The sequence below is a fragment of the Eublepharis macularius genome, chromosome 4 (genome assembly GCF_028583425.1).
Source record: "Eublepharis macularius isolate TG4126 chromosome 4, MPM_Emac_v1.0, whole genome shotgun sequence".
Taxonomy (NCBI): domain Eukaryota; kingdom Metazoa; phylum Chordata; class Lepidosauria; order Squamata; family Eublepharidae; genus Eublepharis; species Eublepharis macularius.
Window position 1 is genome coordinate 13,200,032 of NC_072793.1, and position 63,682 is coordinate 13,263,713.

The 63,682-nt window shown below is 45.4% G+C and overlaps 2 protein-coding genes and 1 non-coding gene across 4 annotated transcripts; 2 read left to right on the forward strand and 1 right to left on the reverse strand.

The window, feature by feature from the left end:
- Window positions 1–483: 483 nt before the first annotated feature.
- KPNA2 (karyopherin subunit alpha 2) lies at window positions 484–12,238 on the reverse strand. Of its 2 annotated transcripts, none has more exons than XM_054976249.1 (11): window positions 12,154–12,238; window positions 11,218–11,325; window positions 10,995–11,132; window positions 10,475–10,563; window positions 6,567–6,835; window positions 6,149–6,243; window positions 5,789–6,052; window positions 3,712–3,945; window positions 1,979–2,161; window positions 1,430–1,579; window positions 484–1,037 (listed from the first exon to the last, which is right to left on the reverse strand). In XM_054976249.1, the coding sequence occupies exons 2-11, from the start codon at window positions 11,293–11,295 to the stop codon at window positions 948–950; spliced, it is 1,590 nt and encodes a 529-aa protein (XP_054832224.1). In that variant the 5' UTR covers window positions 11,296–11,325; window positions 12,154–12,238; the 3' UTR covers window positions 484–947. The 2 variants fall into 2 exon arrangements, with proteins under 2 accessions (XP_054832224.1, XP_054832222.1); XM_054976247.1 differs by lacking the exon at window positions 12,154–12,238 and adding an exon at window positions 11,750–11,818.
- Window positions 12,239–19,906: 7,668 nt separating this feature from the next.
- Window positions 19,907–19,979, forward strand: TRNAR-CCG (transfer RNA arginine (anticodon CCG)). The gene has a single exon. It is a non-coding gene; the product is annotated as a tRNA-Arg (tRNA).
- Window positions 19,980–30,482: 10,503 nt separating this feature from the next.
- C4H17orf58 (chromosome 4 C17orf58 homolog) lies at window positions 30,483–58,704 on the forward strand. The gene is made up of 5 exons (XM_054978390.1): window positions 30,483–30,554; window positions 44,548–45,174; window positions 54,400–54,480; window positions 56,503–56,694; window positions 58,077–58,704. Exons 1-5 carry the CDS (start codon window positions 30,491–30,493, stop codon window positions 58,262–58,264), a joined length of 1,152 nt encoding a protein of 383 aa, XP_054834365.1. The 5' UTR covers window positions 30,483–30,490; the 3' UTR covers window positions 58,265–58,704.
- Window positions 58,705–63,682: the final 4,978 nt, after the last annotated feature.

Below are 63,682 nucleotides of genomic sequence, written 5' to 3' on the forward strand. Positions count from 1 at the left end.
AGTCTTTTAATTGTTAATAAGGATTTTTGTAATCCAATCTTTGCCGCTCAAACAACTTAATACTTGACCAGTAACAACCATACACCACAGTTCAAATCTGTGTGCAAACCCAGTGACGAAAGCACTTCAATCTCATTGCTCTCATTAGGACACGCGTTTCCTACTGAAAATGATAAGAGTGGATCATCCCAAACTTCTTGAATCATTGGGGACATGGCAAAAATGGAAATATGAGAAGATTCCAAATTAGTTTTAAAAACTCAATGAGTTTTGTTTGAGTAAAGTATTACACAGAACTGTCCTTCCAAAAAATTACTTCTTGAAATAACAAAGTTACAGAAACCTGTAGGCCCACAGGTAACCCCAAACCCAGCCTCTGAACAGGACAGACCTCCTTGCTAGGAACCAGTTGGGAAGAGGGAAGTTCATTTCTGTGTGAAGTTTCATCTCAACCACAGGCGCAAGGGAAAGTTTTGACAAGGGTAGAGTCATATGCCGTTTTATTCAAATCTGGACAAATACTTTTTAAAAACAGGCTGCAGGGCCCTCTCCAAAGCAGTCCAAGGTTTCAGTCTAAGCTTTGCAGTGATCATTTTGCTACGACTGCTTCAAATCTGCAAGCCACGTAAAGGGCTGAGCAGGCAGCCCTCCTCCATTAGGAGCGCAAGGCTTGCACGCTGTTCCAGTCTCCCAAATGTTACATGAAGAACGTAAGAAAATCCTTCATCGTTGACATGCAAATCAGAAAAAACTACAGAATAGACATTTATATAAAGGACAAACAGTTGGTAAAGGAAGACAGCCAGCTCACAGGGGACGAATCCTTACAGTGAACTGTTCAAGTAGTTTCAGTCGTAACAAAGTGCTACTTCACATTTAAAAAGGCAGTATAGAAGACTAGTGGAAGAAAAGATACAGTGGAGGTTGGTTGTTGTGTCGTAGACCATCTAGAAATTGAAAGTGTCAGCACCATCTTGAATCTGGAAAGTATAGGCATCAGAACTAGACTCCGGTACAACGGTCCCATCTTCTTCATCCTGCAAAGAGAAGAGAAACTTTTAAAGTCCCACCACCGTGCCACAGTTGTACAGCCACTGTAGCAATCAGGGCACCGGGAATAAACCTTCAGTGACAAGTCCATTCCGACTGAACTTTGTTAGCTGCTCTCTCATGAAAACCACAGGCACTTTAAAGAAGAATAATCATGCCCTCTTTGCTGATCAACAGCTTTCTGCGCATTTAAGAGGCAGTCAAGCAACACAGTAGCATTGGCAACACGTTGCTGTATGTACACTCATGCAGCAGCACAAGAGTAGAAGTCACCAGCATGACCTTTCTTGCTAGCTCAGTGACACAGAGCAGACGATCAAGCTCCCACCCACTGCACATGGCATCCACGTGTGTACCGTTTTAGTATCTGTTCACTTACTTCCGACGAGAAATACTTCTCAATCAGATTTGCAGCAACTTTGTATACGTCTTCATTTTCATGGGACTGTAGAGCTTCGATTTTGTCGAGGCCGCCACACTCCTCAATCATGATGCAAAGCTTTTCAGTTTCGTTGATTTTCTCCGATGCCTGTGGTGAAAGTATTCGCAGGAGTAATGTTACGGTTGGGGAGGTGTGTCAAGAAATGCATACAGACATAAACAGTAGCTCAAGGCTATGTTCTTTCTCCATTACTGGTGCTTGCTCGCAAGAGGCTGCATTAAGCATGCATCAAGTGGAAGCATGAGAGGGCCTCAGGCTTTATAATTTTGACAGGTGTAGAATTCTAAGACGAGAAGTGTATCTAAGTTGTTCACCTTTGATGCCAAATGTTCCTATGTTTACAGTGGAGTTCCAAGTTTTCTTGCTACCCAGAAACTATAATCTGATACAGATACAATAGTCATAATAAAAGTACATGCTGAGTAGACATTTACTACTGGTCATTTTGAATTGGAACGCGTATAGCCTGTCGTCCTGCGGACTTACCATAAAGATGTTAGTAATGGCATCGAGAATAACCAGTACAGTTTTGCCATCTTTAACCACCAGAAGGTTCAACAATGGTTCTAACACGCCAGCCTGAACAAGGTATATGATCTGGCCAATTGTTCCGCCACTTGTGTAGTTGGTCACAGCCCATACAGCTTCTTTCTGTGATTTGAAGTCTCCCTATCGGGACACACGAAGAGGATTATGGAGATGGTGTGGAAAAATTTAGAAACGTATGGATGTGCTTATGAACTTCAATGGAACTATTCATGTTAAACGCATTGCTATATTACTATTGGCTCCTCAGAATGCTATAATTACCACATAAGAGCCCCGCTGGATCAGACCGATGGTCTATCTGGGGGTTTATTATCGCTTGGATGTCCCATCCTGTCGACTTTACCGACTTACTCTGCGTAAGAAAGGTGGACTATAAATAACGGAAGAAGATCCTTGCTGGAACAGACCAGTGATTCCATCTGACTTGGCACCCTGCCTTGCATTAGTGGCCAGGTCAACAACAGGCCATACAGGCCGAGGCCTTCCCCTCATGTGGTCTTCTAGCACTGGCATTCAAGAGGTTTACAGCCTATGAACAGGGAGATTCCCCTTTAGTCACCGTGGCTAATAGCCACTGAGAGACCACGAATCTGCCCAATCCCCTTTTAAAGTTGTCTATGCTGGTGGCTGTCATCCTCTGGCCATAGATACTTTTTAGAATAACAATTAAAAATATGGTATTTCCTTTTGTCCAATCTCAATCTATTGCCCATTAATTTCACCGGATGCCCTTTTCCGGTGTTTTGAGAGAGGGAGAATAAGTTCTGTCCACTGCCACATCCCTTCCCCTTAGCCATTCCTAAACGGAGAAGCCCCAGATTGTTTAGCCTTTCCTCATACAGAAGGTGCTCCAGCCTCTTAATCATCTTGGTTGCCAACTTTCTGTACTTCTTCCAGCTCTGGAACCTCTTTTTGAAAATACAGCGCCCAGAACTGCAGTGCACAGTATTCCAAACGAGGCTGCACCACGGATCTACGCAGCGGCATTATAATGCTGGCTGTTTTATTTTCAGTCCCTTTCCTAATAATCCACAGCACAGTTTGCCTTTTTCGCTGCTTTTCACAGCACATGGGGCTGACACTTTCATTTGAACTATCCACTACAACCCAATGGTTTCTCTCCCTCAGTCTCAGCAAGTTCAGACCCCCATTAGCATATACCTGAAGTAAAGATAACGAGCGCCGTTTCATATGCACATTTAATGTATACAGGTTTCAGTTTTATTAGAAGCAGTGCCATTTTATGTTTCAGTATTACACTTTTCCCCAAAACTTAGTCTCCCACAGGCTAAAAGTTGCTTGGAACCTGTGGCAGATCTCTGCAAAATTACAACCACCCTCATCAATGGAACGGGACATGCCTTCCTGTAGCTCCACACGTCCTCCAAAATGCTACTTCCACCCATCCCTAAATCTCACACACCCCTTGCATTGGAAGGAACTGACTGCAGAATCCAAGCCAGTGTCTGGAAGTGCTCCCTTCTCTAGGCGCGCAATAAAATTTTATTGCACTAGGTTTTACAGACATTCAACAAGGGTTTTTTTAAAGTTACATCTCAAATGCCCATAAACTAGAGGAAAAAAAATACTAACAATAGGCCAGGACCCTTGCGTCCACAACCAAGGCTGAAAGAAGGTAGTAGCATGGAAGAACGAGAGATGGTTTGTACCTTTTTCAATATATTAATGAGGTACGGGACAAGCCCATGGTCCACAACCATCTGGATTTGGTTCTGCCGGCCAGCTGTGATATTAGACATGGTCCATGCCGCTTCTTTCTGGATGTTGTTCTTGTGATGAGTAAGCAGGCCAGGGAAAGCAGCAAGAGCACCAGAATCTATGACAACCTGAGTTTGTTCATCAGTGCCAGTTACAATGTTCCCGATTGCCCTTAAAGAAGGCGTCTGGAAGAGAGTTTAAGACAGACAGGCTATTTGGCACAAAGCTATCACAAGAACATTCATTTTATTTAACACACTAGCATTTAATTAAGCCCTTGCACAGGGCTTTTTTTTCCTGGGAAAAGAGGTGGTGGAACTCAGTGGGTTGCCCTCGGAGAAAATGGTCACATGGCTGGTGGCCCCGCCCTCTGATCTCCAGACAGAGGGGAGTTGAGATTGCCCTCCGCGCCGCTGAGCGGCGCGGAGGGCAATCTAAACTCCCCTCTGTCTGGAGATCAGGAGGCGGGGCCACCAGCCATGTGACCATTTTCAAGAGGTTCCAGAACTCTGTTCCACCACATTCCCGCTGAAAAAAAAAGCTCTGCCCTTGCAGCATCTTTGTAGGCGCACACATTGTGAACTTAGTAGCAGTGAAGAATTCCTTTGCAACTGTCGCCCTACCCAGTTACTTATGGCACAGTATCCAGACGACCAAATCCCAACAACAAACCATAAATCGCTCACATGTTGGCAACAAGTTTAAACTGGTGCCCTATTGCGGGACTTAAAATGGGACTGACATAACCTAAAGAAGAAAAAACGGGTTGTTTCAGTCATGGCCCTTAGCCTATTGTTTGCCTCTAAACTCTTTGGCCTGTCTTAAGGCAGCTGCGAACTAGCAACGTCAGGACAAGCCAAATCACGCAGCGAGTACAACGAGCAGCTTCACGGACACACCACCAGAGGCTTTTTGCCCCCCCCCACCCCAAATCCTCTTTCATAGACCTTGGAAAGCAAGCTGCTGGGATTTTAAACTCGCTCTCCTCCCATCTACTTTCCCTGTAGCTAGGATGAGGGTCAATACAATTTAACCGACTTGAGCTCTTGGGCGATACTACATCATGCAAAGCACTGTTCAAGGCGTTGACTTATGGACCCAGGGGAGACAGACTGATGTTTTTATATTAAGAAGAGAATTTTCCCTATCCATGATGGATCCTGTCATTTGAGCTGTATTTACAAAAGCCAACTGCAAACTGCTGCCCTAGTAAGGATGCTACTATCCAGATGAAGATGGTGACCTTTCAATAAAGGTCAAGAGTTCGAAGTGCAACAGCTCTCACGAACCATTAACGTAGTGATTTCTGTTTATAACTGTTACGACCCTTTCTTCCTCTTGGGGTAGATTTTGCCTTTACTCTTTCTCTTATACCCTCTGAGTAGATTGCTGCCACCAGGAATATTATATTCCAAGGTATTTTATTTAAATTTCCCTTTTGGTAACGTGGCCTAAGGGTCGGGCTTTTTGTGGTACTATGTGGCCCTGAGGAAAGGAATGGGATATAGTATATAAAAAAAAACAAGGTAAACTTGTTTCACGTATCGCTTTCATATTTCTTAAGCTTGATGGTTTCAAAGAGCAGTTCTCAATTCTTAAAGTTATTTTACTTAAACTCAGTCACACCGATCTTCTCTCAGGCGCACAAAGTTTGCCTGCTTTCTCCTGACTGAATGTTCTTTCACAAACACACAGTTCAGGTTTCCTTGTAGGTTATATTTCTCTCAGGACTGCTCAAAAATAATAAGGCTGCACACAGCTTGCCTCTCTTGCTCTAACTGAATTTTTCTCCCAGAAATGCTTAAACATGCTCAGGCTGCACACAGCTTGCCTCTCTTGCCCTGACTGAATCTTTTCTCTCCACTCAGTAACTAAAAACTGCATTCACTCCGCCCACATTCTCAGTCATCAACCAAGCATATCACTCCTTCATCCCTCTCTTTCATCCCCACTCTTCATCTATACCACACCAAGCATTTAAAGTCACACACACACACACACTTAAAATCATTACAATAACCATCTTACCATTATTGGAATCTCTCCACCTCCCAGGAGTTTCACCAGCTGTGGGACCAGCCCTGTTTTCACCACCATTTCAATCCTGTCATTGGAACCATCGGTCAAGTAAGAAACAGCCCAGCACGTGTCTGCCAGGACTTCCGGGTCATGGTGATGCAGCAGGCGAACCAACGTCGGAAGGATCTGCTCAACAGCGTCGAGCGGTGGTGCCGGGTTCTTGTTACGACAGAGGTTTGATATGGTCCAGGTCACGTTGCGCAAGTAGCCAAGCTGAAAGGGATTGTGAAATTGATTTGGGAATTAGGCCAGAGCTTAAGACACAGAGGTCTGCGGCCCAAGTTGCTGCAGAAATGCTCGAACTCTTACCGCTATAGAAGAGAGATCGGGTACAGCAAGCAGAGCCAGCAGTGGGTCCAGCGCACCGTATTTAATAACCAAGTCTCGGTAGGCAGAACCGTCACCTGCAAAATTAAATATTCTGGTAAGATCGCCAATCTGTTAAATCCTTTCCATTTCACAATAGGGCTGGCTACAGAACTTAAGCTCAATTCAAGCACTGTGAGAACTGGGCAATTCCCAGTGAAAAGCCCCCTCCATACCAAAAGTTTTTAACCAAACTGATGTCTGCTTTGCCTCCAGTGAAAGTCAGCAAGCAAGGTGGCAAATATTCATGACAGTTCGAGCAGATGAGAGTGGCCATCTGAGAGGCGGCAGCCCACTTCAGAAACAGCATTACTTTATTTCCTCCGTCTGCAGTAAGAGTGGCTCACTTGCACCCGCTTACCTGCAATATTTCCCAGAGCCCACACTGCTTGTTCACGGATATGAGTATGGGAAGAAGCCAGCAGGGAAACAAAGGCAGGTATTGCTCCACCATCTACAACAGCTTTGGTCTGATCAGATGTGCCAGAGGCAATGTTGGTCAGAGCCCACGCAGATTCAAACTGAATAGGGCTGCAATCCACTCTCCCCAAAAAAGACACAAGCTTCGGAATCAAGCCAGCTTGGATTATCTGGTCAATAGGAGGCTGCTTCTCTCTGGACAGCAATTTCCTACAAGCAAGAAGAAAACCAAGTTAACTGCGCCGACTTACCTTTTACAGGATCGCAGTAAAATGGAATTGTTCAAGAGGGCATTTTTAATGGGAGCAAGATTGCAGTTTTGATGCCTGAACATTTCAAGCTGATCGTACGGCACTGTTTATTGCATTAGCGTTTTATTATTATTATTTTTAAATATAAACTGCCTAGAGTTTCAGTGAGAAAGGCAGACTAGAACTAAAGACAATTTGTGGACAGAGCCTTCAAATCTGTATATGAAAAAATGGATGGTACAGACAGACCCATATTGGGGGGAAGTCTTTAACGGCGGTTCTTCCTCCTGCAAGATGCCCAAGAAGCAATGAAAAAGATTAACTGACTGTCATGGCTTAGTTGCTTACAGAGGGGCTCAGGTGGTCACCAGCCCACTCTATTAATACGTAAGCAGTATGGAAAGAACCTGGTCTTCCTTGGTTTTTTAAGTAATAAAACGGCGTATCTCGTCTACAGATAATATGTTCTTATTCAGGAAGTAATCTAGTTTTACCTGTAGATAAAACAATGAAAATGTTTTATTGCTCCATTCATGTTTTTTCCTAAAGCCTTAGTCATCGTGGTCAGTTGTTCAAGAAGTAAACTAGTCCTTTTGCTACAGTATTTCCCCTCTCCTGTAGCGCTTCCCGGTTAAAAGTGTCCCATAGGATTGACAGGGCTCAAAACAGCAATGACCCTAAATAGAGTTGGAGCTATAACACACACACACACACACACACACACACAAATTGTCTGCACCTATCATGGCTTAGGATCAGTTTCAAGTACACTTTAGCACCACATTTCAAATGAGATTTTGCTTTCTAGCATTAGCCCACCTAGAATCCATGGTTCTAGGTGTAAGCTGTGTGGACACAATCATGTTGCATGCACATGAATGGGAAAATCAGCCACAGGCAACCAACCCTGCATAAATTAAGATTTACTGTGCAGTTTTTCTTAAGTGACCCTGTGGTAAGGCCACAGCGGCTCCGAGATCTCACCTGGATTACAAGGGTACTCTGCTGGTGAGGGCCACAGCTAAGATTCTTACGCCTGTGCGGAAAATGTTTTTCTTTCCAAACAATCGTTCATAGTTCTCTTGGGTGTCAGATTCTTGGCCAAAGTGCTTTATTTGAGCAAACCGACTCTTGAAGAGGCGGGGGGAAAATGCTCCGCATACGATCTATCAAAATTATTCCTGCCCAAGGCCCGTATGAACTGATTCCCCACTTTGTGAGACAGACGAACTCCTGCAGATTTAAGCCTTGCATATAGAACAACTCTACATGCATTGGCCCCGATTAACTGTAGGCAACGTTAAATGTCATTTTTCAGCCACTGGACATGAAGTTAAGAATTTAATTACCGTATGAATGCTAAAATGAGGAGCTTTATCTGGACTGAAGTTTTCCAGTGCTTCAGTGATGTGCCCGAGTAGGTATTTGACTTGATATCCTAGATTCAAAAGTTTTAACACTCAGAGCCAAGCTACAAGTGACAATTGACACTTGCCTGGCAAGAGAACAGACGGACGTGCATTCCTCCCTGTTCACTTGCCATTCACTTGCTCTCCACTTGATCAAGTGGAGCGCAAGTCTATGGCAAGTGAACAGGGAGGAATACACGTGAGTCTGTTCACTTGCCTGGCAAGTGTCATTCGTCACTTGTAGCTTGGCTCTAAGATTTGGAGGCATTCCCTCATTCTCTTTGTACTACCTGTCTGGTTCACATTTGTTTATATGTCAAGCCAGACTACAGAAGCCTCGTATGCTTGCCTGAAACAGTCCTCTAATTCAGGGCATCTTCATTTATGTAATTTATAGTCTACTTTTCTCACTGACACTCAAGGCAGATTACAGCGTAAGTCGATACAATCAACAACTGAGACATTCAACGAACAATAAAATAAGGTATGGATTGCAGAACAACTTGAAAGCAAGAAAAAATCCACATGAGTAATCCGACACGACGTATTAAATGACACTGAAATGCCCAGGAGGAGTATATCTACACTGACAGGGGTACATCTGCAATCCCCGTCCCTTTTCCAGAGCTCACGGAGCCATTTCTTACCGCACAACCCTATTAGTGAAAAAGCCCTCCCGAGTAGTTCAGATCTGCATAGTTTGTGGAAAACCAAAAGAGCAGGAGCTTTCCTGACTTTTAATTTAATTTATTCAATTTATAGTCCGCCCTCCCCACACCAGTGGGCTCAGGGTGGATCACAACAAAGCTTAAAAACACCCTACACAATTAATCAACATTACCATTAAAAACAAATAGTACATATTCATTTAAAAATATACTACATCTATATAAGTATAAAAACAGCATAGCAGCACCATCTATAGAGCATTTTTCAGCAAAATATGTGAGAGATGGGGGGTGAGTGACATTGAACTGGGGGCATATAGTTTAACCCTCCACTGTGGGTGGGGGGGCACCACCTAGCATCAACCATATGCCTGGCAGAACAGCTCCGTCTTGCAGGCCCGGCGAAATGCTAAGAGGTCCTGCCAGGCCCTGGTCTTGTAAGACAGAGTATTCCACCAGGCTGGGGCCAGGGCCAAAAAAGCCCTGGCCCTGGTTGACACCAGGTGGGCCTCCCTAGGGCCAGGGATCTTTAATAGATGTTTATCACTCGAGCAAAGGGTCTTCTGGGGCTCATATGGGGAGAGGCGGTCCCGCAGATATGACGGTCACAGTTCACATAGGGCTTTATAGGTTAATACCAAAACCTTGAACCTGATTCGGTACTCTACCGAATCTGGCAAGCCATTCCATAAGGCGAGACCACCACAGAGAATACAGGTCGGCGGGCAGCAGCCAATTTTGCCCATCTGCAAAAGGCCCTGTTCAGAAGAGCGAAGCTGCTACGGGAGAAGAATAGCGGATGTGGTCCTGCATGTGTGAGGGGCCAAGGTCATGCAGGGCTTTGTGATAACCAAGACCATGAATTGAGTCCAGTAGCCAATGGAATGACTGCAGAAGGGCAACAATCTGCATGCCCCGCCCAGCTCCTGATAATAATCCAGCTGTGCTGTTCTGTACCAGCTGGAGTCTCCAAGTTGCCTCTGAAGGAAGATACACTTAGTTCCATCTTGTCTGGGTTCAGTTTCAATTTGCTTTCAGCCGTTTGACCACAGCGGTCAAGGCAGCAACTCAGGACCTCAACTGCATCACTAGAGGATTTGGATATGAGATATAGAGCTGGGTATCACATCCTAAAAGTTATACATGGCCTAGTACCATTACATATTTTAAAGTTTTTATTGTGACCCACGCTGGAGAGCCAGTAAGTTCACGTTTAGACAGTAATCCTTCAAAATAAGTTTACACCAGGGCTTCAGTTACATTTTAGGTGCCACGATGCACCAAGCTGCATAGCTTTTCAGACAAGACCTGGCAAGTGGCCAGGATAACAGATTGAGCATGTCAGGAAAAAGAAATAACGTAAATTCTCTTTTCCGACCTGCAGTAACAGAATTTAGTGATAATGTGTAACAAGCTTTAGTCAATGAAGCCTCAAATATAATCACTGTCTAAGCTCTTGACCTCAGCTACCAGCTTGTCACATTGGAATAATAAGGAACAGTCCTTGCCGTACATCATTACCTGGCAGCTTGTGTAGCCTGCAGCTGAATTTCGGTATTATTACCGTAAATGCCTTTGACAATCTCTTCAACAGACCAGTGGGCAGTGACCTGCAAGAGAATCAGAGCTGGCTGCATCAAGATTTAATAATTACTCAGGCTCAAAAGAGTCAATGAGCTACAAAAAACACAATCATAACACAGTGGGATAAGCAATCCTTGGAATTGTGACCCTCCTCATGGCAAACGAATTAGAATTACTTCCAGACACTTCAGAAGTTTCCCAATACAGAGAATGCTCAACCCTACCATCGTTTCTTCCTTAACGGGAAATTTAGGCCAGAGTTTTGCTACTCCTGTCCAGACACTGAACAGGAGTGGCAACCACTCCACAGGGGCATCCAGTATCAATGCTTTCTGAGTTAGAGTTCACTTAATCAGATGCACGGAGTACCCAACTGTTGCATTATTAGGGGAGGTTCCCAGCTACAGACAAATGTCCGAGGGGCAGAAGAGAAGCCGCTACCAAACTTGTCTGCTACCTGATTGCTCCGGTTTTCCTGCAGAGGTGAAGTGGCTTCATCGTGGAAAGTGCTAACATTCCTTCTTTTAAGCAGCTGGTCGTCTTTTTTGGCTTTCCTCAGCTCCACATTGACTTCCATCCTCCGCCGCCTCATTTCCTGAGGAAGACAAAAGCATATTAAACCTGAACTTCCAAGTACAAGGAGAAGCGGCGGGTTGTAGTCAGCCGGCCAAGTTACTCACAGTGGAGTCCTTTCCCTTATTCTTGAATCGGCTCAAACGGGCAGCCGCTGTTCCATGGGCATTCTCGTTGGCGGACATTGTGGTCTTGATTACAGAATATTTCCAGATCTACAAACGGTTACAACAACATTAAGACTTCTGAAAATTTTAAATCTGTGCATTATTTAATGAGGGTGCCAGTCTTTGAGGAGGATATAATTAAAAGACAGGTCAAAGCTTAGCAGGAACCAAGATGGCTTTTCAAGACATTTTAAGGACACTGAGAATACATTTCATTATATCAAGAGTTCATTCCGTTCCTGTCTAGCAATATCCACTTTGCCTGGAGTATAGCTCAAGAAAACTTTAATTCTGTTCTTTAATGTGATTACTAAACGCTGCTGCATCACAGGCACTTGATAGTCTTTCCCCCAGTGGCCAGCAGTTTCATAGGCTGCCTTTTTAAACCAGAGAGGAAAGCAGCGACCGGTAAAGCGCGTCTCTACCACTTCAACAGCAGAACGAACCGAGTCCACCGAATTCCTTTGCTTACAGTTTGAGAAGTCTCAGCAGTCCACATCGATCTAAACACAAAGCAGCCCCCGCTACAGCTCCGCTTCCCGGCATTTATCCCTCTCCCGCGAACCGGGAAGGCTTCCTGGGCGTTTCTCCCCAAAGTCAGGAAGCAGAGAAAGAAACCAAGCGCCTGGCCCAATGCTCCAGCGGCTGCTTCTGGAAAGCCCAACTTTGGGCACCACTCAAAACCTCTCCACCCAAGTCGCCTCCCCAGTGTCCAGAAACCATAAAATGCGTTTTAAAAAAAGAACAGCCGCGTCTTATTAAAAAGGGAACCTCATTCGAGTTACACCCCCCCCCCTTTTTTTCTGGCTGCAGCTCCCCCCAGCCCTTTCCTCGGCTCGCCTTTATCCCCCCAGCCCGCTTTCAGCGATGGCCCACCTGGCACAGCAAGGACCGCTTCCTCCCCGCAGCCGCACAGGACTAACCACGCGCCGCTCCAGCGCAGCCCAGCGCTCCCCCTCCAGCCCCCCCTCCTCCGCGAGGGGCGATTTAAATTTCCAGCGCCTTCGCTCGCTCATTGGTGGATTCGAGTCAAAGCAAAACCTCCATTGGCCAGTTTGAAAAAAAGTAGGCAGCGGCAGCCTCGCGCTCTCGGCGGAGGGGCGGCGCTCGGCGTAACGCCCAGGCGCGCCCTGCGCCTCCCCGCGCACAATGTGCCCCTGGCGGCGGCTGATGTCACAAGACGTCCTTGGAGAGTTTTAAATAGAGGCGGCGTTTGGACTTTTTTTTTAAAACGCACACACACACTGTAGTGTGTGACATGTACCACTCTTCTGGACAGATTAGTGCCCCAGTCAGAGCGGTGAACAATAGCAGTGTGTTATTATTATCCCTACAATACTGAGAGCGGTGAACAATAGCAGTGTGTTATTATTATCCCTACAATACTGAGATTAGTTGTTGCCTGAGTCAGGAGAAAGATGGCCTGGATAGTCTGTGTTTCTCCAGTTGGGATAGAGTCTGGTAGTAATGTACAGTGTGGACGTTACTAATTTGCACAGTAATTTGACTGTGCAATCCCAAGTAGTGGCCGTGTTAGTTTGTCTGTAGTAGTAGAAAAGAGCAAGAGTCCAGTCGCACCTATAAGACTAACAAAATTTGAGGTAGGGTATAGATCCGGAGGAGTTAGCCATGTTAGTCTGTAGTAGCAAAACAGAAAAGAGTCCAGTAGCACCTTTAAGACTAGCCAACTTTATTGTAGCATAAGCTTTCAAGTGCCACAGCTCTCTTCGTCAGATGCATGCAGATCTCTGACGAAGAGATGCATCTGACGAAGAGAACTGTGATTCTCGAAAGCTTATGCTACAGTAAAGTTGGATAGTCTTAAAGGTGCTACTGGTCTCTTTTCTATTGAGGCGGGGTAGGAGCTTTGGTGAATGACAGCTTGCTTCATCAGATGCATGCAGATCTCTGACAAAGAGATGCATCTGACAAAGAGAACTGTGATTCTCGAAAGCTTAGGCTATAGTAAAGTTGGTTAGTCTTAAAGGTGCTACTGGACTCTTTTCTACTGAGGTAGGGTAGGAGCTTTCGTGAGCCACAGCTCGCTTCTTCAGAAAGCTCATACCCTACCACAAATTTTGTTAGTCTTACAGGCACTACTGGACTCTTCCTCTTTTCTACTGATCTTAAACAGAGTTACTACGGTCTAAGCCCTTTGGTTTCAATGGGGTTAGACTAGAGTAACTCTGTTTAGGATTGCACTGAGAGTCAGGTAGCTATGTTTAGGATGGCACTTTCAATTTATTAATGTTCCTTCTTGGGGGGGGCGGGTTAAGCAGACAATGGGAGGGGCCGCTTTTTGACCAGTATTCTAAGCAAACCATACCAGTGTCCTTTCACCGCCACCCCTTTTTTTTAAAGCCAGGCAGGCTGCAAAAGGAAAGGTTTATCAAACCCCTAGGCTTTGTAGGCTGCATGTTATAGTTTATTTTAACAAGTAGGTGGATACACTGCGTGCAGTTTTTGTGTAAATTTACCATACTGGAAGCTAGCTTGTTTCTTAAAAATCACCAGATGAGCAAAGATACAAATGTAGACCAGGGGTCCCCAACCTCATTGAACTTCTGGACTACTGTAACTCACTCTATGCAGGGCTTCCCTTTGGTCTGGTCCAGAATATGGCTGTGTGCATCCTTATGGAGATGCCATATAGGGCACATATAACTGCTGTCAGCTGCACTGGTTCCCAGTGGAGTTCCCAATTAAGTTCAGGGTTTGGGTGTTAACCTATAAAGACCTTAGCCGACTGGGACCAGTGTATCTGCAGGACCGCCTCTCACCATATGTTCCCCAGGGGGCACTTTGGTAGGCCGATAAATAACTACTGGTGGTCCCAGGCCACAAGGATGCTTGCCTCGCCTCAACCAGGGCCAGGGCCTTTTCGGTCCTGGCACCAGCCTGGGAACTGTCTGTGGAAACTAGGGCCTGGCAGGATTTGTTATCCCTCTGCTGAGCCTGTAAGACAGATATGGTTGAGGTCGAGGCGTGGGTAAGCTCCTGTGCTGGCCTCCTGTTGAGGGGGGATCGTAACCCCCCCCCCCACACACACACACTCAACACACTTGTTTCAGGGGAGGCGGCTTCCAGCAGTCCATGTGGGGCCCCGTTCAGACTCCCTCAGCTGGGCTTCCCCTTGGGCAGAGGAGAAAGCATGGCTGCGGTTCAGGGTGACTGGGTGCAAGGTTCCTAACTCCCATGCGATGGCAGGCACACAAATCCCATGACTGTCTCCCTGGCAGGATCAGAGCTCCAAGCAGCCACGCAGCAAAGGAACATCCAGAGGCAGGTGGGCAGCACTTTCTTGCCGGAGGGGCATCCATCGTCTGGTTCCTGGCAGCACCTGTGGCAATGGAGCCACCACAATGCAGCGGCACCATGCCGCTGGCCCCCACACGTGCCTTTGTGTGCCTCTGTGCCTTTTGTGTGGCTCTACTGCCAAAAGGAGCAGGTGTCCAGTGGCACCTTGGAGGCTTCAGCCCCATCCAGCTTCCCTCCTCCCTTCCCCCCTCAAATTCACGGCAGGCAGCGGGGTGGGACTTGGGGTTCTGCCTGTGTGTGCCTGGCAGGGGGGGGGCGCCATGGAGGACTCGCATTTTCTGACAGCACTGCTGGCATTTGATAAGCCAGGCAGAAGACTGCTGCATGTGGGGTGAGGTTGATGTCAGGATGTGGAGGGGAGGACCGATGTCCTCAGAACTCTGGGGCTCCTCCCCCGCATGGCCGGACCACTCTCCTTTTTGCTGTTTGAGGAGGCAGGGATGGACTTCGGGAATCTTGTGCTGGGGATGGGATGACAGCCCCTGGTAGAGTTTCTCTGGTCCTGGAGGCCCTCATTCCCCTCTGGGGAGTGTCATCTCGGCATCAGAGCCCAGCTCCCCACATTCTCCTTGTATCTTTTTGATGTAGCGATGTATTTCAATGAAGCCGCTGCAAGTCGAGGGGCATTGGAGGCTCCCATCACATCCAATGGGCCTCCCGACTTCTCCTGTGGTTTCTAATGTGCGTTCTCGCCATTTAGTTCAGAACCTGCTCTAAGGAGCTGCCTCTCCAAAACTTGGGAGGCTGATCCTGAGTGTGGGGGCTGTAGGTGCAACCCTCACCGGGTTCCACCGTCTTTCTGGTCCTACTTTTCAAGGAGACGGTTCTCAGAGTGGTGGCAGTAGCGTGGAAGGAGTTTGCAAGCAAGCGGTACTTCAGCTGCTAGCCTGGCCCTTGTCAGAAATGGGGGTTGGGTAAGCAACCTTTAGTCTAGCTCTCCCTCACAGGGCAGGGCTCCTCTTGAGGCAGGCGCCTCTGTTGGGGTGCAGCAAGTCCGACCACGGGGGTCTTTTTGCCTTGTGCACTGGCTCTCTGCAGGGGAGGGGGAGTAGCATTGACATCGGGCAATGGCAAATGTGGCCCGGCTTGGGGACTGGCTATACCTTTCCCTGCTGCTCATGGCACTGTCAACTGCAGCCGCCTTGTAATTAATGGAGTCTGCTGGCGTTGCCAGGACAACTAGGGAGCATTCTCTCCTGGCCGCACCTTACCAGGCTTGGACACCGGCATGACTCTCCCGTGAAAGTCCTTAGGGAGTGGGCAAGCAGTGCTGTCAGTATACTGGCGTGTGGGCACCAGCGGCATGGTGGACCTCAGGACTGCACTCTCAGAAACCCACTTTATCTCATCTTTCTACACCTGATACCACAAATAAGGCAGGACCTGATTTCATCCCTCTTAGTAGCAGCTAAGACAGCCATAGCATCAAGATGGAAATCCTAACATCCACCTAGTCTAACCACCTAGTTTATAAAGGTGTGAGAACACCTGATAATGGAGAAGATATCAGACAAACTTCAACAGGCAGAAAATTATCCCAAACTGTCCAATTTCTTAGAAAAGTGGCACCCATTTATAGAATATCTTTCTAATAATGACTCGCAAACATTAAAAAACACTGTATCAAACATTCATAAACACAGAATTAATTATAAATAAAATATACCAGATTCAATATTTAACTCTCTCCTAATCTCAACCTGATCTTTAAATTACAATGTTATCTGACCTGATTCCTTATCTACATATAAGTTAGCAGCGTTTAAAATATTTAATTTTTATATGTCAATCGTGTTACACAAGACTTAGCTTATTTTCTATATCCAGTATATCAGACTACCTTGAATTGCATGTATGTTCAATTGTGCTTTGTATGCTGTTTAGAATTAAATGAAGTTCATAACGTTAAAAAAAAAAGGCCACATCATGAAACTGAAAGGCGAAAACGTAGCTCAGAGAAAGAGATAGAGAAAGAAACCCACTTTATGAATGCCTTCAGGGGGGTGGGACATGGAAAGTAAGCTAGAGCAGATCTACACAGAATTAATTCCCATATTATTCACGGGGCTTACTCCCACATATGTGTCCTTAGGATGGCAATCGGCCATACAGACACAGAAAAATCCATTTACAAATTCAGCCATGCACCCCCACCCACTTTCTACAAAACAGCCCAATATAAAGAAAATTAAATCCCCAGAATTGATAACTATCTAGTAATGCTCCAGTGGGGTGTAAACACCTATTCACTGTTCTCCCTAAGTGATTGAAAATATTTCATGGTCATTCCCAGAGACATATTTTACCTTGATTTCTTCTATAGGCATTAACTCCCATTGCAAAGTCTAATTTGTGAAATAGTCCCAGACAGAACAGTCAGAAGAGAGCTTGTATCTGCTTCCAACAGGCAGGCAGGCTAGCTCTGCTGGAACAACTGAAAGATAAGGTGAGGCAAACGCAAGACCATTATCCGTCAAAGTGCTGCCTTACATACCCCTCGTCTGCCATTTCCTGAATTCTGTATCATTTTCTGTGAACCAGCCAGCCGGCCTGAGCATTAGGTATCTTAGTGATTGCGATGATAGTATATCTTTAAATATCTTAAGAACACTGGGAGTTCCAAATAAGAATATCTAGTCTGTTTTCAGTTGGGCCAGAGCAGTTAATATTGCCTAGGAGATATACAAGGAACATTGTGTGTGCAGCTTACATCATTCTCCTTGCCTCCATTTTCCCACACAACAACCCCATGAGGTAGGTTAGGCTGAGAATGTGTGACTGGAGGGATGTGCTAAAACGAATGACTGGATTCCCATTGAAAATAATGGGAGAGGCTTGGATGCCCATTGGAAATAGTGGGAGAGGCTTGGATGCCCATTGGAAATAATGGGAACCTGGAATGCCCATTGACTTGCATGGGCTCCATTGAAACACATTAGAGCAAAAAAAAAAGGTGCAAAGAAAACATGGAATGGATTTTGAAGGAAAGTCTCTGGCCCCAGATAGACTGTTCTGGGACTGGAATGACAGGCCCCTGGATGTGACAGAAGGGCTCAGGGACTGGAATGACATGGCCTTGAGTGGAATTATGGTCTCTTGCCTGTCATTCCAGTCTCACGGAGACTCAAGGTGGATTACACAGTATTAGGTTAATACAATCAGTATAAAGTAAGTACATTTCAACACAATACCAAAAGGCTAACATATACATGTTTAAAGACATAGCATTAGCAAGGATCCAAGACATAGTCTTGTACTGCCAGGGGCTGTCATTCCATGTAGGGGCCTGTCATTCCAGTCGCAGACCCCTTTTGTCACACCCAGCGGCCGTCATTCCAATCAGGGGCCTGTCATTCCAGTCCCCGACCCCTTCTGTCACATCCAGGGGCCGTCATTCCAATCAGGGGCCTGTCATTCCAGTCCCAGAGCCCTTCTGATATACCCAGAGGCCATCATTCCAGTTGGAGGCCTGTCATTCCAGTCCCAGAACAGTCTATCTGGGGCCAGAGACTTTCCTTCAAAATCCATTCCATGTTTTCTTTGCATCTTTTTTTTGCTCCAGTGTGTTTCACTGGCGCCCATGCAAGTCAATGGGCATTCCAGGTTCCCATTATTTCCAATGGGCTTTCAAGCCTCTCCCATTATTTTCAATGGGCAATCCTGTCATTTGTTTTAGTACATCCCGTGATGGGGATCAAGGTCACCTAGCAAGATTCCATGGCAAAACTGGGAATCAAACACGCATATGTTGCAATGTTTTCTATATAAATCTTCGTTGAGGAAGCCCCTATTCTCATACTGTATAAAAGATAATAATACATTACCCCAATTGTTTTAATTTAGATTTGCACTCAGAAATATTTCATGTTGCTAACATACAGAGGTATGTTAAATACCCATTGTATCATTTCATGTCTGAAAGTTTGTTTTTGAAAATTACCAAAAGCTAAACCCAAAATACTCCCAAGGACGACCTAAAACTTCATTAAATAGAATTTCTGTTTGGAAAAAAAACCCAGAGAAAATTATGGTAAATACAGAAGATAGTTTTCATTAATAAATTATTGTGCTATTTGTATGACTTGTTATTTAATTTAGTTGGTTTAGATACTTAGGGGGAATCTATAAATAATGAAAATTGTTATTTATTAATTTGCTATACATAGAGTCTGCCTTTCTTACTAAGCTCTAAAATGCTTGAACGTAGATCACACGGTGTAAATCAATGTAATCGATATGATTAGACATCTAATAAGCAACACACTAGAATGAGGATTACAAAAACACCCCCCCCCCCAATACATCTTATATGCATTGACCATCCATCATAGAACTATAACTTATATATTAAGCAGAAGTAAAACTAGATACATGAAGTACAGAAAAGAAGCCCTGGATATTTATTACAGGAATACTTAATGCATTTTGAGCAGGATCCAGTAATTGCCTATGAAGAAATGGGCTCTACTCCCCGAAATCTTATCCTGAAATAAAATGTTATTAGTCTTTAAGATGTCACAAGATTATTTCTGCTGCAACAAACAAACACGTCTAAGCACCGTGGAGTTAAATATATTCCTAACAGAGCCGGAGCTACATGCATAAGGAAGAGGCAAAACATGCCCCCACCCCCATCACTATTTATTAAATGTATAGACTTACATTTTCTCATATGGAGGCACTTGGAGGTTTACTTCTGCTTAGCATTAGTATCAGAGAAAAGAATACATTAACTCCATAGCGGTTAGACCTCGTTTGCCTTTCTCAGCAGAAACAGTCTGTGACACTTTAAAGACCCATCCGATTTTATTCCCAGGGAAGATTTTGCGGAGCAGAGGCCATTTGCATTTTAAATGTCTTTTCTGGAAACTGTCTGCAAGCCGGAAAATGAAAATAAAATTAAAAAGCCGGGCGAGAGCCCCCCCGGAAGCCACCAGCCGCCCAGTAGCTCTTTAAAACGCGACCTGGGAATTAGGGCGGGCTTTGCAGAGCTTGCTGCTTGACAGGCAGGTCACATGACGCAAAGGCGCCCTCGCCGCACTTCATCGTCCCATAGGGGAGCGAAGTTAACTGGACATGCGCAGTTCAGTCTGTATATTTAGGGGCGGAGTTAGAATACAGCCGGCGTTCAAGCCGCTTGCGAGAGGAGGTGGCTGGTGGAGTGTGCGGCGAACAGGACTCAAGGGGCGGAGTTTATTTGGAAAGGGTCTGAAGAGGGATTCGGGCGAATGGAGGCTCACGCGGTGTGGGCGGGGCCATGTATTGTCGGGCGGGGCCTTTAGAACGCGGCGCTCACCACTTTTTGCTGGGTGACCCAGTGGCCTAATGGATAAGGCATCAGCCTCCGGAGCTGGGGATTGTGGGTTCGAGTCCCATCTGGGTCGTTCCGTGATATTATTTTGTAGCGAGGCGAAAAATTAAATATCGCTTTCTGCAGCTGTAGGAAGATTTCTCAGCAGAGTCTCCCGTCGTGTTTTTAAATTATGCAAATCTTCGCTACCTCTAACATGTAGTGAGGACTTGTGCCTATGCAAGAACGCGCGGCGTCTCTTTTAGCCGGGGGCGATTTAGCACCGGGAATTTACGCGTTCAGGAATTAGGGTGTAGCCCAAGCACAATATTGCGCGCCTCTAGGCTGCAGCTGCTGAGCCCTCGTTAAATAATATTAGTGCGTAAAACCACAAAGCGTTTCTTTCCGAAAAAACGATTCCCTTGCAAGAGGCGGCTTGCTCGGGGCAATATTGTTAAAAGGGGAGACCAAAGGCTTTTGCAATGACGCCCCCCTAAAATGTCCACCTCCAGCAAGGGCCTGGACATCTCCCGGAATTACAACTGGTCTCCAGCTAGGGTTGCCAGCCTCCAGGGAGTGGCTGGAGATCTCCTGGAATTACAACTGGTCTCCAGGCCACAGAGATCAGTTACCCTGGAGAAAATGGCTACTTTTCGGGTGGACTGTATGGAATTAGGCCATGCCAAGGCCCTTTCCCTCCCCAAAACCCCACTTTCTCCAGGTTTCTCCAGCTTTCACCCCCCAGATCTCCAGGAATTTCCCAACTTGGAGCTGGCAACCCTATCTCCAGAACAGAGATCAGGCACTGAGCTCCAGTCCCTGCCCCAGGCTCCACGTCCAAAATCTCCAGGAATTTTCCAACCTGGAGGTGGTAACCATCTTCGATCGTATTTGCTTCTGTCCATTGCTACATAATCCGGGTTGTCTGTAAAATTAAGATGGGTAGCTGTGTTAGTCTGTCTGTAGCAGTAGAAAAGAGCAAGAGTCCAGAGGCACCTTATAAGACTAACATTTGTGGTAGGGTAGGGTAGAAGCTTATCTGAAGAAGTGAGCTGTGGCTCAGGAAAGCTCCTACCCTACCACAATTTTTGTTAGTCTTATAGGTTCCTCTGGACTCTTGCTCTTTTCTACTCCTGTAAAATTAAATTCATGAAAAGTGGGTGTACTTACCATGCACTAAAACTTGTCTTGTTAAAAGGAGAGCTTTGTAGACACATTACCGGATCTTAGAAACTTCATGTGGATCGGCGTACAAGAAGAAAGTACATCTTGTTTGAGGATGTATGTGCAGCACTTAAGAACACTTCTGAGCATGAGACATGAATAAGGGGGGAAAGCATAGAGCCAGAGGAGTTGGCCATGTTAGTCTGTGGTTGCAAAATAGTAGAGTCTAGTAGCACCTTTAAAACTAACCAACTTTATAGTGCTGTAAGCTTTCACGAACCACAGCTCTTTTTGTCAGATGCATCATTTTATTGAACTATCTATCTATATATTTTCTAATTTAAAGTAGATTTTCTAGGTGCAATCTGACTATTCTTAAATCCAATCCTGACATAAAAATAAGCTGTTTTCCTGTACTGAAATGCTGATAGGTGAGGTTGCCACATAGCTGGTGGCAGAGAGAAAAGAACAACTCTCCCGGCGGGCTGTTGTGCTCTTATAACAACATCTTGAACTACAGAAATGTGGTGATGTTTTTTCGCAGCACGGAGATTTACCTTCTGCTGTTGCTTCAGCTCTAAATCCACATCCTCACGATCAAATCATTAGGAGGCAACTCAAGACAATGTTATTTAGGACCCCTAAATAGAAAAGAGTCCAGTAGCACCTTTAACAACAACAACAACAACAACAACAACATTCGATTTATATACCACCCTTCAGGACAACTTAATGTCCATTCAGAGCTGTTTACAAAGTATGCTACTATTATCCCCACAACATCTGCATCTGACGAAGAGAACTGTGATTCTCGAAAGCTACAGTAAAGATGGTTAGTCTTAAAGGTGCTACTGGACTCTTTTCTATTTTGCTACTACAGACTAACATGGCTAACTCCTCTGGATTTAGGACCCCTAAGTATCTTAAGTTTTTTTCTCCTTTACTGGCAGTCTTAAACTGCACTTTTACATTCGGGGAGGGGGGGTAAGTGTATTTTTATTATTATTTTATTAATCTTGTAAGACACCTTGAATTACTGCAAGGTAGAAAGGTGTCTAAATAATTTAAAAATAAGTAAATAAATACATCTACAGGGATGTATCTACTCTGGGCGGATAGTATTCACCCTCTTTCCCTGAGTTTATATCATTGTCCTACTTGCAGTGACTGAGAGCCAAGCTACAAGTGACGCCTGACACAGGTTGGACACCTGTCAGCTTCCCTCAAGTTTTGATGGGAAATGTAGGTGTCCTGGTCTTGCAGCACGGCTCTCCATTTAATTGGTTTACAGACACCCCCCCCCCCCACAAACCCAACAGAGGGGAAGGGGGGTGCCTGGCAAGAGCCCGACACCTGCACTCCCCTCCCGACCGCATGTTCTCCCTCGCATAGACTGCCACTCTGTAAACTTCAATTAAATGGAGAGCCAAACTGCAAGACCAGGACGCCTACATTTCCCATCAAAACTTGAGGGAAGCTGACAAGTGTCCAACCTGTGTCAGGCATCACTTGTAGCTTGGCTCTTTGCGTGATGCTGCCTTTCAAAAACATTTAGAAATGATCTGACCCATTCAAGACCTACGATGGCTTAACAACCTGCTCACTGCAGGAAACCTATAGCGCCTGTTCTCCTGCACTGTGGCATCTTCACTAGTTCCAGCTACTTTCAGGTCTAGCTCAGCTCCCTGCTGCTTGTTTTTGACGCCTGCAGTGTGTTAGTTCCACTCAGCTGTTGTGTCACCAGGGTTGCAAAGTGGCCTGAATTTTTTAAAAAAGTCCTGCCCTTCGATAGGATTGATGGGATTTTGTTTACCTCCATATCAGGAAAAGTTTCATCTGTCCAATTACTGCACATTAAACCTCTATGAAAAGAACAGGACATTGTTCTCCAGGCCAGGTGGCAACCTTATATGCATGGCATTGCCATACTGTTGTGTTTTGCAACGCCAGCTTTATTGTTCTCTCTTTTTAAAAGAAAGCGTGGACAACCTTGTAGATCATTTTTGATGTAAAAGTAGCATACAAATGTTTGGGGGAAAATGAGAAGCTGCAGTTTGGCCCTTGAACTTCAGTGGGAGATGTTCCTTCCCCCTTTGGCTGGAATGATTACTTCTGTTTGGATCTAAAGTATGCCAGAATTGTTTGCAGTGTGATTGTAAGTCCACCATGGCCATCAATATACTTGATACAAGCAGGGCTTTTTTTTCAGCCAGAACACGGTGGAACGGAGTTCCGGCACCTCTTAAAAATGGTCACATGGCCGGTGGCCCCACCCCCTGATCTCCAGACAGAGAGAAGTTTAGATTGCCCTCCACGGAGCGGCGGAAATTATTCTTTATTCTTATATTTATTGTAAATGGTGTCTTGATATTGCCAGTCCATGAGTGTTTGTGAATGTGATCTATTGTAATTGTCAGGGCTTGCCCCAACCGCCCCTGTGTGGGACGCCGGAGTGCCTGGCTCTGCCTCCAGTGGGGTGTCAGGGATACTGCAGGCCCCTGCTCTGTGGAAGGAGGGGTGGTATACCTCACCCTGACTCCTCAGTCCACCCACCGCCGCCGCCGCCCTTCCTCCTTGCACCCTTATACTCTTGCTTCCAACCACTCCATCACTCCTACACAACCCACCACGAACTCTCTCCTGAGCCAGCTTTTATACGGTTTTTGCCAACTTCCCCCGCCCTTCCTTCCAGGCTCCTTCCCTCTCCTGATGCTGCCCAGCTGTGCCTGCCCTCAGGTGTTCTTCCCCTTACATTAGCTCCTCCTTGCATTCCCTGCCTCTCTTGCAGGGTGGGGCTCAATGTATCCCAGCTGGGGCTTCCCTTAGGTGTGCCCATCCTTTCTCCCTCAGTCTTTCCTCTGTCTTTGCTCACGAGGAGCCGGGCTGGTCTCCTGGAGTTCAGCCAACCCCCTTTGGTGCCAGGGGTTACTGGTTTCTCCTAGGGCTTGGGCAGGGGCTTCCAGTACCTCTACCCCCTAGGTGGCACCTTGGACCGGTGTGTGCACCTCTTGCCCTTTGGGGTGGGGTTAGGCGGCGTGCCCCTGGCTGATCTTTCCCTCTGGCTCCCTTTTCCTTTCCCTTGCGGTTGTCTGGAGCGGCACCCTCTCCCTGGGGCTTCTTGCGCCTGCCACCAGCATCCCATCGGCTTTCGGGTAAGGGGGCTGTGGCAAGTCCGGGGTGCTTGGGGTGCTCTACCCCGGACAGTAATTACTTATTCATTATTACTCTATTAACTTTCTCCAGCATATATTGTTAAATGCCGGTGGCTGATGTTTATTCAATGCCAGTTATTTAAGCTATGTATTCACTGATATTTATGCACTGAGCACTTTAACATAAAATTACAAAAAGTGTAAAAATTATATTAGATTTTGTAACTGTTTTCTACAGAATTATTGTTGAATTATGGGGACTTTCGTCTGATTTGTTGTGCCACTCTTGATCCAAGCTGGGTGAAGGGGGATGTGGGCATTACCACTTGCTCTGCTCCATATCCCAGCTGGGTGAAGGCGGGGGTGGGTGGGTGGGCATTGCCACCTGCTCCACTCCTCATCCCACAAAAAAGTGGAAAAACAATTATCTGAGCAAAGATTAATTTTATCATTATGATGAATTCTCAAGTGGTATATTGTTAATTTATAAAACGACTAAGTGCATATATTACTAATTATAACAATCATTATATGTTTATAAATACAAGAGAATAAACATCAGTATCAATACATTCCACAACTATTTACAGTATATAAACAAATTCAATAGCCATTCTGTTAAAGGTAAACAGTCCCATTATCCAGAAAGTAACTTTGTTTTTTTTTTGTAGGTATGTGCTAAATGTCTCTTAAAGGAACATGAAGGGTTCCACGGTAAGTATTCCAATCAAATTTCCGATGAGGAAAACTCTAAATAAACAAACTTCAAACCAACAGATATTCACAAGGACCTTTCCCTCCGGGGAATGAAGTTGCTGATCCCCAGATTCCTACCCAACGGTGGACCAGCAATTTAAAGCATGCATTTCCTCCAATGCTTTCTCACGGGCAAACAAACACAGGTCCAAAGCTAATGTGTATCATGCAATACTCTTTAGTGCTACCCACTTCTACTGGAGAATTGGCAATCTGTTGGTTTGCATATGAATTGCAGAGCCAACACTACCTTACTCGGAAGTAAAGCAAGACACACCAAGAGTTAGGAGACATACTCCCAAAGACCGTGTGCCTCCATGACTCGAGCACATTTCCAAGCGTTTGTAAGGAAACGGTCTACTTTGGAGTAAATGTGTTTTGCAGCAGGTTGCACAAATCAAGACAAAGGGTTCTGGCTTCCTCCCCAATGCTGTGGAGAGGACACACCTGGGAGCATTTTATCTCCTCGAGAGCAGGGGCTCCAATAAACCCCATCAGAAGCTGTCATTCGTTTGCCAAGACCAGAGGTGCTGGGGCTGAGACCCATCCAGTCCATCAACCGCACACACCCCCTTTGCTCCAAAAGTTTAAGTTACTCTTAACCTTCTCTAGACACCTGTTCATGACTTCCACATACCCACCCGACTTGACTGTTATCTGCCTAGAGTTGGGTGATCTGCATTTTGATGGTGGTTGAAAATGCCATCAAGTCATAGTTAATAATAATAACAACAACATTTGATTTATATACTGCCCTTCAGGACAACTTAATGCCCACTCAGAGCGGTTTACAAAACACCCTGTGAGGTGAGCGGGGCTGAGAGAGCTCCAGAGAGCGGTGACTAGCCCAAGGTCACCCAGCTGGCTTCAAGTGGAGGAGTGGGGAATCAAACCCAGCTCTCCACGTTAGAATCCCGCGCTCTTAACCACTACACCAAACTGGCTCTCCAGTTGACTTACGGCAATCCCTGGTGGGGTTTTCAAGGCAAGAGACTAACAGAGGTGGTTTGCCATTGCCTGCCTCTGTAACTCTCGTCTTCATTGGAGGTCTCCCATACAATTACTAAGTAAGGCCGACCCTGCTTAGCTTCCAATAGGACGAGATCAGGCTTGTCTGGGCTATTCACATGAGGGAAGATTCTTACTGGAAATCACCTGTCATGTCTGTGTACAGCCATGCCATGATTGTTTGGTTGTTATGTCACTGATGCCTCAGTATATTGAAGTTACAATGCTTTAATGCTAACCTGATGTATTCTCTCCTTAGCCATGTTCTTTCCATATTATAATTGTTACTTTTCCAGACCCAGGATGTGCCCCTCATGTTATCTCACAGAACTATGCATCTCCTATCTAGAGACGACCTTGGAGACTCCGGACGCCTGCTTTTGCTACTTTGCCCAGATGCTGGGAACCAATTATTGTGTACTCACTATTTAGCCATAACTATAAAGGGTTCTCACATGACCTGTGTAAACCTGCGTGCCAAAACCTTAACAGTTGCAAGAGCACGGGAAAATCAAGTATAATAGACTTTTTGTTTTGCCTTGTCACTTCTACCAAGCTCTGTGATGGAGTTCAGACCTGAACTGTAAAGATCCTAATAAAAGCTTTTCTACTGGAATCAATGCGTGTTCACTGGAGAGGGGCTGAGGGATCTACCTGGCAGAAACTGACATCTGATGATTTCTCCCAGTAGTTTCATGAAAACGACTAATTCATGAAAATGTTATGCAGCATACGGTCAAGGAACCCCATAGCATAAATGTTATGGGGCTGAGCAGCAGTTCCCCAGCATCACCTTCTTGAATCAGCTGGTCAAGTAAGAATGGAGCCACAGAAGCCCAGTACCTTCCTCTTCCCAACCTAGCCAGCCTTCCCAGAAGGATACCATGGTTGAGGGTATCAAAAGGTCCCTGAGATATCTAGGACAATCAGCAGGAACGCACTCCCCTGTCACTCTCCCAGAGAAGATCATCAGTCAGGACAACTAAGACCATTTCAGTCCAGTGCTGAATCTGAACTGAAATGGGACTAGAGAAAACATCTCCTCCAAGACCGCAAAGTCACCACCCGCTCAAGCACCTTGCCAAAAAAAGAACGTTGGACATCTAGTGGTCGTAGTTTAAGTCATTAGAGCCTGGGGATGCCTTCTTCAGGAGGGGTCTTACAACCACATTTTCCAGAGATGTCTTTATTACCAACCAGACCTGCAGTGAGCCTGAGTACCACAGAGTCACTCCCCCTTCTCACCCACCAGACCTCTGCTGATGTTGTACCAGGAAACCAGGGGTGCAAAGCTGGGAGATCGCCACCACTCCCCCTTCACCCATCCAGTCTCTGAGATGCGTGCCAGGTCAAGGAGAGTTTACTGCAAGCCAACTTGGCATTCAGCAGCAGTGCTTTAAGGCTTGATATAATATAACCAGGATTTCCTCAATGGGGAGAAGGACCGGAAGGAGGGATAGGTGCAACCTGACGTCATGACCTGCCAGGGCCAATACTCATGAGCCAGAGGCCAAGATCCCTTTGCCTCTTGCCCTTCGGCTCATGCCAAAGGCTTGTCCTTCTAGTCAAAAGCACACTTGCTCTGTGTTGGCTTCTGAGGTAGACTTCAAGTCCTGAGAGGTATGTAAACATCCATTGTTAGACCCGTGAAGCTTTCTGGTATCAAATTAGATCATTGTTCCATCTACATCAGTCTCCAGAATTTCTCAGGTGGAGATCTTTTCCCTGCTGCCTGAGATCCTGTTAACTGGAGGTGCTCAGGACTGAACTACGCGCCCAACTGCTGAACGATAGCCCCTCACGCAAAGATTTTCCATTCCTATTTGAGAACTCAAAGCTGTAGTACCTGGGTGAAAACCAGAGATCCTAGCCACTAGAATATATGGGAAGCAACAACACTGTGTTTCAAGCTGTGTCAAATTTCAGCATTCTGGCAGATATTGAAATACTGTGATTGGTTTGGGGTATTTCATGCTCTACTTTTGAGAATAAGTTGTACTAATGATCCATTTTCAGAGCTTTCTAGTAGCCAAGGTTTCTTTGATTATGTAAGTGCCGACTTTCAGGTTTCTAGCTTATGTGGAAGAACTCTTAAAATGTCCATTGCCTATTTCAACCATTCTCTCTCTCTCTCTCTCTCTCTCTCTCTCTCTCTCTCTCTCTCTCTCTCTCTCTCTCTCTCTCTCTCTCACACACACACACACACACACACACACACACACACACACACACACTAATGCCTACTAAATTCGGCATGCATCTGACGACGAGAACTGTGGTTCTCAAAAGCTTATGCTACAGTAAAGTTGGTTAGTCTTAAAGGTGCTACTGGACACTTTTCTATTTTGCTACTAAATTGTTGTTTTTCTGCAGGATTTTAAGTACTTGACCTTCACTGTGTTTCACAGGGCATAGTCCTCCCAAGCTCAGAAAAAAAGAGAAAAGGAATGTTTTATTCAACTCGGGTAAAATAGCAAAAAGTTGCAAAATCTCTTTGGATTCTGCTTGGCGTTAGTTTTCTGTTCATAGCGGCTAGGAATGCGCTCATCAGACTTATTTCAGGATATTTGTCCTGTTTGGAGTACTGCAGTCTGATAATCCACAAGGTAGGAAAATTGGATTGAAGCTGTTTCAGTCACAGTGAAATTATTTAATCTGGGACATTCGACCACCTCAGAGTTTTACCAGCTCATTCTGCTTATACGTAAGATGGTGATTAAGGCATATTAAAGGGTAACCGGTGCATAAACTGAGCTTTTCAAGACTTTTAACTCTGACTAAAGGACACACACTCATTAGAGCAACTGCAGTGATTGGCAGAGAGTGGAAACACTGCACATAACTCCTATTGGGAAGACTGTCTTTGGCAGGAACATCAGCTCATTCTTCTGGTTGGAAGATGACTGTGTCATTTAGATTATGTACCCTGTCACTCTTTCCCTTGGCTGCCCTCCTGCTGCTTTTGTCTTGTGTGATTCTGGCTTGGCTTTGGTACTGAAATTACCAAACTGACCTTCACCAGGAGGAGAGCAACCCCTTTGATTCTCTAGGACTTCTCAGTGGTTTTCAGAAGTGATATCCTTCTTGTCTGCTTGTTCGGGTTGGGAGTTGGGAGTACTGTGCTTTGAGGTTTCGGAAGGAACTGATGAGAGTATTCTGTTGTGCTCCTTAGAATTTGTGCTATGGAGCTCTGCCACACACACACACCCTGCTATTTTATCTACATGAAGCCACTGGGCAACGTTATTTGGAAATTTTGTAGAGGATGTTTTCAACAGGTGTCCAAAATTGGCAATGTGCTGGATGAACGCTAATAAAATTAGGTAAGATGGAGGTAAATAGTTTGCCTGACTGGAGCGATCATCCTATATTGCTGGAGTTGCCCTGCTCCTTTATAAGTAGTTCACAGCTCGTGTTACTTTCAGATCTGCCCTTTTTAATTGATGCCCAAGTAACGTCTCTGCTTCCAAATGCCTTTTAACAGCTTGGGTTGGTGTGCCAGCTGCAGCCGTTCCTGTCTAAAAACGACTTAGGAAGAATGATCCTTGTTTTTGGAAGAGTGGGCTTGAAGTATATGTGGAGCTGATCTGAAAATTCTTCATTTGGTCCAGAATGCTACAAACTGGATAGTAAACTGGAACCTTATACTGTAATCATTTCCCTCCTCTCTTTCAAAAGTGGGATAAAATATTTTTACTTTTTTTTAAACACAGCATTTTGTTTCCAGCAGCGGCTAGCCAAATACTTCTGGGAAGTTCACACAAATTCCACAGGTATTGTTGTTTTCCAAGGTATATTCCGTCTGCACATGGAGTTTCCATTTACCTATCCTTCCTTACTAACAACTGTTGATAGATACCTGTATAAGTGCCATCAAATAAAGCTGACTTATGGTGACCTGTATTGGGATTTTCATGGCAAGAGACTAACAGAGGTGGTTTGCCATTGCCTGCCTCTGCAACCCTGGCCTTCATTGGAGATATCCCATCCAATTATCCACCAAGGCCGACCCTGCTTAGCTTCTGAGATCCGATGAGATCCAGCTTGCCTGGGCTATCCAGGTCAGACCTGTGTATCTTCTATTAATTCATCTTGTCAAAAAGGGTCATTAGTGATGAAAGCATGGATGTAAAATAGAGTTCAAATGGTATTTTTGTGGTGGTGGTGATGGTGAGGCAATCTCCTCAAACCTGGTTTGTTGAATGGGGAGGAAATTTAATTTTTCACAGAGAGTTGTAGAAATCTATGAGACCTGCTCTAATTGCAAGAAGCTAAGAAGCAGCTTTTACGCTGTCAAGTCCTTGCTGCTTGCAAGTGGGAGGTGAAGTCCCATTTTCAGAAGCGGAGAGCCGGCAACTGGGGCTGGAGCAACTCGGTCTTGCTCCAGTGGCTTGGCCAGTGACTGATTCCTGTTTCCCCTAAGGATGCCTCTCATTAGCATGAACAGGGGGAAGGGCCAAAAAAAGAGAGAGAGTGTGAGGGAGACTCTAGTTCATTTTCAGCGTGGAAACCAGTTTCCTCCGCAATGGCATCTAGAGTTGTCTGGCTCCTGTTCTTCACCGTGGGCTCCTCCTTCAGCTTGGGGGCAGGTAAGGTGCCGCAGCGCTCAATGGTAGGACGAGACGGTACTTTGCTGAGCTGAAGCTGACAGGCGTTCTCATTCTTGCAAACGTTTTTTCTTCACCCTTTGCACTGAGCCGCTGAAGTCACTCTCACCCAAACTTCTGAGGAGAGAGAACTTTTCAGCCTGCCTGTCAGACTGGGGTGGGGGCACTTCACAGACACTGAAAAAATCTTATAGCTGCTGTGATTCCCTCGCTACTCTAATTTCTTCATCTCTCTCCCCAGTTGCTTTCAGTTCCATATTTCTTCCTGGCATGTGGCTTTTCTGTTTCCCCTGGCTGTGTTTCTACTTCTGAAGGCTGTTTCAGGTGTGTACTCAAAGCAGGCACCTGTTTGAAATGCAACAGAAACAAAGCAAATGGGCACAGCAGTCTGTGAAGCTGGCAACATGGCCAATGTGGTGTAGTGGTGCTGATCTAGAATCTGGAATTCTAGAATCTAGACTCTGGAAGACGCTGGTCCAAATCCTCTCGCAGCCAGGAAGCAAATCTTCTTGCTGCCTAACCGACCTGATAGGGCTGTTGTGAGGTTAAAACGGGGAAGAGAGATTCATGTTCTCTGCCCTGAGCTTTACAGAGAAAGGTTGGGATAAAAATATGCTAGAGGATAAACCATGCCTCCTCTTCCTGTTAACATGTACATTAGAAATAATATAAAGTCAGCATAAACAAGGGCTGGCAGTTGAACGTGGTGGTGGAACTGAAGATACGGTGTATATAACTGGCTGTTCTGTGAGTTTTGTTGGGGTGGGGTGAAGTGGAGGGGGGATACTGGCTATGTTTTCTCGTTCGAGTGACATTGCTGAAGAGCAAATACAACCCACCCGCCCCAAGCCCCGGGAATAGGGCAAGCCAAAAAAAAACCCCACCCCAAAATAAAACCAAAGCTTGTAAAGAAAGTGTTTGCTACCTTCAAACCTGTCTTCCCCTCTTGCCTAGGCTTCCGTGTCCCCATGTACAGAGGGCTTGAAATTCTGCATTGCTAGTATTAAATACTGTGACAAACAGTGCAATCCTAAACAGAGTTATGTCCTTCTAAACCCATTGACTGCAGTGTAATTCTGCTTACAACAACTTCCCTGAAAGTAACCTTTTACCACATGAGGCGCTTTGGAGGAGAGAGGGGAGGTATCTGTTCTGCATCAGACTGACTGGTTGAAACTTTTCACCTCTCTTAAGCAGGGCTTTTTTTCTGGGAAAAGAGGTGGTGGAACTCAGTGGGTTGCCCTCGGAGAAAATGGTCACATGGCTGGTGGCCCCGCCCCCTGATCTCCAGACAGAGGGGAGTTGAGATTGCCCTCCGCGGAGGGCAATCTCAACTCCCCTCTGTCTGGAGATCAGGGGGCGGGGCCACCAGCCATGTGACCATTTTCGAGAGGTTCCGGAACTCCGTTCCACTGCATTCCCGCTGGAAAAAAGCCCTGCTTAAGTGTGTTTACTCAGAAATGTACCATTTCCTCCAACTGATCTGAGTGCAGCACTAAGCATCTCTCAGTGGACGCCTAAGCTGAGTTACACCCTTCTAAGTCCATTGACTTCAGTGCATTTAGAAGGGTGCCAAACTCTGTTGAGGATAGCACTGTAAATAGCTTTTATTAAGCCATTGTCCTCCACCCACCTAGATCTTTTTTCTTCCATGCCCAATTTCTCCTCTTCTATACCTGTGATTCTCTATTTCAAGAATGGCTGGACTGGATTGCTTGCCTTATTCGCTGTATTTTTAAAAAATATTTATATCTAACCTTCGAGTTTTAAAATGTGCAAGGTTTAGGAACTGCCGCAGGAAATGTTCCTAAACACTGCAGAGTTCACAGACTGTAGGGCAGTTTCATTTTTGATCTATTTTTGTTAGTGAAGAAAGGTCCCACAGCTCCTGGGAGAGTCATTGTAGTTTAATACAGGCTGTATTTCTTTTTTTCCTCTTGGGCAGAAACAGTGGTATAATTCGCTTAAGTTGCTTACCAGGACGGTCTCCATCTGAGGGCTGAAGATCGGAGGCACCATTTCAGCCTGTCCAGCTTACATTCATCTCATAAATGACAGCTAGAACAGATTCAGCAAAGTGAAGCTTGTCTCGAGAGCAAAATATTTGCCGTTAGAGGTGCCAAGCTTTATCAGGTCTGATGGTACATGACATGCTTGCATCTGATTAGTGCAGGGATATGGTGTCCCCTTAACACCTTTCCTGGCACCTGCTAAGTTTTTAAAGAAATTGGACAGGGTCAGGTGGGGTTTTTGCGCAGCAGTGCTTCTGATTGGCCACTGGAAATCCCATGGGCTGTGCAGAGACCCAGTTTGGTGTAGTGGTTAAGAGCGTGGGACTCTAATCTGGAGAGCCAGGTTTGATTCCCCACTCCTCCACTTGAAGCCAGTTGGGTGACCTTGGGTCAGTCACAGCTTCTAGCTCTCTCAGCCCCACCCACCTCACAGGGTGTTTTGTTGTGGTGATAATAATGGCGTACTTTGTAAACCGCTCTGAGTGGGCATTAAGTTGTCCCGAAGGGCGGTATATAAATTATTATTATTATTATTATTATTATTATTATTATTATTATTATTATTATTATTATTATTAAAAAGATGCTTCAGCAACAACTGCCATCATAGCACAAGGATCATCACTCTGTGACTAAAGATGTATGAAAGAAAATATTTTTTATACAATATGTTTATTTTAAAATGTTGAAGAGTTACTATATTAGAGTTATACATGACCTCATTCCCTGACATTTTATGGCTGGCTCCATCTCTTGTAGCAGCCATTTTGTGGTTGCATCCACCACTCTGTGCCAGAATTCCAAAGGAGTCTGGAGGGTTAAAAAGGTTAGGGGCTGCTGGGTTAGTGCCAAGATGGGAGACCAAAGCCACAGCCAGATAGTTATCCATCCCTTCAAATAAATAGGGGAAAATCTATTATTAATTTTTGCCATTAAGCTCCATGTATTTCATTGTCTATGTGCTTTATAGAATCAGAAACATAAAAATTGAATAAAGCAGTTATTTTTGAAGTTCCAGAGCTTTTATCTACTTCTCTATGTAACGTTAACTTTTATCTCATTTAAACACCCTTCTAGTGGACACACTCATAAGGGGCTAAGGGGGCATTTTTTTGTCAGGATGACTTAGGCATATCAAATATAAAAAAACCCACCCCAAGCTGGGGTGAATTTTGGGTGAGCAGAACTGAGCAGGTCAAGTTGATAAAGTGTGGCGTACTTTGTGTTAGAAGAGGATAACCCACCATTTAAAAAAAAAAAAAACAGGAATTTTCTTGTGGTAAAACCAAATATTCATTCTTTCAGTGGAAGCTTTCCTACCAGGCTTCCTTTCAGGATAACAGTAAAAGCAGGGCTTTTTTTCAGCTGGAACACGGTGGAATGGAGTTCTGGAACCTCTTGAAAATGGTCACATGGCTGGTGGCCCCGCCCCCTGATCTCCAGACAGAGGAGAGTTTAGATTGCCCTCCACGCCGCTGAGCGGCGCGGAGGGCAATCTAAACTCCCCTCTGTCTGGAGATCAGGGGGCGGGGCCACCAGCCATGTGACCATTTTCTCCAAGGGCAACCCACTGAGTTCCACCACCTCTTTTCTCAGAAAAAAAGCCCTGAGTAAAAGTACGGGGTAGTGGTTAGCATATTGGGTCTGGGAGACCCAAATTCAAATCCTCTCTCTGCCATGGGAGCTCATTGGGTGACCCTGGGCCAGACAGTCTCTCTATACCTAACCTACTTCACAGGATTGTTGTTGTGAGGATAAAATGGAGGAAGCTTTTATAAGGCACTCTGGATCCTCATTGAGGAGAAAAACAGAATATAAATGTCTAAATAAATACGTTCTACACTAGATTCCCTTCACTCAATATCTTAAACCCTAAGGTGACTTAGAGCCAAGCTACAAGTGATGAATGACACTTGAATGGCAAGTGAACAGACTCACGCGTATTCCTCCGTTCACTTGCCATTCACTTGCGCTCCACTTGCGCTTCACGTAGTGATCAAGTGGAGCGCAAGTGGAGCACAAGTGAATAGGGAGGAATACACGTGAGGGCCAAGCTACACATGACAAATGACACTTGAACGGCAAGTGTATTTCTCCCTGTTCACTTGCCCTCCACTCAATCCACTTGCTGTTCAAGTGTCATTCGTCATGTGTAGCTTGGCCCATAGTCTGTTCACTTGCCGTTCAAGTGTCATTCATCACTTGTAGCTTGGCTCGTAGACTTCCCATTTTCCTTAAAATCTGCTTACTCCCAGACCACTGTCCATTGAATATATGGGCAGCTGCTCTTTTCTTCACCATATGAGGCACATACAGCTTGAGAAGCCCTGAACTGGAGACTTTTCATGAGCTGTTTTGTCTAATGAAAAATTAAAATATTACATGCATCTCTTTGAATGTCATAATGAGACTGAGGGTCTTAACCTGACAGAAAATTAACAAAAAATTAGGGTCTTTTCAAGGAAGGAGGAATAATAAAGCAAAACAAACCCTGTCAGCCTGTTTAGGCGAAAGAGCCGTCATTGGCCCTTCATTCTTTGTTTCTTCACAGGGATTTTTCTTCCCTCCATGGTAATGTTCTGCCTTCATGGGCGGTTTCAGGGAATCTTTACTCTCACCAGCTGTTGTCATGGGAAAGAGAGCAGTCAATGACGAAGTCAACAATCGTGAGGCTTAAGAATTGGCGCTTAACCACTCGCACCCAGCTTCAACAATGGGAGCTGCAAACAGTCCATGTAGGATTTGCATGCATATAAACTGCTTTTCAAATGCTCTTTATATTGACAATCTAAATCTAGAGGGGAGGGGAGGTGGGGAAGGACTGGAAAGAGGGAGTAACGTAAACACTGACCCACCCTCAAAAAGACCTGCCTGGGTGGGTGTAATAAAAATGTGTTCATACTCCGCTTCATGTTGGCAATCTGTTTAAATGGGGGCGGGAAATGCAACTGGTATTTCAATGTCATAATTTTTAGGAGGCTAAAGTTGGTTCCTGAATCTCAGTCCCTTATTCCAAACAGCACAGGACCACTTGGAGGCAGAGTCCCCTGAATGTGGGGGTGTATGATACATGTTGGTCCGCAGTTTATTTTGAGGTGCAGAGCTTTTAAAGTATCCTCAGATTTTGAGGTTGGATTCACAAATAAGGAACTAGGGGATGCAAATAAAGAACCGGGAACCGACTGCAGTCTTGTATAATTTTTGAGCTTTCATTAGTAAAAGTCACCTGCCAACTGCAAGTTGGAAAATTCCTGGAGATTGGGGTGGGAGGGGTGAAACCTGGGGAGGGTGGGGTTTGAGGAGGAGAGAGACCTTAGCAGGGTATAATATCAAAAGAGGTGGTGGAACTCAGTGGGTTGCCCTCGGAGAAAATGGTCACATGGCTGGTGGCCCCGCCCCCTGATCTCCAGACAGAGGGGAGTTGAGATTGCCCTCCGCGCCGCTGGAGCGGCGTGGAGGGCAATCTCAACTCCCCTCTGTCTGGAGATCAGGGGGCAGGGCCACCAGCCATGTGACTATTTTCAAGAGGTTCCGGAACTCCGTTCCACCATGTTCCAGCTGAAAAAAAGCCCTGCATACGGTCAATCCTCCAAAGCAGCCATTTTCTCCAGGGGAACTGATCTCTGTCATCTGGAGATCAACTGTAACTCTGGGAGGTCTTCAGGCCCTACCTGGAGGTTGGCAGACTTAGCTCCTTCACATAGGCTTTCCTCCTACCTTTACTCCTTGCAAATAATAGAACCTGGAATTTTTATGATTGTACCCCCCTCAGCCATGAAATTCACTGGGTAACCCCTCATAGTGTATTCTGAAGCTCAAAAAGGAGAAAAACTACGTGTACAACTCTGAACTCCTTCAAGAAAGGGAGGGTTATGATTTTATGTAAATATAAAAACAATAGATTATCTACACAGGAGTTATTTAACCACTGAGAGCCAGTGTGGTATGGTGGCTAGGGTGCCATCAAGGAGACATACTCAAAGATTAAACTCACTAACTTACCTTGGGCCAGTCATAAATACAATTAATTCATGTGAAGTAGCTTGAGTTCAACCCAGCTTGATATATCGGTGTCCTGTTATACTCCCACGCACCAGGGCCGTTTCCAGACGGCCCCCCGCCTCGCGAAACGTCGCGCGTCGTCGCGTGTCGTTGCGCAGAAAACGCGAAATATCGCGTTTTCTCGCGCGAGTTTTGCGCGACGTCGCGCAAAACTCGCGCGAGAAAACGCGATATTTCGCGTTTTCTGCGCAACGACGCGCGACGACGCGCGACGTTTCGCGAGGCGGGGGGCCGTCTGGAAACGGCCCAGCTATGCTCTTCACAATGCCCTCTCTTAGGCAACAGTTGGGTCATAATCAGGGCTTTTTTTCAGCAGGAACGCGGAGGAACGGAGTTCCGGAACCTCTTGAAAATGGTCACATGGCCAGTGGCCCCGCCCCCTGATCTCGAGACAGAGGAGCGTTTAGATTGCCCTTCGCGCCGCTGAGCGGTGCAGAGGGCAATCTAAACTCCCCTCTATCTCGAGATCAGGGGGTGGGGCCACCGGCCATGTGACCATTTTCTCCAAGGGCAACCCACTGAGTTCCACCACCTCTTTTCCCAGAAAAAAAGCCCTGGTCATAATAAATAAGCTTTTTCTGTGATAGGTCCAGTCCTGGGGAATGGTTATCAAGAGAAGATGTGAGGAGCACTTTCACATGTTGAATTTAGGAAGGTGTGTAAGATGGTTTTCGTTCAGAGGGCATTTAGTGGAAGATAAACTGTTTGGGTAGATTTGTTTGCATTTTAATATGCACTTAGTTTCATCTTGTTGATAGATTTGTGGCTTTGTTCACCACGAGATATAAATAAATAAATAAATAAATGGCTTCGCACTATCAAATATTGGTTGAGACTCCATTTTAATTCTGATCCCCCTAGTTATACGTATCATTTATTATCTGAATTTGCCAATTCTAGTTTGTCAGCCTGTATTGAAGCTAAAATAAGATAAGCTTGAACTTATCTATAGAATCTTTATCCCTGCTGTCTGAGGCCTTCTCAAAAATAAAATCCAGTCTTTTGAGATTAGAGTTACAAACTCTCTATAGCTCTGCTAATAGAACTTGCTCTCCCCTAAATTCGGGGATTGTCCCTATTGTAAGTCTCCCAGCAGTATACCTTTACCAACTCCTGGCTCCCAATTTACGCAGAGCCTTTTCTCTGGCCAGATTTAATGTTCTTCCTTCAGCCATTTTATCTGGCAGATTTCATGGGATTCCTTATTATAGCAGGTGTTGTCCTTGTTCGATGGACTGAGTTGAAACTGTTTCCCATGTTCTTCTCCAGTGCTCTTTTTATCTGGTGCCATGCTGGGACCGTCTACATCCTATATTAGCCCAACTTTCAGAGTTTTCTGATGATTTTAAGGTTCAGTTTCTGCTTGACAAACCAGATGGGGAAATAACTGCAATAGCAGCAAAGTTTCTCTACAGTGCCATGGCTATACGCCCGGACAATTAATATTCTGTACTGGTTTTGCCGCACTGTTGCCCTGTTCCTATCTGTAATTTTAATCTCATTCTGTATGGACTCGTTTCTGTATTTAATATCTTATATTTTATATATGCCAATAAAGGCTTGCTTGCTAAATAAATAAGTAAATGTGGACAATTTTCATGGCAAAAACTTCTTAACTCAAATGTTCTTTGCAAGCTGAAGAAGCAAGTGAGAGCTAGGAGAGATTTTTGAAACATGTTGTGTGTTCTACAAATCGGAATCCAAAGGAATGGTCCTCATTGCATTGTACTTTTAACCAACATTTGGATCTGTGGAAGATCTGTGTTTGTTCAAAAAGCAGCATATAAATATTAAAAGGGAATAGGTAAGCAAGAATACTTACTTGGAAGGGTCCCATCAAGCTTAAGAGGACCTCTGAATAAACATGGTTATGGTCAAACTATAACGCAATGTTTTATCTTGTAGATGAGTCTTCAAGTTCTTTATGGAGTTCTCAGACAGCTGAGTGGTGCAAGTCAGAGCTCTAAATCTCAGGCTAAAGAATTATTCATCACAGCTGGTGACAAGCCTTAAGCGGTGCAGCTGACACTGTCAACAAGGCTTCCCACGGATGGGGAAACCAAATAACTGTGTTTGTCAGGGACTTTTAAACAATCTGACCAGGATGCAATGTGAACCTTGCTCCCCGGATGCTCCCTGGACATTCGGTATTCCTTTTTTAGAGAGAGATCTGTTTATAAATTGTGTTTTTAATTTATAACAAAAATAAGGGGGGGGATAAGCTTCTGCTTGCCCACAGCTGCATTTTTCTGCATTGTCTTTCCCAGGAGTCATAGATCAACAGGAAGATGCAAGAGCATCCCTTGCAGCCTGGCCTAACACTTTTGCCGCTGGGATGACTAATAGTTTTATGCTTGTTCTAGAAGTTGGTGGAATAAAGACTTCTGCTGTTGCCTAAGGGTCTAATCCTGAGAAGACATGCACTGGCATAATTCCAGAGCCAAACCCGATCATTTCACTGGGCAGCTGAGACCCAATCTCAGGACTAGACCTGCTGCAGTGGAGCACAGCAACAGCGACCCGACTGTTTTCCATCAATGACCTTCGCCTTCACATAGGATTTCCCAGGGGTCATTTCACAGAAAAAGAGCTGGAGGAACTCATTAGCATAACTCATTAGCACAGCTCATTAGCATATGCCACGCCCCTTGACAGCACCAGAAGCATGTCATTAGTATAACTGATTTGCATATGCCACATCCCCTGACATCACTTATCCTGGCTATTTTGGACCCAATCCTGGCCATTCAGGGCCAAAATTGGGCCCAAAATGGCAAAAAGGGGGCTGAAAATGGCAAAAAGGGGTCCCCAAAAGGTCAGGATCGGGCCGCCCTATCCGGGCTGTTTTGGCCCCAATCCAGGCCAAAACGGGCCCAAAATGGTCGAGAGGTGGGCAAGGCCTCCTGACACGTGACCTCTTTGGGGAACTGCCGGAACTGCGTTTCTGCGCGTTCCCCCTTGAAATGAGCCCTGGCAGCACATATACTAAAATTGGATTACCATGCTTCAAGCGGGGCTGGGATTTCTTCTGGAATCACAATCATTGCCTCTGGAGGCAATGGCAGCTTCAGAGGATAGATTCTATGGAATCGCGTATCTGCTGTGGTCCCTCCTCTCCCCAAACTCCACTCTCTCTCCGGGCTCTTTCTCGAAAACTCAAGGAATTTCCTAAGCCAGAATGTGCGTCAGACACAGAGATGGCTATTACTAGCGTTGTTATATTTAAGTTTACAGTTGAAACCCAGCCTTCCTCCAAGGAGCTGGTTTTGGAAGTCACTGATCAGGGGCAGGAGAGTTCTGCACGGCCACTTCTTCCCCATGGGCGCCCCCACAGATGGCCAGGCAATCCCACGGCGCTAGAGGGTGGGCCAGCTTCTTTGCTCCCGCTCTCCCTCCTTGTGCATTCAGTGAATACGCGGGGCTGTTGTGGGCACTGTGATACTTTAGAACTGGGGGCTAGGGGGACTACCAGTGCCATTCTAAGCAAAGCTGCTCTTTCTAAGCCCATTGACTTCAATTAATTTAGAAGGAAGTAACTCTACTTAGGATGGCACTGTGAGCCATTGAGGCTGGACTAGCAGCCACCACGGGCGCTAAGGTGCCAGTCGGGGCACCGGCCCGGGGGCAGGGGTGTGCGCCACGGAGCTCAATTGCCCTGTGCTGCTGTGCCCGGCCAGAAGCGTGTGCTGGCGGCGGCAGCGTGGGGCAGCTGAGCGGGCAGCCTCCTGTTCAGTTGCTCTGCAGGCCAGGCGCAGCCAGTGGCCAGGGCGGCTGGCTGTGCCTGGTCCACGGAGCAACTGAATGGGAGGCTGGAAGGCCCCCCGTGCATGCACCCAGCCCTGTGCGATGACATCATACACAATGACATCATCACGCAGTCCGGCGTGCATGCGCACATGCGCACGTGTGCAGCGGCAGCCCTTAAGCCCTGACTGTGAGTAGCTCTAATTTTCCCATCAAGTGGTTTGTCCTCTCCAATCCTAGTTCATTTCCCCATACTGGGTCTCAAGAAGGGCCAGTTAGGGAGGAACCGATAGCCTGCTTGCAGCAGTACCAGCATCGCCAGGATGAAGATTACTATTTTTATAATATTTATCTCATTTCTATCCTGTTTCTCAGACGATCCTCTCCCAAAGAAGTTCACATCAACAAACAGCCTTGGGCTCTGCATTCAGGCTTGCAAATTCAAAAGGCACACAAGAGAAGGGGGGAGACGATCAGTTTGACAGAGCACGTATGCCCTGATAGGCCAGGGGATCTTCCTTCATTGGCGTTGTTGCTTGGATGGAAGGAGTGGTGCGATTTATTGACTGGGTGCACTTTTTTATCCTGTTCATGCACGTGGCTCTCCCCTCTACACAAGAGAGAGTGACTGACCCAAAAGTCACATGGCAAGCAAAATCTTAACCTGGGTCATCTTGGTCCTAGTTCAGCGGCTACATCACACCAGCTCTTTGGCTGGTGTCAGAGGCCCGAGTGTTCCTTCCCTTCTGCAGCATCAGGGTAGTTCAGCAGTTTATTTTATTTGTGGGCCAAGCTACATGTGACGAATGACACTTGAGCGGCAAGTGAACAGACTCATGAGTATTCCTCCCTGTTCACTTGTGCTCCACTTGCGCACCACTTGATCACTACGTCATTTGTCACTTGTAGCTTGGCTCTAGGTTGCAGGGTACCTGATATCTTTATTTTAGTTGGAGCAGATTTCTTTGAGAGAGGGAAGAGTGGGAAAGCCAAACTCTCTGCATCTACTTCCCCCCTGATTAATGGCTTGGCCCTGTCTGGTCTTTCTCTTGCCATAGTGTTCTTCTACTTGCTGGACCAAAGCCTTAAGACTTATTAAATCCTCTTCTCTCATCTCTCACCTTTGTAACCTTCCTTTTCAAAAGCATGCTTTAAAAGACAGACTTACAGGACAGGCAAGATACGCAACACTTGCCTTTTGGAAGTTTCTAGGAGAAGGGAGTTCGGTGAGGCATGCGCGGCGGCAGTGGAATCGCCTCTCTTGACACAACCCTTGCAATTCAAACTTGGCACGCAGCTGATATTGTTTCAATGGGTTCTTGCGGAATGTGGAGAAGGAGGTAATATCGAAAGTATGTTGGGCCTGAACTGTTTAAGGTTTTTTAGACCAAAATCCTTCAACTGAAACGTGCCTGGGAAATATCAAAGGGCTCCCTTCAGGAGGTGCCTGCCTGTGTTCTGTGCCATCTGAAGCTTTTGAACAATCTTGAAGAGTAACTTGATAAAAAAAAGCATTATAATTAAGAATAAAGGGCGGAGAAAGCAGAAAAGAGCTGAATGGGCAAATGTACGATGCTGTGGTAAATCTAGAAACGCAAGCTTGTTGTGCAGCAGTTATTACTGATTTGTAGAACTGGGCTGGTTCATACACAACTGTGGAGTTTTTCACAAAGACAAAATTAAAATGTTACTAGTTGTACAGGAGCTGTTGTAGAGTTAGACATCACCAGGCTGAGGTACTCTGCAACCCATAATCATTACTGAAAGCAATGTGGTGGAGTGGTGGGAGCACTGAATTATGACCTGAGTGTCTAGCAGAGCCCCTTTAAGTTCATTGCCTGTATTGGTTCAGGCTTCTAAGTTCCCACAGGCCCAGTTCTAGCTTAACTTCCTGGGAGCAGAATGTCCGGCTCAGCTAATTAACTGCACCTGCAAGCTGTCGCCGAGAGAGGGGGCCTTGAGAAACGAGGGAGTCTTATCTCAGTTCCTGCCTAGCAACGCTGATTGACGGCACCTCTGATTGGCTAGGAATCTGAGAGGGGGAGGTTGGCTCCTCTCAGCCCTCAGGTGGCTCCAGGCGACTTTTCCATCAGCATGAGGGAGATTTTTGCTCTATGCCAGGCCTGACGACCAGACCTGCCTGGTATAGTTTAAGGAGTATGTTAGTGAGTACAAGCCTCAAGTTTTCCTCAGAGAAATGCTAAGCTTTATGTTTAGGTTAGTCAGCTATAGTTACAATAGACAAGCTTTTATTGTTTTAAATGCCTTTTGCTTGTGCCTTAGTAGAGTGTTTCCTGCTACTTGCATACACTCTTCGAATTAATAAACGTCTTTATAAGCCTTGTGTCCGTGAGCGTCTGACCAAGTGTGTGCAGAGTCCCCCAGGTTGGAAAAGAACCCGGAGACCGGTGAGTCTCAACAGGAGGAGTAAGGGCTATTCTTCCAGGAGGCCTGCTAGGGGTTTGAGTGGCTGTAAGCAGCACTTGAAACGGCAGGCGGGAGGTAGCCCCTTGGACCCCTATCCCTGGATACTGAGAGACTTGAATTCAAATCCTTGCTCTGTTGTGAAGCCTGCTGGGTGGCCTTGAACAGTTACTTCTTCTTCAGCAGACCTTATGTCACAGGGTTGTTGTGAGGATAAAATGGAGGAGTGCTGAACAATACACACTGCCTTAGGCTCCTTGGAAGAAGGGTGGAATAAAAATGTACTAAATAAATAAAATAGAAAATATTGTAATTGGTCTTGACTAGAGATGGGCACGAACTGAAATACGAACCGAAGTTGATCACGAACCGGGCTGTTTTTTGGTTCGTGAACCAGTGGTTCATTGGAGGGCATTTCTGACAACCCGAGACGAACCACTATGATTTTTAGCCCAGTTAATTTGGTTCGTTTTTCGGTTCGTCACTGCAGACAGCCTGGCACTAATCGATCATTTTTCTAGGCAAGAGGGGAAGGGCTGTCTGCAGACCTTCTGCTGCCCTAGAAGTGAAGTATTCATGAACCAAATGAACCAGTTCGTGAACCAGGCAATTTCATGCCGGTTCGTGGTTCGTGAAACACAATGAAACACAAACCGCAACGAACCACCATTTTTCCAGTTCGTGCCCATCTCTAGTCTCTTGACCCAGAAAAGCTCCAGCTGCCAATTCCAAACTCTTTAGTGCTGAACCTCACCAGTGCAATTTTTCTGATGACTCACCTGCCAATCCAGCTCCTGAAATTAACACCCATTTTCACTCTTATTTCCTTAGCACTGACTTCCACTAGTAAGGCAATCAGTCTAAAATGCGCCGAAGTGGCCAATTTATTACAATTAGTTTGTAACATGTTCTTTTTTCCTGTAAAATGCTTGTCACATATTACACCAGAGGCTGCAAATCTCATGTTCTGTCCTAAACAGAAGACCCAGACTTCCAAATCAAACAGTGTGGTTAAATAAACAAACGAATTTGCAGTTCTGATCTGAGCTCAAGAGATAAAGAAAACCACTGCCCTTACATCAGAATTCTTTTGTCTGAAAAAGCATTTGATGTGTGCTGAAAATGTCTATGGCACCTTACATCTTGTCAGCTTCTTAGGCTGTGAAACCTTGTGTATGCATGTATTTCTATGTATCTCTCTGGGTATCTCTGTCTCTTTGTGAATTTTTGTTTATTTTGTGCTTGCTGCTGTTCTGAAATAAAAAGGTCTTTCACACAGCATTGTTTTCAGGTTCCTGTATTTAAACTGCCACAACAGCACTATGGTCTTCTTGACTGTGGCTGAACTAGCTTCTAGGACAGGGGGAGGCAAAGTGCTGGGGGGGGGGGGAATATAGCGTCAACCTGTGAAGAGGTTGGTGTGCCAGCGGGGCATACTCCACAAGGCACACCAATTCTCAGCAGCACTCACAGTATTGGAGATATTTGCCTTGGATTCAATTGGTAGCCATGCAGGTCAGGAAGGTGATGACGGGCATAATTGTGCCTGTTGACTTCTCCCACCCTGCTGGCTTTCGTGGTGCTGCCATTTCCTCTGTTGCTTGGGCAGGGCAGGGCCTAGGTGCTAAACAAAATGGCCTGGTGTGCTGCTATCTGTGCGTGTCCAGGAGTTCCTTACCCTGATCTAGAATCACTGTTCTGGCATTTAATCTCTCTCATTTATTTGAATGCAGAGACCCTGTACGTGGGAATGTCCGTCCAGTCATTCAGTAAAGATACTTATGGATCAGTGGGCTCGACCCCCAGCCACAGTAAGTCTCCATTGAACGGCAACAGCATTGTGGGTGATGATGATCACGCTGAGGACCAACCACTGCCTCTAAGTGGCCTGCACAGGGTGAAAGCAATTGACCCACATCTGCTGTCTGTGGACAAAAGGAAAAAGGTTAAAAATGCAGTAGAAAACCACACAGGGTTGAGGAAGCAGCCTGTTCACCGCCACATCAAGGGCCTTCCATCTGAGAGCCACGAGGAGGGAACTCTTCCTGCTGCTTACTTCAGCCAAACCAACCGGATGCTTACAAATAGGCTTCATTTGGAGGCCACCAACAGCATCGCTTCCTATTTGCACCAATATGTACATTCCCATCAGAAAGGCAGGCTGCTGGCTGAAGTCTATGCCTTCAAGAACACAGACTCGGATACTGCCCAGTCCCCTGGCCTGTATCACCTCAATCGACCAGGCAAGGGAAATTCCTACTACAAACTCAGCAACGCCCTCCGAAATACCACCGTATCCTCCTTGCTCACAAATCGGCAGGCGTCCAGCATTCTGCGTCGCTTCAGTGCATTCAAGGAAGGTAAGGAAGTGCAGGAACGGGATTCTCCACTCTTGTAATGTGGTGTTGGTGACAGAGCCAAATCAAGGCATTCTTATGCACAGTGATGTGCAGGGTGGGTGTCACTGAACTCGGTGAAGTTTTCTTCCAAGTAAACATGCGCAAGGATCAAGTCGTTAAACTCATAAAGTGGTTGAGATCACTATTCCCCCATAAATAATTTTAATTAAAATTCTGATTGTGGTTCTGTTTAATTAGCTCAATTATGGCTGTATGGCTGTCAGTTTCAGATTTTGGGGGGCCCTGGGCAGAAAGTGCTCAGGGATACACCCAAGGCTTTTTTTTCAGCTGGAATGCGGTGGAATGGAGTTCCGGAACCTCTTGAAAATGGTCACATGGCTGGTGGCCCCGCCCCCTGATCTCCAGACAGAGGGGAGTTTAGACTGCCCTCCGCGCCGCTGGAGCAGCGTGGAGGGCAATCTAAACTCCCCTCTGTCTCGAGATCAGGGGGCGGGGCCACCAGCCATGTGACCGTTTTCGCCGAGGGTGATTTAAACTTAAAAAAAACAACGCTTGTTCCAGCTTACCCAAAGTGATATCATTGGCCCTGGGAGCATGCATGCACTTTGCGCACGCACATGTGGTACCAGGGGCACCATCTCCCACCAAGAGTTGCCCCCTGTGCAGGTATCCCGCTGAGTTCCACCACCTCTTTTCCCAGAAAAAAAGCCCTGGATACACCTACGTCCACTGCTGGCTCCCCTTCCACCCAAGCCCCCCTCCCCCACTTGCCAGTGCATCCTTCCTCTGTCCACTCACAAGGAGTTTGCTGTGAGAGCAGATTGGTTTTCAGAGACTGCTGTATGAATGGCAATCAAAATGTAATTCATGCCTGCTATGGATGTCTTGTATAACATTCTCAGACGTAGGTAAAGAGGACAAAAGGAATACATGTCACCACTCACTGCACATTTTCAAGCAGTTGTGAAGGAGTGGGGCGATGTGTGTGTGTCAAACCTCCCTTTTTGTGTTGACCAAATTCTCAACCAGGCTGACATGGAAGCAGGCCTATATCCTGGAGATGTGTAAAGAGCTCAGTGACCATGCCTGAGCCGCCTTTTCTGGAACAGTTTTGAAAACTGACATGGTAGATGACAGGAAAATGTTATGAAGATACCCGTTCCAAAGCTTGATCACCAAGAAGCTGAGGTAAAATGACTTGGCCAGGTTGGGCCGATTCCAGACGGCCCCCTGCCTTGCGAAACGTCGCGCGTCGTCGCGCAGAAAACGCGAAATATCGCGTTTTCTCACGCGAGTTTTGCGCGACGTCGTGCAAAACTCGCGAGAGAAAACGTGATATTTCGCGTTTTCTGCGCAACGATGCGCGACGACGCGCGATGTTTCGCGAGGCAGGGGGCCGTCTGGAATCGGCCCTGGTCTGTTGCCACCTGAACAATCCTGTCCTGAAGAAGCAGGCTGCCAGATTCCTTTGTACAACCAACATCTCTAGGAATTACATGCATGTTCCTTTCTGCTTCTGCATGTTTCTATAGGAAATAACCTAGTCACGGATAGTATTGAAGATGGTACAAATGAAACAGAGATGTCGCGAGGGTGCCATATGGGCCTTCTTGTGGTTGATATTCAGTCTAAAGAAATGCTATAAATTGGCTGTAGTCTGAGTTCCACAAAGAAGTTATTGTGCACATTTCTTCCTAGGAGCCAGTTGTTTATGAAAGGGAATACTGTAAGGGAATACACAGATGAAGGTAGGTTACAATGACTGAGAAACACTTGATTTAAAAAAACCCCAAAGTTGTGTCAAAGTTGTAAGGTGGAACCTGATACTGGAAACACATTTTTTTTTCTCTTGAAAACTAAAGAAACTTCTTGGGTAGTGATATGAAAAAAGACACCTGTGGTCCGCCAAGGAACTTCCAATGGTGTTATTAAAAAGTTAGCGCCTCAAAAGGTTAAGTCCCTGTATCCTTCTTGGGTACCATGAAATAACAGGAATAAAAGTCTGGATGATCCTGGGATTGTGGGATCCGTTCTATGGCTGGTTTTTTGGGGGCGGGGGGTGGAGCGGCAACATTGAATTCTTCTGGAGAACATCATGAGGGTAAGGTGTTGTATTTGATTAGATATCACTCATCTTGAATGATGTCTTCTCAAGCACTGAAAAAGCTGAAAACTGAATTGAATGAAATGGTCAGAAGGGACAAAGGGCAAAGAAAAGACAGAAGCCAATTATTCCATTTGAATGAAGTCAGAGAGCCAAGATCATGTAGGGATCGAGTGGAGTGCAAGTGGAGCACAAGTGAACAGGGAGGAATACACGTGTGTCTGTTCACTTGCTGTTCAAGTGTCATTCGTCACTTGTAGCTTGGCCCACAGTCTGGGGTCTAATTTCAGATGGCTTCATTTCAGAACTGCTGGTAGCCTTGGAGAAGAGTGTGACGCCTTAAAGGATAAAAAATAAGTAGGAGGCAGTTGAGTATGGGTGGGTTGGCCAGAACCGTAGTTGGTAGTTTAAGAAGTGAGATGGTTATGATGTAGGAAAGGGACAGAACTGCTGTTTACTTGAAGTTGTGTGTGTATTATCCATCTTCCGTACAGAACTTGTGCTTCAAAGCAGGAGGTGGAACCAAGCTATGTATGTCTTTGAAAAGAAGCCACTCAGTCACCATTATGGCATGATTTATTTACTGTTTTACTTCTCCACCTGAAAAATCTGAACCAGTGTTTTCTTCTGTTAGGCAGTTGGGTGGGTACAGTTGCGAGCATAGAAAGTACTGACTTTTAACCATGCATGATTGGTAGCAGGAAACTGATGGCCATAAAAATTCAGGCATTGACAACAGGCACATTGTACATGGTGTGGTAGATATAATAAGGATCCCCCAAACAGAAGAGTAGAAAATGTAGTATAAGTATTTAGTCTAGTTAGGATAAGAGGGGTCTCAGTCCTGCCAAGAGATATCTCACTGCCAGAATGAGAAGAAGGCAAAAATAGGTCTATGCTGGGAAATGAAGAGTCAACCATTCATTCCAATAATTTTTGTCATTATCTACTCTACCTTAACTCATAATACATGGTGGTAGAGATGCCACAAATGTCACTCGAATGTGTTTAATACTTGAACTTACCATGTTTGAATAATCAAAAAGAGTCCAGTAGCACCTTTAAGACTAACCAATTTTATTATAGCATAAGCTTTCGAGAATCAAGTTCTCTTCATCAGATGCCTGATCAAAACATCTGATCAGGCATCTGATGAAGAGAACTTGATTCTCGAAAGCTTATGCTATAATAAAATTGGTTAGTCTTAAAGGTGCTACTGGACTCTTTTTGATTTTGCTACTACAGACTAACACGGCTAACTCCTCAGGATCTATGACCATGTTTGAATAAGAATCAGATGTGAGTTGATAGTAGGACAAACTTTTTCACGGTCAGAGTAGTTTAAAGGTGGAATCAGCTGCCTAGGAAGGTGGTGAGCTCCCCTTCACTGGCAGTTTTCGAGAAGAGGCTGGATGAATGTTTGTCAGGGATGCTATAGGCTCATCTTGCATTGGGCAGGGGGTTGGATTAGAAGGTCTGTATGGCCCCTTTTAACTCTGTGATTCTGTGATTCTGTGATCATTCAGTCTGTTCAGTTGGCATTGAAGTTTTACAAGTGTAGTCAACACATTTCCCTTTATAATTCTGCAAGGAAAAGGGCAGATGTTACTCAAATAGGTACGGTAAAGATAACGGTAGTTCCTTATCCAAACACCGAGCCATTACTGACCCATGGGGGCACGTCGCATCACAACGTTTTCTTGGCAGACTTTTAACGGGGTGGTTTGCCATTGCCTTCCCCAGTCATCTACACTTTACCCCCGGGAAACTGCGAACCCATTTTTACTGCCCTTGGAAGGATGGAAGGCTGAGTCAACCTTGAGTTGGCTACTTGAACACGGCTTCCGCCAGGATTGAACTCGGGTCGTGAGCAGAGCTTGGGCTGCAGTATTGCAGCTTACCACTCTGCGCCACAGGGCTCTACTCAAATAGGAGGTCTTAATTAGTTGGGGGAATTAGCGTTAAAGGAGACAAATGAGAGGTGGTAACTAGGAACCTCCACCAATGTCTATGGGGATTGTTCCTCCTCCTCCAGCAAGGGGCAGGAAGGCCCTTTTTAGCGTCCTCCATTGCCCTGCAGGCCCACGTGGGGACAGGGGAGGCCAAAAAGGGCCTTCCCATCCCTCAAATGGCCACGGTGGCCGTTTGAGGGGCAGGAAGGGCATTTTCAGCCTCCTCTGCCACCCTGCAGGCCCGTGCAGTGGCGGAGGAGGCCAAAAACGCCCTTCCCACCCCTCGCTGGAGGAGGGGTAGGAGGCCACTGGCCTGCAGAGCGGCAGAGAAGGCCAGAACTGCTGCTGTTGGGCCACAGCCTCCACCACCCCAGCAGCAGAGCCAAGGAAAGGTGAAGGCTGGCGTGGTGGGCTGGGGCTGGGGGGTGTGTGGGTTGGGGTGTGGGCTGGGGGGCTGGGGCTGGGGTTTGTGGGCTTTGGGCAGTTTAAAGGGTCCTGCCACTTGCAAGCAGCAGATCTCTTTAAACTATCAGCTGGCAGGCGGCAGGGGAGGATCCCCTCCTGCCGCCTGCCAGCTGATAGTTTAAAGGGACCTGCTGCAGCAGGAAAAGTTTAAATGCTGCGGGGAAATGGCCATTTAAACTGCCCCCTTCCCTGCTGCTTTGCAGCGGCACAGAAAGAAGCATTGCCCTTTAAAATGAACCAAACGGAAGCAGTAGACCAGTTCTGTGAAAGTTCGTGGAAACAAGCTTCCACGAGCCACTGGTTCATGACCCACGAACCGGGCTGGTTCATGGGTTTTTTTGGTTCATATTCAGGTTCGTTCTCCATCTTTAGTGGGGAATGAAACCCAGTTCTCCAGATTAGAGTCCCGTGCTCTTAACCACTACACCAAACAGATTAGGGCAGAGACAACGTATTGAGAGTTCACGGAATAGAATTTCTCCACCAGTCTCTGCAGCTCACCATGAAATGCTGTGGACCGCTCAAGAATGTGTTGGGCCTGATGTGAGGATCTGCAGTGGAAAGGGGAGGGAAATCAGCAAAAACTGTACCAACCTCTTCTGCCAGCTGAAGAAGACTAGGGGAAAATGAACTTTCGATTCATAGCCACATGAACTAGCATTTAATTTCTTCATTGCTACTTCACTGACCTTTGTCAGACACTAAAAAACACAAATCAAATCAGCTGAAAAGGAATTTTTTAAAAAAGCTATGGAAGACAATGAAGCTGGTAAAATTGACAGTATATAAAAGGAGAGCTACTAGAGTCTAGTTACTGAAGAAAAGTCAAATCTACATATGGCACAACATCAGGGGTCATTTCGTAGAAAAAGAGCTGGAGGGACTCATTAGCATAACTAATTAGCATATGCCACGCCTCTTGACATCACCTATTCTGGCTGTTTTGGACCCAATCCTGGTCATTCAGGGCTGAAATTGTGCCCAAAATGGCAAAAAGGGGCTGAAAATGGCTGAAAAGGGGCCCAAAACAGTCAAGATCGGGCCACTGATGAGTGGGAGAGTGATCCACCACCTGTCAGAGGCCTGATCCGGGCCGTTTTGGCCCCAATCCAGGCTGAAACAGGCCCAAAATGGCCGAGAGTCAGGTGGGTGGGACCACCTGACATGTGGCCTCTTTGGGAAACTGCCGGAACTGCGTTCCTGTGCGTTCCCCCTTGAAATGAGCTCTGCATAACATTCATTTCGGCATTTAACAAGTGAATTTTGTAAAAAGTTTATCTTTTACTATAAGAAAAACTCTGAATAACAGAAATAAAACAAACCATTAGAACATTAAGAAGAGACTGAGATGAACTTAATCAGGGAAGGAGAACAAAACAGAAGGGCAGTGATGACAAATTAACTAAGGATGCTCAAACCCCGCCCACTGGTGCCTCTCATGAAGAGAGGGCCAATCATACAAATGAACAGGAAGCAAGTCAGTCAGCCCCTGACTAGGAAAACTGTATATTTTAAAAAGTCAGATAATTTGGTTTCATTTACATTCATATTGTCAATGTTATTTTGTGCGCGTGCATTTTCCTCGCCTCACATCACAAAATCACCTGATCCATGATCCTTGGTATTTAGTGGTTTATTAAAATATTTGCATTCTGCCTATCCTGTTGGCTCAAGAGGGCTTACAGGTAATAATGAAAACGTTACAGATTAAAAACCGTTAAAAGGAAACCCCCAAACGCCTCCCCGCAATACCTTGGGTAGAATAATCTTGCCTACTGCACGGCAAGGCAATTAAACTCCATCACAAGAAGGAAATGAAACTCCAGCCCCACAAGTATGGCATGGCTGCAAATATGTTCGACTACCATTCAAGGAGAGTGGTGGACAAATGAATGGATCAGCAACTGAGCTCACAGGTGATCCTGGCTGTCAAACCAGGAATTTTCATCTGCCAAATGTGTTCACTGAGAAGTTTGTGCCTTCCCTAAAATTAACACAAATTGAGTATAGTTAATGTTGACATAAGGGCCGTTTTCACACTGCTAACCTGCTTCCGTAATGTTGCGAAACATGTAACTCCTCCCTCTTGTTGTTCATGGGTATCCCCTGTCACCTAGGTGCAGTACTTGGAGGCGGAGCAAAGGTGAAGAAGTCCTTTTATGCTGATGGAAATCTCTTCCCTCAGCAGAAACTTGCCCTGAGATCCAAGCCTATGACTTTCACATATTAATAGATTGTTGACATATTTTTTTTGCTTTTTAAAGAAGAGTCAGGCCCTTGCACACCTGCCATTCTTTTAGACTTTGAGAGTCACCTTTGTTTTCCAATATCTAAACAGAGGTAATTCATTTCATCGTGTTTTTATGGGATATTTTCCAAGCTGAAAGGAGAACCAGTTGAGAATCTTAATCTTACTTGCTTAGAGCTACCCCGGTTCTTGATTCTACGCCCTATTATGCAAGATGACAAAAGTCCTTGTCATTTAATAACTACAGGAAGGAAGATCAGGGCCGTATTAACCCATGGCTGGGCCCCTAGGCTTTCAGGCATTTCGGGCCACCTCCAGCACGTCAATCTTTCATCCCACTACAGCTGACAGCCTGACCCTGGTACGGTAGGTACTAGGCGCAGTACATAGACCTATATCCATTTTGAGTGTTTTCTGAAGAATTCTATTCATATATACTTATGAGAGTATATATATGGATAAATATATATATGTACACATATTGATTGTACATTACAAAGTGCCTTCAACAATTAGAGCCTTAAGGTGCAGGAAACAGTGCCTGAGCAAAAATAAATTGACGGGTCCCTAGTCCATGTGGGGCACTTAGGCTTCAGCCTAGTCAGCCTTATGAATAATATGGCCCTGAGGAAGATGTAATCAAATTAACCAGGATTCTAATGGGTGTACTCAAAAAGCTTAACAGTGTGCTTACAATATGCTCAAAACAAAACAAGCAGCAAGATGTCTTATAATGTACTAGCTTGATGCCCTTGCTTCGATATGATATTTCACTACTTTAAATCTAATTATAATACTTATGGGTATGTAACATTTTTTGGTTTGTGAGTTTGTTTGTTTTTGAGTTGGCAACCCTAGTGAAATTTTAGGGAAGACTGGGAGATGCATTTTACCTCAGGACACATTCAAAGACTCCCAATAGCAATTGCATACTGTTTAGAATGTGGGGGGTGAGGACTAATCAGGTTGCACATGCAAATGACCTCTGTGTTCCAACTGTCTTGGAGGGGGGGATGAGGTGTGGAATGTTGTGAGCCCCAATCAGCCTGCATATGCAAATGACCTTGAAAGGCTGGCCCAATCAGAGAAGAGTGGCTGAGCTGGCAGTGGGCAGGGGGGGCCAGCAGGCAGCAGCCTGCCAGCCACACAGGGAAGTTGTACCCTTTGGGAAAACATATTTTACCCTTTTTTACCCCCTTAGGGGGTGAATTTCTTAAAATCCCTTCTTAGTGGGTGTTTACATCATGAAAAGAATGTTCTCCCCAAATTTCATGTTGCCAGTCCATGGACTTCTCCGTGACAGTGGCGATATTAGGGTCTATTGTGGCTGTTAGGTCTGCTAGGGTCGTCACTACTGTGCCCAGGCCTGCAGGGATGGTCACCTTTCCCTTGGACTTGGGACTTGCTGGTACTTGGCCACTGCTGCTCAGTGCACTGCTGGAGTACGATGTGCATATTTCTTTGCTGCATCTCTAAGTTGCTTCCTCCTTTTAACATTGGTATATCTTGCACAACGTCTGCCAGGAGGCTTCTTGGGGGCAGTAAGAGGTGATGGCTGCAAGAGGTGTGAGGTGGAGTTGGACTGAAGGAGGGGTGGTGTGGTGTGCACTTCAGCAGGTTCACGTGAGAGGTTCGCATTGAAATGGCCCCTAGAAAGGTCATGCACTATCTCCCCATGAACATTTAAAAACTCAGTTGCCATACTGACTTTTATATAAAATCCCTTTTCAGGAGTCTTGTACTGTCTTTCTTCAACTGTCTGCAGTTTCCTTTACCTGATTTTTACCTCAGAACCCAGAGTTCCACAGCTGACCCATCAGCCTGCTAGCCACACAGGAAAGCCAGGCCCCACAGGAAGATTGGCAACCCTAGAGGGAGGTGTATTTTTACCTCAGGACACATTCAATGACTGGAAGTCATTGAATGTGTCCTGAGGTACTGCATGTGTCCGGCATACTATTTAGAATGTTGGGATGATGACCAATCAGGCCGCATATGCAAATGTCCTCAGGGAAGAGTGGTTGAGTTGGCAGTTGGTGGGTGGGAGCACACACAGGGAAGCTGTATCCCTATGGGAAAACACATTTGACCCCTTTTTACCCCCTTAGGGAGCGAATTTCTTAAAATCCCTTCTTAGTGAGCCTCTACATCATGAAAGGAACGTTCTCCCCAAATTTGATTTTTCTAGGTCCAGGGTTTTGGGCTGGGCATTGATGAGTCAGTCAGATGCTTGTCTTTATATATATAGAAGATTGGGGAAGAACAACAGAGGCATATGAGGGCACAGTCACAGCAGGAACTGTTGGAGGTGAGGGGCCTGCTGGAGCTTCCTGTGATGCAGCTGAATGTGGTCCTTAAGGCACCAATGCTTGAGCGCTCTCAATGTTGACCCCCCCCCCCCTTTTGAGCAAGTACAGCTTTAACTGCCAGCCATTTGCCTCTTGTCCTTGCTACAGATGCTGACAATACAGAAGTGTGTCGGACTGATTGCAGGAGGGACCGTGAGGAAGTGGAGGCCTACTGCACCAGTGAATTTGGTAAGATCATCCAGCTGCACCTAACCGGGCACGGCAAAGTGTATGCTATGTACTCTGCATGCAGTTGTTACTGGCACATTCAGTCCCTCCTCCAGGCTTGGGGAAGTCTAAGCCATTGTTAGACAGTATGCACAAAATAATTATCTTGGCTCCCGTAACAGAAGCACATCCTTTTCTAAACTCTGGGTTAGTTAGTTCCAGCTCATTTCCATTTTATGTCTCGCACCATATAAAGGTGAATATTAAATGATAGATCTTAGGGCAAGCTAGAAGTGACGAGTTACACTTGAATGGCAAGTGAACAGACTCACATGTATTCCTCCACTACATGATTGAGTGGAGTGCAAGTGGAGCGCAAGTGAACAGGGAGGAATACATGTGAGTCTGTTCACTTGCCATCCAAATGTAACTCGTCACTTCTAGCTTGGTCTTTAGTTGGTAGCAAGCGGGCCTAGGAGCCAATGTCCTATGAGGGTGGGGTACATATGGGGTATAGATCAAATATAAGTAAAGTTTCAAATGGCATTTCTCTCTTTTGTGTATGGGTTTTGTGTTCCTGCAAAATGCTGAGCAACTTTACATACCCATCCTCTGCGCTGCTGTGGTATTATGGGATGGGGGCCCTCATAACATCGTCCTCAGGTCTAATTTCCAGCAGACTTCTGGAATAATATTTTGCAACAACCCACCTACAACTCACCCTTTGTAACTTTTTTAAAAGGTTAATAATATGGTCATTCTTTGTATTTAATTTAGATCAAGATATGATTTTTTATTTTTTATTTATTTTTTTTCAAATTTGTATTCTGACCTCCCCACGAGCGGGCTCAGTTCGGATAACAAAATATTAAAAATACAATTAAAATACGATTAAAAAATTCATGTACATTAAAAACAACACATTTAAAACAGGATGGTGGGCAGCCTTCACAGGGAGGGTTTTATACACCCCTTTTTTCCAGGCCGGCGGAGGCCCAGCCTCAGCCATATGCCTGGCGGAACAACTCTGTCTTGCAGGCCTGGCGAAAAGATAGTAGGTCCTGCCGGGCCCTGATTTCAGCAGACAGAGCGTTCCACCAGGTGGGAGCCAGGACCGAAAAGGCCCTGGCTCTAGTTGAGGCTAGGCGGGCCTCCTTGGGGCCAGGGACCACCAACAGCTGTTTGTCCCCTGATTGGAGTGTCCTCTGGGGAATATATGGGGAGAGACGGTCCTGTAGATACGCTGGTCCCAGTCCGCACAGGGCCTTATAGGTCAATACCAGAACCTTGAATCTGATCCGGTACTCCACTGGCAACCAATGCAGCTCACGTAAGTGTTATATGCGCCTTATTTGGCACTCTCGTAATAACACGCGCCACTGCATTTTGTACCAGCTGTAATGGCACAACGTGCCATTGAAAATGTTACTCACTCTAAACTATCTGGCTAAGCTGGGATGAAATAAATATGCCCTGAGACAGTAAAACGTCTAGCTCCATCCTTCTTTTAAGCTTCATCCATATGTGAGGTTTCTTTCTCTCATGTTAGGAGAGAAAGGGCGTGTACTTTACAACAGTCACATTACTTTGCTCTTTGTGCAGCAGGAATGCTAGGAAATGCCTCCCCGCTGGGTCCAGCTACAGGGCCACATGAACAGTGACATGCTTGGGGTTTGCAAGAATTACAAGTGATAAACTTGGCAAGTTGCAGGTGCAAGATATGGGCAGCTTCTTATATAACATGTAGGCTGATTCCACACACGTTGGATAATGCACTTCCAATCCTCTTTAGAGATCATTTGGAACTGAATTTTTCACGTGCGAAACAAAAAATCCACTTCCAAACGATTGCTAAAGTGCATTGAATGTGCATTATCCAACGTGTGCGGAATCAGCCATACTCTCCTTCCATTGCATACTTGAGAGTTTAGTGAGAACGAATGTTTTTATTCAGTAGCTGCTGGTTTCAATTAGCTTCGCATCATGACAAGATAAGGAACAGCAGCCCACTGGAACAGCAGCCCCTTTCTTTTTTAAAAACAGCGGTGAACGGGATTGTTCATGATGTCAACGTGGTACAGAAAGGGATGCGCTTGGTGATGTTGTTGGTAAACAGCAATGGACTGTACAAGATTAATCGCCTGTTCATCAACCCTGATGGCTTCTTCTTTCAAGTTCACATGCTAGTCGTGGATGCCTTAAACTGCAGCAAACCCTGTCCGGACTTCAAACTTGGTAATGCGTTCTCTCTTTTTATACTCTTTGTTCAGGTTACCTATAGGGAAAAAAACAGGAAGTGGGTTCTTTTCATTTAATGTACAAAAAGGAAACAGGCATAGACTGGAGTAATTCTGCTTAGAATTTAACTGTTAGTTACCAAAGAGGTTTAAAACATAGAGAGAAAAGCTCATGGGATTGGACTTTCCTGCCTCCTCTTGCCCACTGCACCACGGTCCCCTTGAGGTACTTGAAATTCTGCTCCCGAGGGATCAAAGGGCACTTAATAATAGCAGGGGGCGAAGTGGGAGGGGGCAATGGGTTGGGTCCAGCCAACTTTCTCACTCAGTCTCACCCCAATTCCTTCTCCATGCTAGAGCCACCATTGAACACGGCACGCACAAGTCCTGTGATTCTCAGTATACCCTTTTGGGGAGGTCCTTTTTCAACAGCAGAAACGTTGGTTGGGTCCAGCCCTAGCATAGGTGCCATTATGTTGGCGGACGACCGCCTGTGGGATCCAAGCTAAAGTACTTTTTTCCCAACTTGCTTCAGGTTACTCGAATAAAGCTGTCTTTGGGTGATGAAGCAGGTATTACTGAACAACAAATGTGCAGTTACAGATGTAACATCCGTAACATTTCCAGGGCTTTTTTTCTGGGAAAAGAGGTGGTGGAACTCAGTGGGTTGCCCTAGGAGAAAATGGTCACATGGCTGGTGGCCCCGCCCCCTGATCTCCAGACAGAGGGGAGTTGAGATTGCCCTCCGCGCCGCTCCAGTGGCGCGGAGGGCAATCTCAACTCCCCTCTGTCTGGAGATCAGGGGACGGGGCCACCAGCCATGTGACCATTTTCAAGAGGTTCCGGAACTCCGTCCCCCCGCGTTCCTGCTGAAAAAAAGCCCTGAACATTTCCCTTTTGGATGTGTGCCATCAATCTCACTATTACACAGTCAACCCTGCTTAGTAACATGGTCTATCGGAGGAACTGTGTGATGTAGAGTGATGTGGGCAAGGGATCCCAAAGCTAGGGATTCAGAGGAAACATGGTGACTGCTGAAGGCATGGATAACAGGGACCCTCCCCTAAAGGCCAATACTTGTTTTCTGAGTCAAAACAATCCAAAAGGTAAAGCACCAGCTAAGGAATCGGCACATTTTCTACCCCAACCACTGACTGTTATATTTGTTTACTTCATTTATGCCCCGTCTTTCTCCCTAGTGGGGAACCAAAGCAGGTTACACCTTTTTCTTTTCTCCTCACGGCAACCCTGAGAAGTAGGTAAGGCTGAGAGATTATGACTAGCCTGAAGTCACCCAGCAAACTTCCATGGCAGGTTGGGGACCAGGTCCTAGTCCAACTAGACCGTGCAGGCTTTCTCAGAGGTGCTTATGTTTTTCAGGCAGCAGATACATCGTGATGGGCCATATTTACCACAGGAGACGGCAGTTGCCGAGAGCTCTGCAAGAGCATCTAAGAGGGCATCTGAGACCTGGAGATGGGCTGCTTTGGAGCGGGAGTTACGTGAAAAGGTTCAACAAGAGGCGGGATCGGAAAGTTCAAGCAGCAGCTCATCGTGCCTGCAGCTGAGGAGGCAGCACGGCCACAGTCCATGCAGTTCGGGGGTGCTTCTGTCAGAAAAAAATGGCCCCTGCTTTCATCACAATTTGATATACCTTCTCTATAAATAATTAAAAAAAAATGGTTCCTGCCTAATGGCAAACAGTAAAGAGGTACAGAGACATGTGTTTTCTGCTGGAATGTCTTACTCTTAATGTAAGCATTGATGGACTCCTGCTATTTTAGCAATATTTCTTTTTAATCGTATTACTTCAGGAGGACAAGCATTTAATCCAAAAACAATCTGAGGTTTGGTACATTTTTACAGGTGAAAAAATCAACATAATAGGAACGGTTCTTGCTGAAGACCTCTGCAAATGTCTATGTGAATGATGAAATGCTATGATATACACTTAACAAACACCTATTTGTTTCTTGTGCAGGAATACTAAGAGACCATACTGTGCACTTTCCAGATTACGTTATTGAATAAATCAGTTTCCAGTTCTTAAAACTGAAATGAAGTTATCCAACTGCTTTAACGGGCTTCAGAACAAGACTGCTTTATTTTATACATATTTATATATATACTAGCAACAAAGCCTGTTGTAGGAAAAAATACAACAGGTTCTAGAAAGGGGAGGGAGGGCAAGTGGGTATTGCCTCCTGCTCTGTGCCTAATCCCGGATGGGTGAAGGGGGACAGGCATTGCCAGCTGCTCCACGCCTGATTTTGGTGGGTTGAAGTGGGGGCGGGCCACCTGCTTTTCCTGATCCCGGCCTGGTGAAGGAGGGAGGCAGGCATTGCCTCCTGCTCTGCACCTGATCCTGTCTGGGTGAATGAGGGGTGTGCATTGTCACCTGCTCTGCTCCTGATCCCGGCCGGGTTAAGGGTGGACAGGCATTGCCTCCTATTCAGTGCCTGATCCTGGTCTGGGCTTCCCACCGTGGAACGCTCTCTGGAGGGACAAACTGCCTCACCTGGGCTTCCCTCCGCAGCAGCGCCCTCTGGAGGCGCACCAAGGTAGGAAGTGAGTTGTCTAAAACACGGTTTGCCTTTTATATGGTAGGATAATATAGTCTGAAAACACCTATGATTTACCATTTTGTAAAATAATCAAACCCTAATGTTGCAGGAAAACACTGATCTTCTTATGTGGTAGCTAAGAAGGCAGATGTGCAAGTATTTGCAACTGGAAAAAATCCTCTTCCTTTTTGCTTATTCAGGGAAATCCTTGGTGTTTCAACCTTACCTTGGCCACATACAAAATGCAGGGGATCAGAGTCATCCTCCACTTCAGATGTAATTACTCCCTGACATGCAGGTCAGAGTGTGAGCATTTAACTCTTTCTCTCTCTCTCCTGTGTAAGCATCTTCGGTAAACAAGTTCTTCATCTAGTCATTGCACCAATTAGTCCCTTACAAATAGGAACTGAATATGCAAATAGTTGTCTCTGTGTTTGTCATTTTCATTAGCAGTTTCATTAGCTTAGGAAAACAAATTACTCAAAGATTTGAGAGAACATCAAGAACTGGCAATTAAATCTTTGACATTGTTCTTTATATAAGTACCAGGTATCCGTATTAAAGGTTGAAACTTTACATAATCAGCAATAATTCACAGGATTTAGCCGCTTTTAAAGGAAAATATCTAGAGTTTGTAGGACTAGCTGCAACGTTTTATTATTTATTTAGGTAATATGAGAGGTCCAAGCAATTTAAAAAATCAGTTTCAACTCATTTAACAGGAGAGCAAAGATGAGTAAGAATAAAATGTCAAGGAAATAAGACTGCTTGATGAGAGATGGAAAGGGAATGGAGGAATTCACTAGCACTCTGAAGTCCTTTAACCATCCAATAACAAGTGGCGGCTGGAATTACCTAGGAAAAACTGTAACCGTACACTGGCAAAAGATAATTAAAAATGTCTCCTTGCTAGATGTGTCATGATTTTCTAATAGGAAGGGATGCAGTCAGTTAAGATATTGTGAGGAAAATGACACAATTACAATCAAGATGTCAGAGCTGAAAATTTTCCAAGACATCTTGAATGAAGGCATCTTTTCAAAATGAAACTTCTGGCAGCAGCCCAGATCAGTGGGAGGAGGAGGGGGGAATCTGAATACTATTCTTCCCTACATTTATTCAGACTATTTTCTATATTTAACTAGTCTGAATGCCTGTGATGCCGGATTACAAGCCCCTACAAAGCTTCCATTTCAAGCAGAAAGGCTGAATTGTTACAGCATCCCTATGTATTTGCAATTCATTCTCCAAATTTTACTTTTGATGGTGCCTCATTAGTTGGTAGCTGTCCATGCACCTCAGAAAATGAATGACCCAGAAATAAGTTTTAAAGAGCATGTCAATTACACTGCAGATCTTTGCAAACTCATTCCATTATTTGATCCAAGGATTCTACTTACAAAGCATTTTCTTCATTTATTAATTTCTTTGCCTGCTTTGACTGAGATTTATTTTTTAGTTATGTGCATCTCCCCTGTTACTAAACTATTGGCTACAATAATACACCTTAATATTTACACAGCTGTCCTTTTGCTTCTTACACACACGGAAGGACTCTTTAAAATCTCATGCTTCAAGTACTGTACACAAGAAGCAGATCTAAAGTCGTGCAACCACTTTTACAAATGGAAGCATAAAACTGCCATAGAAATGACCTATTAGAGCATCATGTGCATTTTTTGCACAAGGGTGTGCAGACAAACACTAGCAGCTATTTTTTCCCCTTCCTTTTGTGGTTTAAAGCGGAGTGGTTTAGATCCGATGCTTTTCTCAGCCATTATCCCAGGAATTCTTAGAACAGTCCTGTATGACAGATTGATATTATTCCTCCGTTGCGGATAATATTCACATGTACACAGACTGATAGTGCATCCATTCCGCTAAGAGAGGTGTACCTTCCCTCAACACACAGTTCTTTCCCTGGTGCAAGTCTCTTCCACTAGTGAAAGAGCTTCTTACACAAGAGGCATATGCCTCCATTTGAGGGATCCAAGCCCACCCAGTGATCTCAACAGTGAGATCTTAACTGGGGGTTTCTAGTTCACAGCTAATTCTCTTTGCTACTATGTTGGTTGTCAGCAGAATACTATGGAAATCTTACTGAATTGCACAGGATTTCTCTCACAGTCAATATATTGGGACATGTACACTTTCTTAGTTTTGGGCACACAGAGCAGGACCAATACCATCTCTCCTGACTGCCCGTTCTCCACTCTGTGCTGCCCTAGATGTGCTCAGTAGACCTACATTGGCTGCACCCTGTAGCTTTGTTACAGCCAGGGCTCATTTTGAGGGGGAACGCTCAGGAATGCAGTTCCGGCAGGTCCCCAGAGGTCACATGACAGGTGCCCCCACCCACCTGACTCTCAGCCATTTTGGGCCCGTTTTGGCCCGCACTGGGCCTATGACGGGTGGTGGATCACTCTCCAGCTCAGTAGCGGCCCGATCCTGAACATTTTAGGCCCCTTTTTGGCCATTTTCGGCTTCTTTTTGCCATTTTGGGCCCAATTTCAGCCCTGAACGGCCAGGATTGGGTCCAAAACAGCCAGGATAGGTGAAGTCAGGGGGGCGTAGCATATGCAAATCAGTTATGCTAATGACACACTTCCGGTGCTGGCAAGGGTGTGGCACATGCTAATGAGTTATGCTAATGAGTCCCTACAGCTCTTTTTCTACGAAATGACTCCTGGTTACAGCCTCAGTGAGACTTTATAGTTGATGTCTTTTAATTGCTGATTTTTATGTGATTTATGATTTATCTTTTTTACAGAGTTTTTAACTTTGTATCTGTTATTGTTGTGAACTGCCCAGGAGCCTGCTTGCAGGGAGGGCGGGATATAAATGGAAATAAATAAATAAAGATAGAAGACTGGCAAGAGCAGTCTTGCCTTCTCCTTGGAAGTAAGGAGACTTTAAAAAATAGTGCACTATTATTTGGCAAAGAGACCACTTCTTTTTTTTTTCTGTTATCAGTTCTGCAAATTCAGGTTGTAATTTTAAAAATGCAACTATTCCTGGTTAGAATAACACATTTCAGAAATTTATAAACAAGGAAACCAAAAAGCTTCCTCTCCAGCTTTTCACTCCACTTATCCCCCTTAAGTATTATATAATGTGGTATAACAAAATATATTACCTCTCTGTTTGCTGCCAAATTTCCTGTATGCTTCAGAAAAATAACTTATTTGGCGATAGGTATGCCACATTTAATATTAATCATTTTGCAGCTTACAGCCAGATTAACAGGTCTACTAGTGAAGAAAGACAGCAACAGTAAAAAAAAAAAAAAAAGTAAAGGTACTCCCCTGTGCAAGCACCAAGTCATTACTGGCCCATAGGGGGACGTCGCATCACAACGTTTTCTTGATAAGACTTTTTGTTACGGGGTGGTTTGCCATTGCCTTCCCCAGTCATCTACACTTTACCCCCAGGAAACTTTCCTGAGAGTATTTTTCTGAAGCATACAGGAAATTTTACCATCCTCAGAAGGATGGAAGGCTGAGTCAACCTTGAGCCGGCTACCTGACCCCGGCTTCCACCATGATCGAACTCAGGTCGTGAGCGGAGCTTGGGCTGCAGTACTGCCGCTTACCACCACAACAGGGCTCTTCATGTAGTAACAGTAACTTTCTTTAATAGTATCAACAAGTCTGTATTAGCACATTATAAATATATGAAACACTGTTTACATTTCACTTTTGAGTTCATTTTCTTTCTTTTTAGAAGGAAAATCCTGGTTATATTAGCACTTATCCCCATTCCCAGACTGGACCCCCCCCTCCCCCAGCAACTGGACCCTCCCCCTCCCCAGTTTACTTTGACCCATTTTCACAAATCTACTGTAAGATCCTGCACATGCGCACACACATGAACAAAAGTAGCAACTATACCTTCCAACATTTGGAATTCAGTGCACAAATTGCTATTAAATATTCTGGGAAAGATTCCTCTTTTAATCGATCTTTTTCCTACATACCTATCACTCAGAAGAGACCATATTAAAGAGAATGAAATAAAATTTAGAAATGTTTGTGAAATCAAAAGTAAGTAGCACACCGAGACAACTAATTTAGCCAAAGGAAGGAACGAAACCTCTGAAATCATAAAATGATTTGCCACCAGCGAGTTTTTTTATTTTAAAAATGACTGTGATCTTGTAATATATTTCTGTTCATAAATTGGGATTCAAGGACTGCAAGTCAAGTTCTACACATGGAATAGTTTCTTCCCAGCTTAGCCTTCTTGCTGCAGTTTCCTGCCCACAGAAAAGAGGGTTGGGAACACAGTGAGATGTGGTACAGGAACCTGTAATTACGCATGAAAATTGCAGACGCCCCTTACATGAGTGAAAATGCTTTCTACTTGGCAAGAGATGCATGTGTCGAATCTAACCCATGGATCAGACTTGTAGTTTTTTTCACC

Coding starts and splice junctions, on each gene's coding strand:
- KPNA2 (XM_054976247.1), bottom strand. CDS start 11,776: ATGTGGACTGCTGAGACTTCTCAAACT. Junction 11,326..11,749: donor CTGCTGAGACTTCTCAAACT/GTAAGCAAAGGA, acceptor AACCGTTTGTAG/ATCTGGAAATATTCTGTAAT. Junction 3,946..5,788: donor GTGGAGAGATTCCAATAATG/GTAAGATGGTTA, acceptor ACTCTCTTCCAG/ACGCCTTCTTTAAGGGCAAT.
- C4H17orf58 (XM_054978390.1), top strand. CDS start 30,491: ATGGCATCTAGAGTTGTCTGGCTCCTGTTCTTCACCGTGGGCTCCTCC. Junction 45,175..54,399: donor CTTCAGTGCATTCAAGGAAG/GTAAGGAAGTGC, acceptor TCCTTGCTACAG/ATGCTGACAATACAGAAGTG. Junction 54,481..56,502: donor CTACTGCACCAGTGAATTTG/GTAAGATCATCC, acceptor TTTTAAAAACAG/CGGTGAACGGGATTGTTCAT.